Source organism: Clarias gariepinus, chromosome 22 (genome assembly GCF_024256425.1).
Source record: "Clarias gariepinus isolate MV-2021 ecotype Netherlands chromosome 22, CGAR_prim_01v2, whole genome shotgun sequence".
Taxonomy (NCBI): domain Eukaryota; kingdom Metazoa; phylum Chordata; class Actinopteri; order Siluriformes; family Clariidae; genus Clarias; species Clarias gariepinus.
The window spans coordinates 25,537,104-25,589,659 of record NC_071121.1 but is presented as its reverse complement, the minus strand read 5'-3'; the positions used below and the strand labels follow the sequence as shown (position 1 = coordinate 25,589,659).

General features: G+C 40.4%; 2 protein-coding genes across 6 annotated transcripts; both read left to right on the top strand.

Moving 5' to 3' along the window:
- The first annotated feature begins 1,565 nt into the window (after positions 1 to 1,565).
- On the top strand, positions 1,566 to 10,072 carry fbxo30b (F-box protein 30b). 2 transcript variants are annotated; one of them, XM_053483328.1, is made up of 3 exons: positions 1,566 to 1,741; positions 5,189 to 7,589; positions 8,276 to 10,072. In XM_053483328.1, the coding sequence occupies exons 2-3, from the start codon at positions 5,247 to 5,249 to the stop codon at positions 8,477 to 8,479; spliced, it is 2,547 nt and encodes an 848-aa protein (XP_053339303.1). In that variant the 5' UTR covers positions 1,566 to 1,741; positions 5,189 to 5,246; the 3' UTR covers positions 8,480 to 10,072. The 2 variants fall into 2 exon arrangements, with proteins under 2 accessions (XP_053339303.1, XP_053339305.1); XM_053483330.1 differs by lacking the exon at positions 1,566 to 1,741 and adding an exon at positions 1,866 to 1,987.
- A 2,623-nt stretch (positions 10,073 to 12,695) lies between these two features.
- epm2a (EPM2A glucan phosphatase, laforin) lies at positions 12,696 to 39,816 on the top strand. 4 transcript variants are annotated; one of them, XM_053481984.1, is made up of 5 exons: positions 12,696 to 12,741; positions 12,888 to 13,138; positions 20,173 to 20,347; positions 35,592 to 35,836; positions 39,425 to 39,816. In XM_053481984.1, exons 2-5 carry the CDS (start codon positions 12,889 to 12,891, stop codon positions 39,730 to 39,732), a joined length of 978 nt encoding a protein of 325 aa, XP_053337959.1. In that variant the 5' UTR covers positions 12,696 to 12,741; position 12,888; the 3' UTR covers positions 39,733 to 39,816. The 4 variants fall into 4 exon arrangements, with proteins under 4 accessions (XP_053337959.1, XP_053337960.1, XP_053337963.1 ...); XM_053481985.1 differs by having other exon boundaries at positions 12,699 to 12,736; XM_053481988.1 differs by lacking the exon at positions 12,696 to 12,741 and adding an exon at positions 16,269 to 16,332 and having other exon boundaries at positions 13,068 to 13,138.
- The last annotated feature ends 12,740 nt before the right edge of the window (positions 39,817 to 52,556 follow it).

Here is a 52,556-nt window from a genome sequence, read left to right as displayed (position 1 = left end):
GCACTTTCCCATAGTTAAAACGTAAACTCGATTTTACGTCTGTGGTAACATACAATCCAAGAAAGGCTCGCACCAATAACAGAAAGCTGATTGGCTGTTGCATGTTGGTCTCATTTGTAGTCGTAATACAGCGAATTATATTTGGACGAGTGAAACAAACAACTACAACACCACAGGATCAACCAAGCAACAACAAAAACAGAAATAGAATTAAAAAATGAGCTTTACATGGACATCGAAAAAATAAGACCTGTAAAAAACATTTAAGACCTAGAACAGCGAATTTAAAACTTTTTAAGGCCTAAAAATTCATTTTTTAAATTTTAGACTTTTTAAGACTTTTTTAAACTCCGCGGAAACCCTGCAATGAGAGGTGGCGACATAGCTTACAGCAGGTTATGGTTGCTGAACTGCTGGATGTCCAGGTGGTGCTCCGAAAATAATGTGGGCTTTATAGACAATTGGAAGACCTTTGAGGGCAAAACTGGCCTGTTAGGGCGGGACGGTGTCCATCCCACTCAGAAATGTGCTGCTCTCTTTTCTTGTAGTATAACGCATAGTCTCAGAAGAGGCCTTATATATATATATATATATATATATATATATATATATATATATAATTTATAAGCATGGTATTAGTTTTCATTGTTATGCTGATGACACACAGTTATACGTCTCATCAAAACCAGATGAGGAAAACCAGCTCACTAAAGTTGAACAATGTGTGCAGGACATAAGAGATTGGATCTTAATTAACGTCCTTCCGCTTAATCCTGATAAGACAGAAGTTCACAAGCAGCTACAAGCAAGATTTCTGATCACACTGTAACTTTAAATGGCCTTTCTGTTCTATCAAGTGCAACAGTGAAAGACCTCGGTGTGATTATAGATCCCAGCCTTTAATTTGAAGCTCATGTAGATCAAATGACCAGGATAGCATTCTTTCACCTCAAAAATATTGCCAAGATAAGAAATATATTGGCACTAAACGATGCAGAAAAAGTAGTACTATTGTAACTTCTGGTTGTTAACTAGGTGTATAAACAAGCTTCAGTTAGTCCAGAACGCAGCAGTGAGAGTCCTCACTAGAACCAGAAGATACAACACCCCTATCTTATCCACACTGCATTGGCTCCTTGTTAAATTTTACATCCAGACCCCCTCTTCCCCCTGGAGCTGTCTGACTCGTCCTGGTGTCCTGCTTCTGGTTGGAGATCTCATCGCATGGATGCCCTGTGTGGTCTGCCTGGGATGTGTGTGGTAATTGGGGACGGTTCCTGTCCTCGGCTGATGCAAAGAAAGAAAGAAAGAAACAACGAAAAGGACTAATTTGTTCTTTACATTTTCTTTTTATACCCATTTCCATTTCACCATCACGATCGTCTGGTAGATTTTTTTTAGTCTGGTAGCGTTTTGACCCCAGTGGCCTTCCATAAATCCATACGGCTCTCGCTTCACTTCAGGATTTGTCTCTGCGCGGTGACGTAGAGAATGACGTACGTTTACGTGATGACGACATAGACGCGCGTCTCAGCTAGAGGGAGGGGTGCAGACACAGCCCAGAGCGACTAAGCCTTTTTTTTTTTTTGAAAGTAGATTGAAAGATAGTGGTCAGGACGAGCACCGATGATGATGATGGGTGGGTTAAAAAACAAATTTTATTGCTATACAGGATCTGATTTGTCGTGTACGTCTGTCTGAGTAGCAGCGCGGAACACCTGGGGCAAACTGACACTTTTGGGTGAGTAAATGAACGCTGGAGAAAAGACACTTTTTCTGACAGGACCAGAGCCAGAAAGTTGAGCTAACTAAGAAAACTGGCAGCGTTATTTGTCTGGCCACCCGTCTTCCGACAAACCCCCGCGTCCTGCTAAACGATTGGTTGTTTTCTTAGGCAGTCTTGACAGCTCGTGCTCTGATTGGACGGTTCAGGCTTCAATCCAAGTGACTAGCCAATCCTAGCGCAGGAGGGATTTATCGGAATAAGGTGGGTTTAACAACAATAATAAAAAAATCGCTTGTTTAGAAAAGCTCAGCTTAATTTCCATTATTGTTGACAATGCAATAGTTTATATATATATTAAAAAAAAAAAACTAATATTGATCTAGAGTGTTCTTCTAAAACCTATTCATCATGAAAGATAACGACATCAAATCGTTAGCAAGGCGTTGTAGTCAAAACAAACCCTGAGTTACTGCTAATCATAACATTAGCATCACCACTGTAGGATAGTGTTTCTGTAAGTGTCACTAACATGAATTATTACTCATAAAAACAGCCTATTAAGAAGCAAATTTATCCAGGGGGTTAATAGTATTTTAATGTTGAGTTGGCTGGCTGAGGGTTTTAAACACATTTGAATGAATCTGATACTAGCAACAGGACATATGCAAAGTTTTTACATGTACAAGTTAAATATCTGCTGTGTGTGTGTGTGTGTGTGTGTGTCAAGAAAAAGATGTGGCTCGGGAAACAGACTGACAAAAATAAACTAAATCTGATGAAGCAACGTAAAGCATGAAAAATCATAGTTAGTAAATAATAAAGTGAAATAAGGTGGTAATGCTGATATCCATCCTAATTAATGATGTGCAGGTCCAAGTTCAGTGTTTGGATTTGCCTTGCAAAAGTATTAATGTGTTATATATAGTGGGGCAAAAAAGTATTTAGTCAGCCACCAATTGTGCAAGTTCTCCCACTTACAAAGATGAGAGAGGCCTGTAATTTTCATCATAGTTATACCTCACTTATGAGAGACAAAATAAGAAAATCACATTGTAGGATTTTTAAAGATTTTGCATACTTTGTTATAACCCTTTGTTGGCAATGACCGGTGAAATGTTTTCTGTAAGTCTTCACAAGGTTTTCACACACAGTTGCTGTTATTTTGGCCCATTCCTGTTGATGTTTTGGGGCTGTCGCTGGGCAACACGGACTTTCAACTCCCTCCAAAGATTTTCTATGGGGTTGACATCTGAAGACTGGTTAGGCCACTCCAAGACCTTGAAATGCTTCTTACGAAGCCACTACTTCGTTCTCCGGGTGGTGTGTTTGGGATCATTGTCATGCTGAAAGACCCAGCCACGTTTCATCTTCAATGCCCTTGCTGATGGAAGGAGGTTTTCACTCAAAATCTCACGATACATGGCCCCATTCATTCTTTCCTTTTCACGGATGAGTCGTCCTGGTCTCTTTGCAGATAAACAGTCCCAAAGCATGATGTTTCCACCCCCATGCTTCACATTAGGTATGGTGTTCTTTGGATGAAACTCAGCATTATTTCTCCTCCAAACACGAAGTTCTATTTTGCTTTCATCTGACCATATGACAATCTCCCAATCCTCTTCTGGATCATCCAAATGCTCTCTAGCAAACTTCAGACGGGCCTGGACATGTACTGGCTTAAGCGATGGGACACGTCTGGCACTGAAGGATTTGAGTCCTTGTGTTACTGATGGTAGCCTTTGTTAATTTGGTCCCAGCTCTCTGCAGGTCTTTCACTAGGTCCCCTGTGTGGTTCTGGGATTTTTGCTCACAGTCCTTGCGATTATTTTGACCCCACGGTGTGAGATCTTGCGTGGAGCCCCAGATCGAGGGAGATTATCAGTGGTCTTGTATGTCTTCCATTTTCTAATAATTGTTTACACAGGTGATTTTTTCACACCAAGCTGCTTACCTATTGCAGATTCAGTCTTTCCAGCCTGGTGCAGATCTACAATTTTGTTTCTGGTGTCCTTTTACAGCTCATTGGTCTTTGCCACAGTGGAGTTTGACGTGTGACTGTTTGAGGTTGTGTCTTTTATACTGTTAACAATTGCCATTAATACAGGTAACAAGTGGAGGACAGAGTAGCCTTTTAAATAGGTTGTTGCAGGTCTGTGAGAGCCAGAAATCTTGCTTGTTTGTAGGTGACCAAATACTTATTTTCCACTATAATTTGCAAAAAAAATCTTTCAATGTGATTTTCTTATTTTGTCTCTCATAGTTGAGGTATACATATGATCAAAATTACAGGCCTCTCTCATCTTTTTAAGTTGGAAATTGCACAATTGGTGGGTGACTAAATACTTTTTTGCCCCACTGTATGTGTATATACTGTGTGTGTGTGTGTGTATCCATATGAAAAATCATTAGTTCCTCCTAAAATTCAACAGGTGGCACTGTATATTTTTTAAAACGTGCTTATGAGTGTGCAATTCTACTTAATAAACGCAATCTCACACCTTCATTCCGCACACTTCACGGAGAAGTTTGTTTTTTAAACAGACTCATGATTGTGCAATTAAATTCCACATGAACAAAGTCACAGGCATGTCTAGAAGATAATAATCCTTTCAGACAGGGTGCCTTTAAAAAAATAATAAAGGAAAAAAAAGGGAGTTATTCACCAATAACTCTAAATAATAAATAATCAAAGTCACTTTATATTTTCTGGACATGGTGTCACTGGTTTCTGTAAATAGAGCGCAAAATAACAGGCATGTTTCCTAGTTTAGGAGAAGTCTTTAACAAAAAAAAAGGTTTGGGGGGCCTTTTAGTGCTACAGGAAATGTTCCATAAGTCATTATTTATGAAACAAAATGGTTACATTGTTGTCTAGAATGTCATTAAATTATAAAATAAAACGTCCATACTTGCATATAATAATAATAATAATAATAATATGTATAGTATATACACCAATCAGCATACATACTATGGACACCCGCTAACTGTGATAAGGGATGTATTTTCTTTCTCAAACAGCAATCTGTAAAGCTTCCGTTTAGGACTGAACTAGTGAGTATGTCTGTAAGCAAATATTTGTTTATACTATGTAAATCATTTAAGAGTAAGAAGTGCAAACTTATCACGGTAAATTAAAAGTTGCGAGCTCGAGTCGAACAAAGAACTGTCCTACGTTACATCATAAGTAAGATATCGACTTTATGTTTTAAGAAATTAACAGCGTGGGGAAGCAGGGGTGAAAAATGTGGCTAACAGCTTTTTTTTATTAGTAACTCAGTCATTTCCTTGTAATATCAAAATGATTAGCGATTCTAACACTTGCTAGGCTAGACAGACTGGAATCAATGTCCAAGACCAAAATGCGAAAGTGCCTCGAGATACAATACAGGAATACATACAAGCTAGATGTGAAAGTAGGTTAAAAATTCACACCGTTTTTGCTCTTTTACTGTCTTACAGACATTTTAAACCTGAGGCTTGGGCTTCAGCCATCATTCCTGCCGTAACAGAGTTAAAAATGGAAGAGCTTCACACTCACTGTGTTTCGTGTGTGAACCGGCGGTGTATGGTCAAGCCCGAGCCTGGCACGTCCTGCGACCTCCATGCCTGCCCGCTGGTTTGTGGCGCTGTTTATCACATCTGTAAAGAAGACGAGCATCGCTTACTATGCTCACTCGAGCGGGTACCCTGCCTCAACCACAGCATCGGCTGCCCTTTTACACTGGCTCGAGGCAAGATGGCAGAGCATCTCGAGGTGTGTCCGGCTGGTGTGGTGTGTTGCACCATGGAGTGGAACCGGTGGCCAGTGAATGACGAGGACTACCGTTCCTATGAAAGGTTGAGTCGGGAAGCAGACGAGGAAGAACAGCTAGACATGGCTCTTGCCTTACAGGACCAGCGCACTATGCTGGCCTCACTCAAACTTGTATCTCTCGCTCCCACGAATTGTCCTGAGAAAAAACCTCAGCTTGCAGAGGTGCGCGAAAAGCCTGGCGTAACCGCAGTTTCCACCATTCCACTTGAGGAAGACATGGATGGGGCCACTGTTTCATCTTGCTCAAAAGAAATAATCAGCAATGGGATTAACGGATTGAATGAGGAGCATTATAGCGAGCTTTACCAAACCACGGTAGAGACAACCAAAAGTCTGTCTGCTGCTTTGAATGTTCTGATACACCTCAATGCCACGGACAAGCAGAATCCAACTACAAGTGTTTCAGCAGTGCAACCAGAATTAAATGGAGAGGTACATGAAGTGTTACTTATGAAAGAAGACAAAGGGTCCAAGTGCGATAAAATAGCCAGTGGGGTTAAAGGTTTAAGCGAGGAGTTGCAGCCTCAACGGCACGAAACCTTGAGGGAATTAGGGAGAAATTTGGTATCTGCTCTTGACGCACTCGGAAATGCTGTCAGAGGCTCTGGACCAAGCTGTACAGCCAGTGAGACAAATGGTGGAATCCATCAGACAGATACTCTTGAATGTGCAGACTGTGAAATGAAAGATAGTACCCCTGAAAATGAGGTTGAGTCTGGGGCAGTTGGAGGAATTGATGACTGGGATTTGGACCAACTTGATGGGCACACCGGTAACGAACTTTGCCAAGAATCTTCAACCCAACTAGGAGATGAGCAAAGTGTGTGTATCAGTTGTCACAATGCTGTAGAATCTAAAAAATCACAGGACCATACTATGGAAGCAGATGAGATTGATGAGGGTTCAGAGCATGGTGGTTCTTGGGAGTTTGTTGAACCTTTAATTCCACACAGACCAGAAATGAGACATGAGTTAGCCGCTGTTGTGATGCAAGCGGCATCTGGATCCCAGGCTCCACTCTTACAGCCGCCTGTGCACGCCCAGGCTCTGGTTGTTCCCAGGGACAGTGTGCTGCATTCCATGGCATTAGACTTTGAAGATAAGGCTTTTGAGAGAAAACTCCAAAACCTTCAGTTACTCCGCAATTTTATGCCTCTTGCACTTAACATACGGAAGGGTTGCTTTACTGAGAGCTTCCCACAAAGACAGCATGGTTGTAAGATGGAAGACAAAGCTGTGGACACATCCGATCTGGAGCAGGAGCCTCAGGCCGACCCCTTAGGCCTTGGTGAGATCGACTTCACAGCTGCAGCATTGCTTTTTTGCCTGGAGGAGTCACCACGTGCCCGCAGAATCTCTGACACCGTCTACACCTTTGGTGGCTCACGTGTCGATTTCGGCACTCAGACTTTCAGTTTCCCTGCTGCCATCCTGGCGACCAACACCATGGTCGGAGAAGTGGCGTCTGCTTCAGCTTGCGATCGAGCCGCGCCACGTCTCTCACAGCCAAGTCCCTTTTGTACATTACGATTAGACCTGACTCTGGAGCAGCTGGTGCCGCGACCCAGCTGGGCCCCACGAGAAGGCTCCATGTTCACATTTGAATGTGGCCAGCTGTTCCGCCGAGATGAGTTCCTCTCACACTTCCATAACGTCCATGGAGACATCCACTCGGGGCTGAACGGCTGGATGGAGCACCGCTGCCCCCTGGCCTATTATGGCTGCACCTATTCCCAACGCAGGTTCTGCCCAACCAGGCAGGGATCAAAGATCATTCATGACCGACACCTCAGGTCGTTTGGGATACAGCCTGTGATAGACATATTACTAGAGACTGGGTGTGATCGGCTAAGTGCGTTGCCCTTCGAGATTCTGCAGCATGTGGCACGGTTTCTGGATGGTTTCAGCTTGTGCCAGCTGTCCATGGTGTCGCGGACCATGAGGGATGTGTGCGCGAGTCTGCTGCAGACACGAGGCATGGTGGTAGTACAGTGGGAAAAGAGGCAGTATCCTGATGGCAGGCAATCCTGGCAGATAAAAGACAAGGTAGGTCATGTAGTCTTGACTAAGATTAATCTATGAAACGATAATGTTTTGTCATGGTCAGTCTTTCTCATTTGCACTTTGGTCATGTTTAGCTAAACATAAATTCATGCTAACCAAGGAAAACTGCATAAATTTAAGAGAAAAATTGTAAGAATGGTAAAATGACCAGTGCAAAATTCTCTTGCCTACCAAGTCCTTCTGGTTTCATCCCTTTAAAAGGACTGCATCTAAATTAGAACATTAGGCCATTGTTTCCCAAATCTTGGGTCATGGTGGATCCCTAGTGGACCATAAAGATACTGTAAGATAATTTATAGTAAAGTGTAAATGTTTTCCCCTTTATACAATTATCACCTATATAAAAGCTTTAAGTTAAATATTACATTTTAAAAACATTTTTTAATTACAAATTTTAATTTTTTTTTTTTTTACATTTATCTTCGTCTCGTTTGTTGTATAGCTAAAAATACATACTAAGGTACTCTATTAACATCGTTCTAGTTACTGATGTCCTTTTAATCCAGCAGATAAGTGTAACACACCTGGGATGTCACGTAATGTCGGGGTGAATCAGCACGGCAGTGAGGACCACCTGAGTCCCTGCACTGGCACCGCTGTTTGTTCATTTGTTAAAATGTTTTGCAAATAAATCAAAGCATCATGCAACAAACATCTCTTTTCTGCAGGTGTGGCGATTCAGTACAGCCTTCAGTCCTGTGACCAGGTGGGAGTTTGCGGACATTTCCAGCATGGCAGACCACCTGAAACGCTGCCCGTACAACGAGGTCCATAGACAAGTGGAGGCTGTGCCACTGCCGTGCATGTGCACGACCAGGGAGCTGACCCGAGGCGGCCGATCGCTCCGTTCAGTTCTCAAGCCAGTATTATAACAAATACCAGAGCGAAAGAGCTATAACACTACCTTACCTAACCTAACCTTTTCAATCGATAATATCCACAGTTGTGTACATAAGACAATTTTTTTTGGGGTTCAGATTATTTTTATATATATATATAAGTATATGGTATATAAATCTAACAACTGCTTGGTCTATGATCAGTTTTAATGACACGTGCACTGAGAAAGATTTCCAGTGTTTGCCTTGTTTCCTTGTTGCACAGAAATGTGTGGTAATGTCTAAAGCTGTTCCACCCCCCCTTTGAGGTAACACTGAAAGGACATTACTTCAACTTACTCGAGTAGAAATAAAAATCGAAGAGCCTTAAGCTGTGTATTTCGATTCGTATAATTTGTAGATAGGATCAGTCTTGCTTCCAGGGAGTGTTAGGGTGTGTTAGGGTACGTCATGTCTGTCTGCTCCATGTGATGAGATCGGACAAGATCCTTACAAGAGGAATCATCTTTTCAGAACAAGCACCAGTGGAGCTAACAGTGAAGGAAAGATGCTTTTGATTATGAATATAATTTGGTGCACTGCTGATAGCTTGCCTTTATCAGCTGTCAATTAGTGTTAGTGATGTACTGTGCAGGTTCCCAACCTTGTATTTTGGAGTTCCTACTCAGGAAGTAACCCCAGTCCTACTCAACCCCCAACTCAGGAAGGGTTCTTAAGTAACTGATGGCTTACATGAAGTGTTAGAGCAGGGAAAAACACTAAAATATCCATGTCGTGTCAGCCTGGGCGGCTGATGTTGCATCAAGTTTCATTTTCTGTTTTAATTTTCTCGCAGCAATACTCAGTGATTCTGATGCCTGATGGAAAAAAAAGTTTCGTTTAGTAAAGGTGTTGAGTTACTGTACAGTCAGTTGGACGATGAGACACAGACAATCTGGATGCCATTCTATACTAATATGATGTAATTTTTTCACCTTATAAGCTGATATATGTTTATATATACACACTAAAGTCTGCCACACTTGGAATCTTTGTTCAACCCAGAGACTGTCGTCATCATCTTCACCTACCACTTTGATTTTAGGAGAAAATGACAGTGCCACTTTTGAAAGACACTACACAAGCACTTAATACATTTCTGTAAACATGATATGTAGCACCTTGGTAAATAATCTAAACACATAAAAACATAAAGGTTTACATGCAAAAAAATGTGTTAAATGTCCGTGTTCATGTTCACAAGTGCATGTTGAATGTTATGATATGGGGATCGTCACATTAATTTCTGAAAGCTTTATGGTAAATGCAGGGAATCGGTGGTTTCTTTTCAACAATTGCAACGTTTTCAGTCACATCCAGAGCTGAATATGATTCATGATTGAGATTGGGAAGAACCTGTTTAGCTCATAACCCAAAGCCAAGTTTTTGTGTGTGTGTGTTTGTGTTTAATAACGATGAAGGCCTTATGGAGTGTTACTCTTGCTGCTGCTGCTGCTGCTGAAGAAGTGTTTGCCTGACCAGACCAAGCGTGCTGGCACCAATGATCTGAAGAATAAGCCAGGACACTGTTTAGTCTGGACCTGCATGTGTTTTTGGTTGTGTTGAATAAAAAAGATATTTTATCAACTTTGACCCTGCTGGTTCAAATTTTTTACATTTACATTGCGGCTCATAAAATATCTGAAACCAGAAATGTCACAGTGATTGCAAGAAGCCGCTGTTTCAAACTGTGATCAACCTGACATTTAGCCTTAGCTTAAAAAGGTCATGTTTAGTCGTGTGGGTGTATACAGCCCTGCTTGAGTTTCTGCTGTGTGTGGAAATAAAATGGCACAACAACAAACACTAATCCTCTCCAGTTCCATGTGTAGTTTCTCCCTCAATCATGGTCCCCCTCAATCATGGTCACCAAAATCAGACCCTGTCTGCATAAATTCAGACTCTAATTATGAACTTTAACATTTTCTTCGAACTACATTGTACATTTACCCTTGCCAATTTTGTTAAGAACTCCTGTATTTACTGTTGCCCTCTATTTCTCTAAACCAGGCATACGTAATTAAAATTTAAGAAGGTCCGGTCAAAAAAAATTTCTTCGAGCCGAGGTTCAAATTTCATATTTGTTTTAGGATTTAGATCTCTACTGTATATATGCAATCATAGTAAATATATAAAAAAAGATAAGCAATTAAAAAAAATTAGTAACATTTATTGTCTGTTTTCAGTAACTATGTTAAACATGTGGACAGACTGAACTTTGATAGCATTAAACAATCTTTAATGAACCTTTAGTGAATCTCCCTTTGTTTGCTGATGAATGAATGTAAAAGCACTCTGGTTGCTCTGTTATTCCGGGCTCTCAGTTTGGGTATTTTACTCTTCTCAAACCACTACAGATATTTTTGCTCAAGTGACCTGTATTTTTTCTCATTCATGAAAACGCTTTGTCCTAAGTGAAATAAATAAACCTGAAGTGCATGATGGGCAGACAGTGACAATTGACCGATAAAAAGTTAACAATAAGTGTAAGATACTTACACATCTTGGGCAACCTCAAAAAACTTTTGCCAATGGAAAAATAAAGCTGTGGTCGGCACTGGTGGTCAAAATTTGGGTTAGGAAATAAGGAAGTCACCAAACTCTTCTGTTCATGGACAGAAAGGATATTTTAACCTTAAGAAGGACCAGGAAACCACACGAATAATTGAACAAACATAAGACAATGGGGGAAAAGATTAGATTGGGAGTTGTCATTCATCTAGGTCCAACCAATCATCATAAGTCTAATGAACACTAATAAAAGATTTGCCTTTTATTTATGTTTCTTTCACACACTGTGTCTATACACATACACTATTGCATTAATTGGCTCTGTTGAGTGATGCATAAAGCCACACCCATCTCCAGGGGCAAAAAACATGCTAGATTAATAGTAGGGTTCGGATAGAACCGTCACTCGGTCCGGATCCAGGTGCAGTCCAGCGTTTAGTGATGCCTGCACTCCTGCACTCATCTTGCCATGGAACATATTTTTGATTTGGACCCAAGTACTTATAAAATGTATTAGCAGAGATGATAAACAGATGTGTGAAAAAGACAGCTGTTATTCAACAACTCTAGAACTAACGTGGTTCTGTAAGGGTCTCTGCTGCAGCCAATCACGTGTGTTTAAACAAACATCAAGACAATATGCGGCAGTAGTAGCTCAGTGGTAGTAGCATTGGTATAAGTTGGATTATGTATCAAAAAGTTATAGGTTCAAACCCCAGCAACATTCCATCTACCCCTGGGCCCTTGAGCAAGACCCTTAACCTTTATTCTAGGCGTCGCCACATTGGATCATTTGATATGCAAGATCTGGGACAGGCTTAATGGCAGATGCCCTTTCTGTGGCATCCCACCCGATCTCTCCAGACTATAGCACTGAATCTCATATGAGCAGCTGGGCTTACTCAAGGGGCCATCCCAGATGTGCTCGAACCCAGAGCCTCTGGTCGATTGAATGAAAAAAAAAACTTTAATGTCATGCTTATGTACATATTCGCGGCCTTGCCTGTCTGCAGATTCTGACGCCTGCAGGCTACCATTACCTGTGAATAGAGTGCGTGCGGTCAACTCACACTGCTCCAATGTTTTGGCACCCCTTACTTCTGACCGTTGTATACGCCGTTGCTGTAGACGTGAGGGACGCCTGTGACACACCTGTGACAGAACTAACCGGGGCAAACACACTAAGCTGCACATAGAATTAGTTTTATCATATATTATTGTTTATATATTATTGTTTCATCATATATTATACTAATATTAGATAAAGTGATTATTTGAATCATTAAAATGATCAGCCAGTGAATTATTCTACATTTTCTTTTGTGATTTTTTAGAGTAAAATACATATAGGTCCATTACAACTTTAAATATATTTAACACTCGTCGTTTTTTTTGTAGAAACCGGAAGTGTTTGTCAGGTGAAGGGTCTTTAACTGACCGTGATTCATGACTTCGAAACGACTCTTTTCTATATTTATAGAAAACCAGTCACTGTTTCTCCTTGAATGTTTGTATATTTGCATATTTTTGTGCATCTAAGTTGTTATATGATGTATTTAAAATATGTTAATTCTCTTCAGGAGAATGATTGATTACAGCTTTTCAGTCAAGTGAGTCGGTTCACTTTAAATGAGTCGGTTCACACAAAAAGTAGTAGGTTTACTAAAGGGAGTCGGTTCCACTTAAACGACTCGGCTCTCTGGACAGAAAAGGTTAAACACGACGTGAAAACACTGCGCGGTGACGTAAATCCTATTTTAGTATTATTTTAAAACAAGCACTTGGTTTGATCGAGTACTTTAGCTCCTAAACTATACTGCATGTTTTTTATTTGTATAACCTGGAGCTTTTCATTCGCCGATTTATGTTATTCTTATTTAATTTTTTTCAGAATGCTTGTGTTTAGGTTTGGGGTCGTTCTGACCCCCGAGCGCGCGGATATCCAGGTGTTTGTGTCGGGATCACGCGCGGAGCTCGGGCGCTGGGACGCGGCGAACGCAATCGAGATGAAGCCGACGAGGACGCTGGCGACCAGCTGCGACCCCTGCCTGTGGCTCGGGGAAGTGCACCTCACCGAGCCGTACACACACAAGTTCTGGTTCAAGTTCCTTAAACGGATTGATGGGAATTATATCTGGGAAGGTATCTGTCGGATTGGAAACGTTTTCCAGTCTTGTGTTGCTGCATATAGTAATTAAATTACAAGCTTTTCTTCCCTTGCAAATCGGGTTTTCATATTATTTTTTCGCAAAGTAGAACGACACACTTGGCATCACTGGAAAAGCTCCAAAATTTACAAATAGTTGGGTTGATGAAAAATTTTAAAAGAAGAAATCCACAATAAACGATACAACGGTACCTCGCCATACGAATTTAATCCGTTCCAGAGGCGAGTTCTTAAGGTGAAATGTCGTATTGTGAAACGCATTTTATCATAGGAAATAATGTAAATGCAGATAATCCGTTCCAGCCAGTCAAAGATATTACCAATATTACCACTTTCCAACACTATAATCATATTTTTGCATATAACAAAATCAAAACATTTTAGAAAAGACATGTAAATTAATTAAAATATAAAATAAATATTGAACCTTATCTAACATTAATTTATGAATTTTCTTGTCACTGGCTGCTTTAAAAAACAAATTTATTGTGGCTCCGTTTTTTTTTCTTTTTGCCATCCTCGCTAAAATTCTTGATGCCATGTCTTTACTAAATCTTGCACAAAATGTAAAAAAAACAAAACAAAAACTCACAAACCATGCAACTTAACCAGCATTCGGTTCGGTCGCTCGTATGCCCAAATGCCTCGTACGCTGAAATTTCTTGCAAAAATCTAATTTCTTATGGTGAAAATTTGTGAAGCGGGTAGTCCGTTTGCTGAGATACCACTAATATTAATAAGAAAAGATGATAGTTTTATTCAATTCAATTCAATTTTATTTATATAGCGCTTTTAACAATGGTCATTGTCCCAAAGCAGCTTCACAAAAAAAAAAATTAAAGATTTTTTTTTTTTTTTTTAAGAAAAGAAAATATTTGGAAGTGTGTATGTGTGAGAAAAATGTGTCTAGATAATAATTAAATGAATGAATGATGAATGAAATGTCTCTGATGAGCAAGCCAAGGGTGACGGCGACAGTGGCAAGGAAAAACTCCCTGAGATGGCAATAGGAAGAAACCTTGAGAGGAACCAGACTCAACAGGGAACCCATCCTCATCTGGGTGATAACAGATAGAAATAACATCAAGTGTGTTGTGCAGGTGAAAGTTCAATATATCAGAAGTTGTGTAGATTCAGTTCAGCAGTAGGTGCAGAGGGCAGATGGGGTCAGATCACTGGAAGCACAGGAGCAGGATGTGTAGCTCCAGCCATCATAAAGCAGAATCTAGCTGGAGCAGGTCCTTCTCAAGATGCCTTAGAAACCTCGCAGGGTTGGCCTTTGTCTACTGAAGCTGGCACAATCTCCAGATGTCTCAGGATGGGTAGAAAAATATAGAAAAGATGGAGAGAATTAGCGTAGTTGCCATTCAGGATAGGTGTACTGGAGTATGAGGTTATGGGATGAGTTACGCGTATGCCAGATTAAAGAGATGCGTCTTGACTCTACTTTTGAATTGGGAAACCGTGTCTGCTCCCCGAACAGTGTCTGGAAGGCTATTCCAAAGCTTTGGAGCCAAATATGAAAATGCCCTGCCCCCTTTTGTAGATTTTAAAATTCTGGGAATTACCAGAAGTCCGGAGTTTTGTGATCTTAAGGGACGTGGTGGATTATAGCGTATCAAAAGACTGGTTAGGTATGAGGGAGCTAAACCATTTAAAGCCTTGTATGTAAGTAGTACTATTTTGTAATTAATTCTAAATTGAACAGGTAGCCAGTGCAGGGATGATAATATAGGTGTTATATGATCATATTTTCTGGATCTAGTGAGAACCCTGGCGGCTGCATTTTGGACTAACTGTAGCTTGTTTATTGAGGATGCAGGACAACCACCTAGTAATGCATTACAATAGTCCAGTCTGGAGGTCATGAATGCATGAACTAGCTTTTCTGCATCAGATACGGATAGGATACTCCTAAGTTTGGCAATATTTCTAAGATGGAAAAAGGCTGTTTTTGTGATATTGGAAATATGATTTTCAAAAGACAAGTTACTGTCTAATATCACGCCCAGGTCTTTTACTGTTGAGCTGGTAGTAACAGTACATCCTTCTAAACGCAGGCTGAATTGTGAAAGCTGTTGTGTGCTGGTTTTTGGGCCGATGAGCAATATCTCTGTCTTATCTGAATTTAGTAAAAGAAAGTTATTGGTCATCCAATCTTTTATGTCCTGGACACACTCTGTTAATCTAGACAACTTGGGTATTTCATCTGGTTTTGTTGAGATGTATAATTGGGTATCATCAGCATAACAATGGAAACTAATCCCATGCCTTCTAATAATGTTTCCCAGGGGAAGCATGTAAATTGAGAACAGGAGAGGTCCTAAAACTGACCCTTGTGGTAAGAAGTGGAAAGATATATGGACCCTTGTGGGACCCCATATATCTGACTTTTATTTGTCACATATACTTTTTAGTTAAATTCTACATTGTGAGGTGTAGGGGCTTGAACCCATGACCTACCAGTGCAACCAATCCACTACTTCATAACATAAAAGATTGTATAATGCTAAGTGTGAATATTCAGAATGAAATGTGATGTAATGAGCCATTTTGTCCACAAGATGGCACTGATATCACAGACAAGACTTTTCCTTTTTCAAATACTGACTTGTTAATACTTGTTAACTGCTCTCTCTTTCTTTTTCTCTCTCTCTCTCTCTCTCTCCTTCTGTCCTGTTAGAATTGTGACCAAATCTGCTTCGACTTCATCAGCATTTTCTTTTTTCAGACAGACAAAAGTACAGCAGTTTTAGACTTTTGTATTTATCTCTTAAACCAGTTTTTACTGTCATCAGTCACTCTGTATGTTCAAACACTGACTGACTTTCATTCATTTTGTCGGGTTTATTTTTCCCCCCATACACACGCGTTTCAAAAGGCTTCTGTAGGTACGCGTGTGTCTTTTGTGTTCTCGTACTAGAATCAATTAGTTTTGTTTCTCGGATTGTTCGCATGCTGCGAGTTTCTTTTCATCATGCAGCAGCACATTTTTGGATATGCATAAAGCCTTTTTTAGGGGGGAAACAATGTGGCTTGATTGCACGGCATGGCTCTATACTTTTAGTCTGTGCCAAGAAAACTAATCTCAGTTCCCTCTGGCAGTCAGGACATGCAGAAATCATAGCATTTAAGCAGACGACGTGATCAGCACTCGCAGGATTGTGAGGTAATATAGGATTAGTTTGGGCTTCTCATTAAAGACATGATGACTGGATTGGTTTTGAAAGCATTTTCCCTTTGCATTCATTGATTTAACACAAGACTAGATTACATCATGACTTTAATTAAAGTCAGGCTTGCTGTGTATTCCAGTCTGGCATGATACCAGAGCACAGTGATGGCCTGACCTTTAATATTTAATACGAATAAAGGCTTTATCCAGACTTCATATCTGCTTGCGGTTTGCATGGCTGACGGAAGAGACACAATGAGAAGTGAAATCTTCCCTGCCCTGACATTTTCCATAAATATGCCTCACGTCTCACAGTCTTGGAGTTTGCTTCCTGCGGATGTATCAGATGCAGACCTGAACACAAATCATAATATGATGGTGAAAGTACTGGACGTTCCGAGCCAATGCAGTGCTATTGTAGTAAAAGTAAATGCCAAATGCATCTGTGGGATATTAGATGCGTCTTGGACCTTGATTTTTACTAACACTTCAGTTCATACCAGCTGTGTTCTGTTTAAAGTGATTGCCCCAAAAGATTTCCAATTCCCAAATACATGCAAGTCTCACTCTTGCTTCAGTGGATAATGTCACCTGGAAACCCTCAAAACGGCTGATATAATCATATTTAATGTTATCTGCTTATACCAGTAGATTGTGACTTCACAATCTATACTTTGAACATCTTTTTAAAAATGATTATGGATTTTGGCCACATGATGGCAGTGTGGGGAAAGGGGACAGATTTAGTAGGTATGCTTTACATTGTATATCCGTGTCAAAGGCATATAAAACTCAATTTGTCGGACTTAAGAATTAATTTGACTTACGAACATGCTCTCGGAACTGAACTTGTTCGTAAGTCAGGGACTTGCTGTACTGTAAAATCAAACAGGACTAAAAATTCAAATTTAAATTTTATTTGTCACATACACAGTCATACACAGTACGAAATGTAGTGAAATGCTTACACGACCGCCAGTGACCTTAAAAAGAGAATTAAAACTTATAATAAGTAATAAATATCAATAGAAGAAATATGATAGAAAAATTTAAATAAAAAAATTAAAATTAAATTTAACTAGAAAAAATAGAACCTGAAAATAGAAATATACTGTACACATAGAACTATAATGGTGTGCAAATATGCATAGAAAAAGTGACTTTGTGCAAAGGTTATTAAAGTGTCTTTGTGCAATGGTCCAGAATGTAAACGTAAACATGTAGTGTAGATGTGATGTGCGTGGACCTGTCCATAGTGTCCATGGATGTATAAAGATTGATTGATTGATTGTGAGAATTGTGAAAATATTGTGTTAGTTTTGCATAGTGGTGTGGTTGAGAGACCTTATCGCCTGCGGGAAGAAGCTCCTCCTCAGTCTCTCTGTGTTGGCCCTCAGGGAGCGGAATCGCTTCCCAGACCGCAACAGAGTGAACAGTCCATTGTTGGGGTGGCTGAGGTCCTTCACGACCTTCCTGGCCTTGGTCCAGCACCGCTTGGTGTAGATTGAGTGCAGGTCAGGGAGCTCGGTGCGGATGATGCGCTCAACTGATCGCACCACCCTCTGTAGAGCTCGTCTGTCCTGCATAGTGCTGTTCCCGAACCAGGTCGTGATGTTTCTTGTCAGGATGCTCTCTATGGTGCAGGAGTAGAAATTCCTGAGCACCTTGGAGGGCAGTCTAAAGTCTCTTAAGCGTCTGAGGTGGTACAGACGCTGCCGGGCCTTTTTTACCACGGTGTTGATGTGACAGGACTATGTCAGGTCCTGCGTGATGTGAACACCGAGGTATCTGAAGCTGTCCACTCTCTCCACTGGGCTCCTGTTGATGATGGGGGTCTGGTAGTTCCTCACCTGCTTTGTACTGAAGTCCACTATCAGTTCCTTTGTCTTGCTGACGTTCAGGAGGAGATTGTTTCTCTGGCACCAGTTCTCCAGATTTCCAACCTCCTCCAGGTAGGCTGTCTCATCGTTGTTGGTGATCAGGGCCACCATGACAGTGTCGTCAGCAAACTTGATGACGGTGGTGGAGTTGGTAGTGGCCATGCAGTCAGAGGTGTACAGAGAGTACAGCAGGGGGCTCAGAACACAACCCTGGGGGGCTCCAGTACTGAGAGTGATGGAGGCTGAGACATGTCCGCCCATCCTTACTGCCTGTGGTCTGCCAGTCAAAAAATTGGAGATCCACTGACACATGGCTGAGCTGAGTCCCAGGTGCTCCAGCTTGGTGGTGAGTGTGGAGGGAATTATAGTATTAAATGCAGAGCTGTAGTCGATGAAGAGCATTTTCACATATTTCCCCCTCCGAGTGTCCAGGTGAGTGAGAGATGTATGGAGGAGATGTGAGATTGCATCGTCCGTGGAACGGTTTGGATGGTATGCAAACTGTAGTGGGTTCAGTGTGTTTGGTAGTGAAGAAATGATGAAGTCTCTGACCAGGCGTTCAAAGCACTTCATCACTACTGAGGTAAGGGCTACAGGGCGATAGTCGTTGAGAGAAGCAGGATGTGGTTTCTTTGGGACAGGAACAATAATGGACTCTTTGAAGCATGTGGGGATCACCGACTGAGATAAAGAAATGTTAAATATCTCAGTGAACACAGGTGCTAGCTGGTCTTCGCAGGCTCTGAGGATACGGCCTGAGATGCCGTCTGGTCCTGCTGCTTTCCTGGTGTTCACTTTCTTGAAGGCTCTCCTCACGTCATGCTCGGTGATGATGAACGCGCTTCCGGTGCTGGCAGTAACTTCCTGTCTGCAGCCGTTAGCGCCGCTAGCATTTGCATTGCTAGCGTCTTTAGCTGCAGCCTCGAAGCAAGCATAGAAAGTGTTCAGCTCATCTGCCAGAGTCACGTCTGCGTTCGTCATACCGGATGTTGTTGCTTTATAATCAGTAATTGTCCTTAATCCCTGCCACAGGCTCTTGGAGTCACTCTGTTGGAGCTGTGACTCTAGTTTCCTCCCGTAGCGCTGCTTCGCCTCTTTCACCACCTTCCAGACGCTGTATGACGCAGCCTTGTAAGGTTCCATGTCCCCCGACGCGAGTCCCGTGTTGTAGGCAGCGGTGCGAGATTTCAGAGCGTCGCGGATGGTTTTATCCACCCACGGCTTTTGGTTGGGAAACGTTCTAATAGTCTTTTTTTCCACGGTATCATCCGCTAGTTTCCCGATGAATCCCACAACCGCTTCCGTAAACACGTTGACGTCATCGGAGCTGTTTCTGAACATGTCCCAGTCTGCGTCATCGAGTGCGTCCTGTAACGCGGCCACCGATTGGTCCGTCCAGCGCGCGACCTCCCTCTGAACCGGAACTTCCTGTTTCAGCCTTTGTTTGTATTTTGGCATAAGGAAGATGGCGGCGTGGTCGGATTTACCAAACGGTGGACGAGATTGTGCCTTGTAGCCGTCCTTGACCGTTGTATAGCAGTGGTCCAGTGTCCTTTCGCCCCTGGTGGGGCAGGTGATATGCTGATAAAAGTTTGGCGCTGCGCGTTTGAGGTTGGCACTGTTAAAGTCCCCCGCCACAATAAGCGCAGCGTCCCGGTGTTGTGTTTGGTGCTGTGTGAGTGCCTCATGCAGCTCGCATAAGGCAGTGTCCGTGTCCGGACAGGAAGATAGTTTCTGTTTTGTTTCCTTTTTTTTCCTCATGTGGTCTCAGGGAGTTTTTCTTTGCCACCACCTCGCTTAGAAAATAAATAAATAAATCAGTCTAGTCAAGATTTGCTGTGTGAACTGACGAAAACGTTTCTGGTTCATTAAAGCCATATAAAGACAAAGAAGAAAAAAAGGGTGGAAAAAGTTGACGTGTTTTATTTTCTTCTGTGGGTTTACTTTGTGCCAGGTAACGGCCCGCATCATGATCGGGAGTGTGTGTACGACCAGAGCAACACGGTGGACGGGGTGTACTGTCACCCGATCGGACACTGGATCGAGGCGAGCGGCCACACAGACGAGATGAGGCACACGACCAACTTCTACTTCAGCGTCGCCGGACAACAGGCCATGCACTTTTCCAAGTGCGTCCACACACAAACACACACTTTGCTTAAATAAAGTATTTCTCATTCTCTTCAGGTCTTGATGCGGGTAAAGAGATAGTTTGGTCAAAGCAATATCTCATAAGATCTATAGTTATGGATTTCTTTCGAGACCTATAGATGTGGGGAAAATCAATTTGACAAAAGTCGAAGAGAAAAATACAAACTTCGTTTTATAGGCCTATACATTTTATTAATATATATGTATATATATATATTTTAGGACTTAAAGTTAAAAGTTACAGAAAAATATTTGTATGCCAGAAAATAAAGCAGCACATTATGGTCATTAAGTGACCACTTTTTAGACCAAAACCAAACTGCTGGGTTTTGTAGGCGATATATATACCACCAGGTGTAACAGTCAAAGTCCTCAGGAGAACTGAAAAAGTAGAGGAACAGAAAAAAGTGCTCAGTAGAACTTCACCAAAAACTGCACAAATTGTACCTAAGACTAAAGTGTCCTCAAAACCTCGACTTTGTTTAATTAATTCATGTTGACTTGGCTTTATAATTTAAAGGCATCCTTGCTGTACAGAATTTTTTTGAGAGGAAGTATTTGAGAGGGTAAAATGATGCCATTGCTCTTTGTTCGGAATTGTAATACAATATAAACTAATATTAACTAATATTGAATTGGGATATTTATAAAATACTAATAATACTTACTAATTGCAATCAAAAAAATATATAATCAGCACCTACAGTAGGTATCGTTATGATATCGTATCGGGTGATCCCTGGTGATTCCCGTCCGTACTGTAGTGGGTCTGGTAGTTTTTGTCACTAAACATGACCAAGAACCACCAACATTTACAAGAAACGTGCTGTATTTTTCCTGGTCAAGTTTTTTTTTTCTTCCCAGTTGGAAGCCTATATACAGAAGAGTTTATACACAAAAGAGTGCGATCAGATTGCAGCCTTAATGGTTCTGAAGTGTCTAGCAAAAACATATCCGATTCTCTACAAACGGTGTCTTATATTTTCTCTACTCGAGTGACAACAACCATGCTATATGATACCGTAGCTAGCAAACTAGACGGACAAATAATTACACACTCACTTCAAAGGAAAAACAAAAAAAACCTTAATTATACATTCATACATTTATTCTTCAGTAAGTTTTTGTATTTATTTTTTTTCGGACAGCATACCACACTAAAAAAAAACCCCGCCAGATTCTGAAAAGACTTTAATTTTCTTTGTGCACATCCTAACAAAAGGAAATCATCCATCCGTCTAATTTCTATACCGCTTATTCTGTCTATCGGGCCTGGAGGCTGATCCCAGGAAACTCACGGCACAAGGCAGGGAACATGCTGGATGAGTCTCTAACCCTTTGCAGAGCACAAGCAAACACACACATCATCAAAAGAGAAGCTCACAGAGAGCTATCTGATGAAACAGTGACTCCTACAGGCAGCGTGTGGTAACAAATCATCCACTAACGCAGCTCAGCCAATGCAACTCCTAAATCTCCTTTTACACTTAATTGTCAATTTAATCTGTATATAAAATATTAGGAACTCATCATTATTTTGACAGTTTAAAGTAGTTTTACTGTATGTAAATTTACACTAATGAACCCAGGAACTTTTGTAGAATTACACAAGCTTGCCTAAAGACGCGACTCCTGGCTGAGGTCTACTTTTAGGTCACTTTCAAATTTTTTTTTTTCTAGTGAATGTGAGTGATGTTCTTTAATACATTCAGTCTGACAGGGTCATAGCTCTCGAGTGGAGGTGAGGACATCACACACCAGTGCTTGTGCCCAAAAAAAAAAAGGCTTAACCGTGTACAGGCGTTTTGTTGCGTAAATACGTTGCGTGTGAATTTATCCGTCCTTGAAAAGTTAATGTTCAGTAATGAAAATGAACAAGTAGTTTCTCATGGGGAAAGAAATGATCGAAGATTGCTGTTGTGTGTGTGTAATGTGTGTGTGATGTGTGTGTGTGTGTGTGTGATTGCGTGAGTACTCGAGGGAAGGCCATTCAGATGAAGTGTGTACAGATGGAGTAAAATCAATGGATGTAAAAGGGAAAGAAAGGAAGGGATAAAAGGTCAAACATAAAAAGCACTCAGCAGCAGATGCTTTTTCACGCGTTTATTTTTTTATCCAGATCACACAAAGCATGTGAGGTTCACGCAAGCTTTTTATATATATATATTTTTAGATATACAGTATATTTTTTACTTATGAACGACAAAACTTTCTTCTTTTCACTTCTCTTGCAGTTCAGCTCAGCAGTTTGTTTTGTATGTTTTTTTTTCCCGTTAATGGTGAAGAAGAACAAAATGATTCGTGAGAATACGTCATATAAACAGCCTTGTTAGTGTTCTATCCAGGAAGTCAGTTCATCCTCATTATTTATTATAGCGCACGTTATTGTTTGCTTCTGTGGATCTTTCCTCAGGCTTCTGAGACTTGTAAAGCTCCACGGTCACAGCTTATTATCAGAAAAACACATTATCGCAAAGCCGTGATTAGACGCAGATTTACCCGTCTTGATCTCCGGATACGTGACCGAGGCATCGTTACAGTCTGAGGTTAAAAAACAAACACACACACACACACACACAGGTAAGAATAAGCTGACTGTTTGTCTTGAGCTATGAATGTTTTTAGTCTATTTTTGACATAAAAATACATTTAAAGGTCCGATGTTTTACTAATCCTTTAAGAAGTGAACACAGGTCCCCTAAAATGTGTGTGTTTTAATGCCCCAGATAAAATACTCCATGGACAATGCTTTTTTTCATATCTGAGATTCCTTCTGTTTCACTCCTTCTCCAAACACGCCATTTCAGTGTTTATGTAAATGAGCTTCTGCTGAGCCACGCCCCTCCAAGGACATCACAGTAGTTGGAAAATCGATTTTGCTTCTTGAAGAAGTAGAAGAAAAAAAAAAGATTTTTTGTTTTGTTTTTACACACACACACACACACACACACACTGAATACCTGGCTAAAAGTGATTTTTACATAAGAGAACACCTTTAAAACAAATATGCTTAATATTTCGCAAATGTGCTTGGACAACAAAAATGCAATCCTGTGATCTTAAGCCCCGCTCCCAAGCCATCTCGAAATCAGTCCTGAGTATGGACAGGAAGGAAAATGGAGAAAGTTTATATCTGAGAGAACAAAATATTAAGAAAGTTAGTCATCAACATTTTTATTTTTATTTTTGACAAATAATTATTAGTCACACTAAATTTTTTTCCTTTAGCACTAGCGCATGATTAACATATTGTTCTACATGAAGTAGCCGTCCACAACAAAACAAAACAAAACAATTTAAATAGAAGCTTACAGCTTTACAGTTTTCACAGATTACATTAAATTCCACTTTTAAGAAGTCTGTCTTTCTTTCCGTACACTTCTTTGGGATTTTCCGTTTCCGTCTCCACGACAAGCTCCTTTACCAAATGTGATGACTTTTTGTATTTGTAAATCTTTTCATTTTATTTGAGAAAATCTTTTCTTTAGTCAAGTAAAGGAAATAATAACTCTTTCTTTCTCTCTCTCTTTTCCTTTCCCTCTCTGGCTGCTTTTAGTAAAATGGAAATTTGCATGTATATCAATTTATAGTGCGAAATTAATTAAGCCCCAAGGGGCAGAGGATTACTGGCTCGGTGAACGCAGCACAACGGCGTCAGCTCTACACTTCTCCTCCCGGCTGGTTCCCGTATTCGTATTCGCCCGTCATAATTATTGTTTTTTTTTCAGACTGTGTAAGAATGTAGAAATCAAGCTTTCCTCACATGATGTAGAAAGTCAGGATTATGCAGCATGAGCGGAGCAGAAAGCACGAACGGAACGAAACCAAAGACAAGGTCACGCGTTACAGGACAAGTTGATCATTTAGTCAGTAATTAAAAAGCCATTTTTGCATTCATTTATTCTAATTACTCAACATTTAGCATTTGTCCTGTAAAAGCAAACAAACAAAAAAACAAAAGGACAAACTCCTAAAAATCTGATTGGTCAGAAAGACGATTAATAAATGTTGTTGTTCCTACACTAAATAAATTCACATGTCTAATAGAATAATGACTTTATTACTTAACAAATGAAATTGCAGCATGTAGTTTTGATGTCGATGCTGTGAATTTTTATAAAACAAAAAAAAAAAAATCTTATTATAATTTTTTTTACTTCAAATTGCATGATAGATGATTTTTAATTATGTCTAAATAATACTAACACCTAAACAGCATGTCTACAATAATAATAATAATTATTAATAATTATTATTATTGTATCCTAACTCATCTTTTCTAAAGATCTTAAAGCATCTTAAATTGTCTGCCCATAAACGTGGACTCTCTATATGACAGGTTTAACATATACTCACTGGCCCTTTCATTCTTTCTCCTGTTCAACTGCTTGTTAACGCAAATATCTAATCAGCCAATCACATGACAGCAAATCAATCCATTAAGGCATGTAGACATCAAGACGTCAAGATGATCTACTGAAAGTTCAAACTGATCATTAGAAAGGGGGAAGAAAGGTGATTTAAATGCCTTTGAAGGTGTCGTGGTTGTTGGTGCCAGACGTGCTGGCCTGAGGATTTCCGAAACTGCTGATCTACTGGGATTTCCACAACAACGATCTCTAAGTTTTAACAAAGAATGGTGTGAAAAAGAGAAAATATGATCAGTGATCACCAAAATTTGCTCCCTGACGAAAAATGCTTTGTTGATGCCAGATGTGAGAGGAGCATAGCCAGACAGGTTCGAGCTGATAGAAAGGCAACAGTAACTGAAATGTCATCTCATTATAACTGAGGGATTCTGAAGAGCAGCTCACGTCACAACTTGTAGAACCTTGAAGCAGATGGGCTATAGCAGCAGAAAAGCACACTGTGTGTCGCTCCTGTTAACTAATACCAGGAAACGGAGGCTAAAATTCACATAGGCAACATAATCGGACAATAAAAGATTGTTAAAATGTTGCCTGGTCTGATGAGTCTCGAATTCTGTTGACATTTAGATGGCAGGGTCAGAATGTGGCATTAGCAACATGAAAGCATGGATCCATCCTGCTCTGTAACAATGGTTTACTCTCGTGGTGGTGGTGTAATGGTGTGGGGAAGATTTTCTCCCCACACTTCAGGACCCATAGTACCAGTTGAGCATGTTTTAAATGCCACAGTCTACCTGAGTCTTGTTGCTGATTATGTCCATCGCTTTACGACCATAGGATAACGCGCCATGCCACAAACCTCAAATCAGCTCAAACCGGTTTCTTGAACATGACGATGATCTCAATCTAATAGACAGATCTTCAGCCGACAAATCTGCAGCAAAGTTTTCAGCACCTTGTTGAATCTGCGGCATGAAGAATTAAGTCACTTATGAAGACCAAAGGGTGTCCAACCCAAGGGATACCTAATGAAGGAGCCAGTGAGGGGATTTGGAAGGAGTCCCCAGTCTTAATGCTTAACAGTCAAAGTGGGTTTTCACAGGTTTGTTGTTAACATGCCAAGCTGTGGTTTTCCTATAGGCTTCAAGGGACAAAAAAAAAAAAGAGACTGGTGAGGCTGTTTAAGGGATTACAGGAACTAACCGATTTACAGATGCTCCAAACCTTAAATGCTACTATAAATGCATAAAAGGTACAAATAACCAGTCTTTAATACATTAAACATGTGTATTGGTTGTTAAAATCGCTGTGATGTACAAGGAATAAAACATGTATTAGTGCTGTTTAGGGAATTTATCAACTTCAAAGCGCCACATATTTGGGTTTTGAATTAGTAGAAGGTCGTTGCAGATATGACGCTATTAGCATTAATTTCTATTCCCTTTGACCTCCCTGTTAAAATAACATGAAGGGAAAAAGAAATAGAAGTCAGGAGAATAAAGCAAAGCTTTTCACCCTTAGTTGACTCAGGGGTCAAGTCAATTTGCCCCGCAGCTGAGGGCAGGGGCAGCACTTAATAACGTTCACCTCCGATGAAGCAGTTCCATTATGTTCGAAATAATGGCACTCTGACGACGCCCAACACGTCCACTGACGTATAGGGAACGAAGCCGTCTTCTTTTTGTGTACTCTGGAGAAACTTTCTCACCTGTAATAATTTGTGGATGTTTTTTCACAGCCTGGTTCTCTAATAAACATGATGAATGGTTAGGGAGAGGAAAAAAATTGCTCCCACACACAGTTTTGACACCGAATATATCTGTTTGCTGAGGGAGCTCATAAATAGCTCGTGATGGGACGCCACCGGCTAAATCCATTGGAGAAAAGCCAAATTGAATGTGTTAGAGAGCCTAAATCGATTCGGGTGTAGAAACGCACCACAGGAGCCACCGCTTTGGTGTGTGCTTGCCTGTGATTCACAACAAGTTAATAGAGACAGAACGAGAGAGAGCGAGAGAGATACAATCAGTGTGACTCAGCTTCTGATGACTCTTTACCATTTCGTACTAGTTTGTAAATCTCTGTGGTCATTTCAGGGGCAGCTTCACTGTCTTGTTTACTTGAATCGAGTTGATTATGGTGGTTGAAGTAACAGAAACGGTTTTGTCCAAAGGGTGCTCAAGTTTGGGTTATTATCGGAGTTCCTGGGGGGCCAGCGTTACAGACATAAAGCAGACAGTCTGATCGTGGCAAAAAAACTTGATGATATCCAAGGACTAGTGAAACACTGGGATTAAGTGCATTAGTGTAGAAAAATAAAGGGAGTTTTTACTCTCAGAACTGTGTCCTGTTGTTCTGCGAAAGCAAAAATCCCGCTTTGACTCGAACAGCCCTTGTATGTCTTCCAATAATTGATAATGCAGTCTTTAAAGAAAGCTTCAGTCTGCCGGTCAAGCGTGATTTAAAAACCACCTATATGACTGAGACACGCTTCTGATTTAGTCTGAACTCTGTTCATTATTTAAAAAGAATCCATCACTTGGGCTGGAGATGATACTGAAGTCCTGGATTTGCAGCCCATTTGGTGAATGATCTGAAGTGTTTGAACTGCCTGAAAGTCGTGGGATTTCATTTTTGAAGGTGATGAAATCGATGCCAGAGACATGAAGTCAAAATTACAAGCAAGACGATGATGGAAAGAAAATAATTTGGTGGAAAAATTTGCCAGACTTTTCCTTTTGCACAATGACAGCTGAGCAATTCCTCCAGACTGTTAGCATACAGAACGTTAATCAGCATCATATTACATTTATACCACAGGATTTTATGTTTGTATACAGGGTGAGCTTGGTGTGCTGTGATGGCGGTTGGAAGGCTTGTAGAGATGTTCAGATCAATTAATGGCATATAGTGAGATACCGCTGCCGATTAAACCTTATATTGATCTCCTTTTGTCCTCTAAAGACAGGAGAGGTTTGTCCTCACTATCATACCAGGGATAAAACCTAAACTCTGCAGTGTACCAGTTATTCACAGTGTGTGTGTGTGTGGGGAAAAAAAGCAATATGTTTGCTGGTCAGAACCTTTACAAGACCATCCTTGGTGTCCATCTGTCCTCCGTACTCACCCGTGTATACACACACTTACACAACACACTCCGCTCGCTCTGAATAAGCACATCTTAATTAATACAACAACCTCCAGACCCAGTTTGTTGTTCCTCGTGAGAGGTTTGACATGTGATGATGTGTAATTTACCCTGAGAGCAGAAAGCCAGTGGCCTCTATTACAGCAGCGCTCATAACACAGCGTTATGTCAGGAATACATCGTTTACGCTGTTTAAATTCACTATAAATTCATGGACTGAATCAATTTGAAAATGTTTCACTAAGAAGAAATTCAGATAGTTCGGGAAAAACAGTCGTATCATACAGGAGCTCTTGAGTCTGCCATTATTTGATGGGAACATCTTGTGAAACTCAGTCCTTCTCTATTTGTAACTCCTAAGAAAAGAAAAATAAGATGAATCAGTGAAAGAGCAGAAAAGTAATTGTGTCGTATACAAGGAGGAAGACTTTGTGTGTGTGTGTGTGTGTGTGTCTGCGGTTGATAACATGTTACGTAGCTTAAAAAAGTTGTACCTGTTGGTACTTGGGCTCCAAATATTCAGCTGTATACTGAATCATGTCAATAAACAATAAAAATGCTACACTTTAAGGCAAACTAGAAACAAAACATTTGCATAAGGATATTTGTTTAGTCCATTAATGTAAAATCGCACGTGATAAATTGTTAAATCAGGTACTGACACACAAATGACTGACTATACTAGTGTTTTTAAATAAATGAAAGAAGAAATGTTCAAGAAACCAATTTGAAATGATTCGAGCTTTGTGACATGGTGCATTATCCTGCTGGAAGTATCCATCAGAGGATGGGTACATGGTGGTCATAAAGGGACGGACATGGTCAGAAACAATGCTCAGGTAGCCCGTGGCATTTAAACGATGCCCAATTGGCACTAAGGGGCCTAAAGTGTGCCAAGAAAACCTCCCCCACAACATTACACCACCACCACCCGCCTGCACAGTGGTAACAAGGCATGATGGATCCATGTTCTCATTCTGTTTACGCCAAATTCTGACTCTACCATTTGAATGTCTCAACAGAAATCGAGACTCATCAGACCAGGCAACATTTTTCCAGTCTTCAACTGTCCAATATTGGTGAGCTCGTGCAAATTGTAGCCTCTTTTTCCTATTTGTAGTGGAGATGAGTGGTACCCGGTGGGGTCTTCTGCTGTTGTAGCCCATCCGCCTCAAGGTTGTGCATGTTGTGGCGTCACAAATGCTTTGCTGCATACCTCGGTTGTAACAAGTGGTTATTTCAGTCAAAGTTGCTCTTCTATCAGCTTGAATCAGTCGGCCCATTCTCCTCTGACCTCTAGCATCAACAAGGCATTTTCGCCCACAGGACTGCCACATACTGGATGTTTTTCCCTTTTTACACCATTCCTTGTAAACCCTAGAAATGGTTGTGTCTGAAAATCCCAGTAACTGAGCAAATTGTGAAATACTCAGACCGGGCCGTCTGGCACCAACAACCATGCCATGCTCAAAATTGCTTAAATCACCTTTCTTTTCCATTCTGACATTCAGTTTGGAGTTCAGGAGATTGTCTTGACCAGGACCACACCCCTAAATGCATTGAAGCAACTGCCATGTGATTGATTGGTTGATTAGATAATTGCATTAATGAGAAATTGAACAGGTGTTTATAATAATCCTTTAGGTGAGTGTGTGTGTATATATATATATATATATATATATATATATACAGTGGTGTGAAAAACTATTTGCCCCCTTCCTGATTTCTTATTCTTTTGCATGTTTGTCACACAAAATGTTTCTGATCATCAAACACATTTAACTATTAGTCAAAGATAACACAAGTAAACACAAAATACAGTTTTTAAATGATGGTTTTTATTATTTAGGGAGAAAAAAAAATCCAAACCTACATGGCCCTGTGTGAAAAAGTAATTGCCCCTGAACCTAATAACTGGTTGGGCCACCCTTAGCAGCAATAACTGCAATCAAGCGTTTGCGATAACTTGCAACGAGGCTTTTACATCGCTCTGGAGGAATTTTGGCCCACTCATCTTTGCAGAATTGTTGTAATTCAGCTTTATTTGAGGGTTTTCTAGCATGAACCGCCTTTTTAAGGTCATGCCACAACATCTCAATAGGATTCAGGTCAGGACTTTGACTAGGCCACTCCAAAGTCTTCATTTTGTTTTTCTTCAGCCATTCAGAGGTGGATTTGCTGGTGTGTTTTGGGTCATTGTCCTGCTGCCACACCCAAGATCGCTTCAGCTTGAGTTGACGAACAGATGGCCGGACATTCTCCTTCAGGATTTTTTGGTAGACAGTAGAATTCATGGTTCCATTTATCACAGCAAGCCTTCCAGGTCCTGAAGCAGCAAAACAACCCCAGACCATCACACTACCACCACCATTTACTGTTGGTATGATGTTCTTTTTCTGAAATGTTGTGTTACTTTTACGCCAGATGTAACGGGACACGCACCTTCCTTAAAGTTCAACTTTTGTCTCGTCGGTCCACAAGGTATTTTCCCAAAAGTCTTGGCAATCATTGAGATGTTTTTTAGCAAAATTGAGATGAGCCTTAATGTTCTTTTTGCTTAAAAGTGGTTTGCGCCTTGGAAATCTGCCATGCAGGCCGTTTTTGCCCAGTCTCTTTCTTATGGTGAAGTCGTGAACACTGACCTTAATTGAGGCAAGTGAGGCCTGCAGATCTTTAGATGTTGTCCAGCGGTCTTTTGTGGCCTCTCGGATGAGTTGTCTCTGCGCTCTTGGGGTCAGCCGGCCACTCCTGGGAAGGTTCACCACTGTTCCATGTTTTTGCCATTTGTGGATAATGGCTCTCACTGTGGTTCGCTGGGGTCCCAAAGCTTTAGAAATGGCTTTATAACCTTTACCAGACTGATAGATCTCAATTACTTTTGTTCTCATTTGTTTCTGAATTTCTTTGGATCTTGGCATGATGTCTAGCTTTTGAGGTGCTTTTGGTCTACTTCTCTGTGTCAGGTAGCTCCTATTTAAGTGATTTCTTGATTGAAACAGGTGTGGCAGTAATCAGGCCTGGGGGTGACTACAGAAATTGAAATCAGGTGTGATAAACCACAGTTAAGTTATTTTTTAACAAGGGGGGCAATCACTTTTTCACACAGGGCCATGTAGATTTGGAGTTTTTTTCCTCCCTTAATAACGTAAACCTTCATTTAAAAACTGCATTTTGTGTTCAATTATGTTATCTTTGACTTATAGTTAACGGTTTTTGATGAGCAGAAACATTCAAGTGAGACAAACATGCAAAAGAATGAGAAATCAGGAAGGGGGCAAATAGTTTTTCACACCACTGTATATATATATACAGTATATATATATATATATATATATATATATTTTTTAGATCACTTAAACAATTTTGTAAACCTGCATGCAACTTAATAAAATCAAACAGGTGCCTGACAACATTTTACGTCTTTTTTTTAACTGTGTATATGGGCATAATGTCTTTAGCGATATAACGCCACAACATCAGTAATATCTTTTCATCGAGGCCCCTCTTATCATATGGGATACAGCAGGGAAATGTGGTCTCTGTTTTCACCAGGCATTTAGCCAGTGTTTTTGCGCTGCCGCTTGTCTTGTTTAGCTCGCAGAGCCAAATACGACGCAGATTCATCAGTGTGTCTCTGTTTGAGTTGCTCAAGTAAATTAGTTGTGCTGCTTCCTTTAGTTGACACAAACTTCAGACAAATTTTACACCAGGCTTTGGCTTGTTCAATGTGTAAAGTTGCGAACCCGAACAATTTTCATACGACCGAAAAAAAACATGCCTCTGTTGGAAACAAGCTCTTCGGCTTCATCAGATCATGCTGCCATGTTGTATCTCGTATTTCCCATGTGTGAGTCACGTTGGGGGGGTTTGGGTGCGTCGCAGAACTACGGATGCTCACAGTGCCGTACCAAAGTGAAACTGTAAAATCCATTTTCATTTTTCAACATCGACATAAACCATAAATTCGAATTAATCGATAGTAATGATTAATCACGCAGCTCTGATTTCTACAAACTCTTTAACCGCCATCAATGAATACTCTGAGTATAGTGTATAGTAATGAAAGTTCTCCCTGGCCTGGGTAATGAGGTCACCTGAGCCTAGTTACTGTAGTTTTAAAGCATTTAAGCAGTTTGAGGCCTGGCATCAGAAAGCAGATAAAGATGATATTAACACTTTGGTGTCCAGTTCATGTGTGAAAATGATTTCTCATGCTCTCAGAACCACTTTGTCACAATCTGAGTCTGGGATATTACTGTTTCATCAGGGAGGAAGAAAAACTCCATAGATGTGATAACCTGGTCATTCAGTACATTCGTCAGCTGCTGTCATTTTCTTGCCACATAACGTTGCTGAGTCTAGACCTGAGCAACTCAAACAACCCCAGATTATAACACTGTCTCCAGAGGCCTGTACAGTGGACACTATACATGATGGATGCATCGCTTCATGCGCTTCCCTTCTTACACCGACACGCCCTTTGCTCAATCTGGACTCATCAGATAACATGACCTTTTTCCATCGCTCTTTATACTTCCTAGCAAACTAAAGCCATTTTTTTCTGATGACTCTCACTAACAACGGACACAGCTGTTTAGCATTTCAGCAATCTGCTCAGTTGTTTTCTTTGCTTGTTACAGGCCAACAACCCTTCTGAACACCCTTGTCTCTCGCATTGTGGTCCAAATCGTTTTAAAGACAAGGTGTCTCAGAGGTTCTAAGAAATACTCTACTTACTAGAGACGAGGAAAAGGTTAGAGAGTTCGCTCGGCTGCACATTAAAGGATGAGAGAGAAGGAGAGATGGAGCAAGGCTTTATTTTTCTCTAGATGTGAAATCTACACCCCTCTCATTTCCTCTTTCTCGCTCGCTCTGTCTGTCTGAGAGAGGATGACAAATAGATAAATGAGATCACTGTGGGAGAGAGAAGCCGGGGGTCTGACTGTCACACTCCCTCTAAAAATACCTCCGTGTTGGAAGCAGCGAGCGCACAGAGCATCCCTTCTACTCCTCCTATCATCCTTAAGGGGCCATTTCTCACTCCTGTTCGAATATCACTCTCATCACAGTGCAAACCTTTCTCCTCACCCGGTCCTCTCTTAGAAAGATAGCAACACATTTGGTGCCTATTTTGCGCAGATATTGGGAGGGGAGGGAGGAGGGACTGTAACCATGACAACACTCTCGCCAGTCAGTCCTAGCTAGTTCTAACCTAGTTTGCTTTCCAGATTAGATGTATTATTATCAGAAATGCAGGTAAAGGTTGACGTACAGCAAGCGTGGTGACGAGGAGGTTGTGTAACCTGTTAAAGTGGGCCGTCACATCGCATTCTGGCAAATTGTTTTTATTTATAATAAAATTAATGGATATTCATTTTGAAAAAAAAATTTCCCTTAAAAATCTTTTTCACAAAATGATAATAATTTTTAGCAGCATTTAATTTCCTTGGCTTGATCTTTAACTTGTGACCTCATTAGAGGGAAAAAAAAACTCAACTAATTAAAAAAAAAATCCTGGTGGTTAAGGAAAAAAGGTAAATATAAAAGTGTGTAGCTTAAAGCTTTTCTTCCTGCTGACCAAAGAAAAGATTTAAGCAACAAACAGTTACCTGTCTTTTTCTCTTTTTAATTCATTGTATTTTTTCATCTAATTACTGCTTCAGTTTTCATTAATTTGTTAATTTCCTTATATCCTCCATGTGAAACTTTTTATAATATGGACGACATGTGATATAAATATTTAAATGTTGAGCAAATATTTATTTACTTCTCATACAGCGCTGTGAAAAAATGTATTGTTTATTTTTTGCATATTCGTCACAATTAAATGATTGTGATTATCAAACAAATTTTAATATTCAACCATGATAACAAAATGCAGTTTTTAAATGATGATTTCACCTATTAAGGGGGAAAAAAGCTGTCTAAGCCTACCTACAGTAGCCACGTAAAAAAGGTAATTGTCCGTCTTGCTAAATCATTCCTAATTTGGAAAGCGGAGTTAAATTACATTTTCCACACCCAGGCCTGATTACTGCAGGACCTGTTGAATCAAGAAATCACCTAAATACAATCTGTCTGACAAAATCAAGCACACTGAAAGATTTTAAAAAGCAACACAATCTAAAGAAAGTCAAGAAAGAGACTGGGGGGCAATAATGGTATCCATGGGAAAGTTCCAAGGCGAAAGCCACCGCTGACCAAGGATCGTCTCACATTTGCCAAAAAATATCTTTATTGTCCCCAAGACTTTGTCTCATCAGTCCACGGAATATTTTCCCAAAAGTTTAACTTTGTGAAGGTGTGCATCCTGTTATATCTGGCATAAAACTATTAAGCGCACTTGGGTTATTTAGCAGGACGACGGTCTGAAACACACCAGGAAGTCCACCTCGGAAAGTCCGGACAGTTGAGATCCTTAAACAGGGTATTTATGTATAAAACCCTCCAATGTGGCTGAATACAAAAAAAAAAACAATTTTGCACAGAGGAGTCGGCCAAAATTCCTCCACATTGGTGTGAAAACCTCGTTGCCAGTTATCGCAGGTGCGTGATTGCAGTTATTATAGCAGAGGGGTGGCACAAACAGTTATTAGATTAAAATGCAATTGTTTTTTTCACACAGGGCCAGGTAGGCTGGGACAGCTTTTTCCATTAATAAATGAAATCATCATTATTATTATTTTTTTATTTACTTTGGTTATTTTGTGTAATATTACAATCATTTAAATGTGACAAATATGCAACAAAAAAGTTTTTTTTTTTTAGGGCACTGTACATGAAGATTTTACATAATAATGGATTTTTATAATCTGCAAAGTAGCAGATATCTTGTCATTTTATGCCTTATTTGCCTTTTTTTTTAAGGAAATTGAAATTTAAAAAAAGGCTGATGCACTGATAATGACTTCAGAGTGGGTTATGTTTTATTCTAATGTAATTAAAGACATTTTTCCTAAGATATTTGACCCACTGAAAAACCTGACCTGGAAAATAGTCTCTTATTTTGCATAAAAAGCTCTTAAGATGTAAATTGTCTTCATAAGTTTAAAAGGTATTGAATAATTAAATACGTATTTAATAAACCCACTCTGATTCAGATGCTTAATAAACCCACTATGATATTGCCGATGCTTTTGGTCCTGGTTTAGTTACCGCTTTAAATAAATAATGAAATAATGCAGAATGGCCTGATCACGGATGTCCGAGCTGCCTGGAAAATACAGCCAGTGTACAGTAGAGTCTAATATAAGTGCCTGGCCAAACTCTTGAAAATGATAGCATAGAAAGCATTAAAAAAAATCCTCTAAAAATCTGAAAATATATTCTGAGTGGGAAGCCATGCTTATTCATATTAGTGACACTCACTCACTCACTCATCCTCTAAACCGCTTTATCCTGTCTTTAGGGTTTCGGGGGGCCTGGAGCCTGTCCCAGGAGACTTGGGGCATGACACCAAACTTTATGCACATAGAGATGGGAATTGAACCTGGCATATGGTTGACAAAAAGATAAATAGTGTCTTAAAAATATTCCATCAGTTGGTGGTTGGATGATAAACGATTTAAAATCTCACATGGAGGTTGGATTTTGTATTTATTTTCTATGTGTAGTGTTTAACATTAAACAGCAGGAAACGTATGGGATAATATATAAATATTATATATGATAATATAATAATAATATATAATCCCCCATACGCAGGATTCTGCCCCAGATTTGGCTGGGCAGTTGCCCCCGGCGGGTCGAGCACGTCACCCTGAAGCTGAAGCACGAGCTGGGCGTCACAGCAGTGATGAACTTCCAGACCGAGTGGGACGTTATGACCAACTCTCATGGCTGCCGGCGTGATTCCAACGAGCACATGACCCCGGAGACCATGATGCACCTGTACAGAGACTGTGGTCTGGCTTACGTCTGGATCCCGACGCCTGACATGAGCACTGAGGGTGTGTGTGTGTGCATCTATGCTTTTCTCATATGTATTCACCTATGACTCTGATCCAAACCTTCACAAACTGATTTGAAACCGGTCTGGTTATTAATTTTATACTGTACTGTATATACTGTACTATGTCATCTAGTGTCACAGTCAACAGACCATGGATCTGTAGAAAATAAGTAAATCTTCATCTCTACTACCTCCTAACTCCCTAGCTAGTGGTGCAGTGTAGTGTTTGTAGGCATAATAATCAATGCTTAAAAACAATCGTTTAAATAGTTGGAGTTTGTTGCAGCTCGTTTGATGGACGTACTGTAGGTGCAAATCGGTTTTGGGAGTGCCGCGATCAAACTTTCAATATACGATAATTTACTCTAAAATATGATTATTCTGGGGTCTCTGTATGATTATTTGGTTTTGATATATCTAATATATCATCAAAAAGTTAATTTATTTCAGTAAATCAATTCAAAATGTAAAACTTATATTATATAGATTTATTGCAAACAGAGTATTTATTTCTTTTCATTTTGATGATTATGGCTTACAGCTAATGAACAATGAAAATTCAGTATCTCAGAAAATTTTAATATTGTGAAAAAGTTATTGGAGACTCATGGTGTCCAATTTTTATCAGCTAACTGGACAATTGTCCCAAAGACGATCATGACGATCGAAAGGCCTTTGCTGGCTGAAAGAAGCTGGCTGTTCAAAGCAGTGCTGTATCTAAGCACATAAATGGAAAGTTGAAAAGATTTGGTAGAAAAAGGTGCACAAGCAACAGGGATAACCACAGCCTTGAGAGGGTTGCAAGGAGAGGACAGCAGCTGGAGTCGTTGGTTCAAGAGCCACCACACACAGACGTATCCAGGACGTGGGCTACAACTGTGGCATCCTTCAAGCCACTCAAGCCACTCTTGAACCAAAGACAACGTCAGAGGCGTCTACCTGGGCCGAGGACGAAAAGGACTGGACTGTTACTCAGTGGTCCAAAGTCCCCTTTTTAGATGAAAGTAAAATTTGCATTTTATTTGGAAAACCAGGTCCCTGTGTCTGGTGGAAGAGAGACAAGCTGCTTAAGTTCCAGTGTAAAGTTTGTACTTGACAAGAGCTGCTATGATTTCCCACCTATTACTAGCAGGCCCTGTGACCGTTCTGTAACAAACCTCACCATACACATATTTACACAGATTTGCTTCACCCCATCATCTGGCGATTTTTAGTTTAGTTTTTTTTTTTTACGAACGCTCTCCACGTCAATTTTGGACTCTATGATCCCTTATTTAAAAACACAAACTATAATTCTTAAGATGTCAACGAACCACCAACAATCCATCTTTGAATATTCCTAGTTTTTCTAAACTGCTACGTCATTCCGGCAAGCGAAACATGAGTCTTTATACCCTACTGGAGATTTGACCTGCCTGCTGGACTTGCTAATGGATTTCTAAAGACCAAAACAGCTGAGGCCCAACCTGCACCTGAGCTCACACCTGCTTCACCGCTGCTCGACCCTGATTTCACTCTCCGTCTCTCCGCGGAGACGTCCAGCACTGTTTACACTGCAGAACTGATAACTAAATATTACACACGGGTAAAAGAAAAGGAAACTGCGATAGGAGGTTAGGAGGTGTTAGTACAGCAGGGCGGATAATAGATAAACACACCCATAACACACTCAGGGGTAAACATATCTCTTGCTGCACTAATACAAGGTTATCACTTCATAAAGTTAGATTATTTCCCTGTCCGCTGTGAAAAAGCATTAGAGAGTGCAGAGCTCTCTATTTACACCGCCGAGAGCATGGATATTGCTGGGAGTTATTTTATTAGATTCTTTTGTGTCATGGTAACTATAGCTTTATTTTTTGATTAAGGGCCATCCTCGCTTTAAGCATCATATTGTTTAGAAATACTGGAATACTGGAGAGCGTGAGTGCATCCAAAAGAGATCGAATGTAAAATCGATTAACAGTTTGGTGTCTACAGGCTGCTTCCTGGAGCTGTGAGACTAATGTACTGTAATGCTAAGATGGAAGGAAAGAGTAAGGCATGCCGCATGCAAACTGTACTCCTAATATAGTTACAGATATTTATTTATTTATTTTCGTGCTTGATTTCTTGTCTACAGCCTAACTAGCGTAAAAGCTGGCACTTGGGGACCAGCCAGCTGCCTTTGCACTTATTGATGCTACCTGTAGTTTGAGTAAAGTAGCACTGAAAGAAAAGTCGATAAACGTTTTCTGTTTTTTTATTCTCATCAACCGTTCTCTGACGGTGCCGGATAGACTTCTCCGTTGCTTTACAAGTGCCACTGCTATTAGAAAAGCATTAGCGATGCAGAAGCAGGTGAGTTTGGGAGGGCTATAGGAGACATGGACGTTTTTTATGATTTCCAAATTCATGAAATGCTGTTAGGCCACTTTGAATGTATTATTCACCATAACCGTTTGTAATGACACCTTGTGGGGTAATTTCAGAAATCCAAAAAGAGTACCGGTCATAAGGATAATTAAAGTGACTGGAGCTTAAAGGTGAATTAAATTCACGAAGGGCGCTCAAGTCAAACTAGGACTTTTGATTGTGCAAAATAGCACACGGTTCTGAGAGTGAACACTCCCTTTATTTCTCCCGATATAATCCCCTGCACTCATCTCAGTGTTTCACTAGTGCTTGGATAGAAAGTTTTCCCTGTATACTGGAGACATGATCGGACTGCCTGCTTCGTGTCTGAAACACTGGCCTCCCAGGAACTCCTTTAATTTCCCAAATATGTTGAAGTGGCTTGGAGCGAGGTCAAAAAGGTATGGAGGATGTAGCAATAACTCCCAGATGAGTTCCTGTAATGTGCAAGTGGTGTTGGTGAATGATCGTGTGTACAGTTCCCACAGGCTGATGCATCTCTTCCACAAGTCATCTGTCGATTTTCAAGGCTCAAGCGCTCCACTCGTTGGACGTACAGTACATGGGAGCGACTGCAGGGGGCTCCAGGCCACCATGGCCAGGAGATGATCACATTCACAGATGCACAGCCTGCTTTAACATTCAAGTGTTTTAATCAATATAATATGCCAGAAGGCTTCTTTAAATGTCAATCAGTTTTTTCTTGAAGACTCCTTAGATTTCACTGTAAGGTCATCAAAAATGTTCTCCATTTCCCTTGATTAGGGCTTCATCTTTAAAGTGGGGAAATCGAGTCGAGACAAGAGCACCAGACAAAAAAAAAAAACATCTGATGTGAGATTATCTGAAGGGGGCGGGGCTTCCTATGGTGTTAGTTAATATTGAAGAGTTAAGGACCTTTCCCACATTTCTGAAAACCATTTAATCCTGAACCAATATCATCTTGAAATCATAACAGGTCTTGACAATTCATCGCAAATAGTGTGTTGGTTTAGGTAAAGTGTGAAAGTTCATAGACAGTTCATGGCGATTCAACAAAAGCTAACGCATGGGCAGTTTGTAGATGATTACGGCAAGTGATGTCATGGAATCGAGTGACCGAGAATAACTAACTCGTAAAATTTACACGTGATCATTTCTGATTCTAAGCTAAATAAAATGAAAGTCTTTTTGTTTATGTCGCCCCCTGCAGGACGTGTGCGGATGCTGCCCCAGGCCGTCTACCTGCTCTACGGGCTGTTAGAGAACGGTCACAGCGTGTACGTGCACTGTAACGCAGGCGTGGGTCGATCCACAGCCGCCGTGTGCGGCCTGCTGATGTACGTGCTCGGCTGGAGCCTCCGGAAGGTGCAGTACTACCTTACTGCCAAGAGGGCGGCGGTATACATCGATGAGGAAGCTTTGGTACGAGCACGAGAGGACTTCCTGCTGAAGTTTGGACGTTTACGTCCCTCAGTATGCTGGTCTGGGATGCAGGAGGGAGGGCAGTGTGAGACATAAATAGAAGAGCGGATACTAGGGGAAACAAATGTTGTGTACGAAGGATAAGTACTGGGTCCGAATAAAATATTTATAAATCTTTTACATTCTGATTTAAATTTCATTTACAGTTTTTACACCCTTTGTCTCCCAAAGTGTAGCATCATTTTTTTTATTGATGTTTAAATATTTAAAGAAAGGTTTTCATCCCTTTCACTGGTGTGTATCTCATTTCCTGGATGGAAACAAAATCACCTCTTTTTTTTTTTTTTTTTTTTGTTACCTTTTTTTTTTTTTTGGAAAGATTCCACAAATTTTGTATTTTTTATCTTATCATCCTCCCTCTATCTTCTTCCTGACAAAATGGTCATTTTGCGAAAGGGCACCTTCGAGCCGTTGGCAAGTTGGCGGCTTGTACGTGTGGCAGTTATTGTTATTCCTCGGCCCTCTTTTTTCCAAATCTAATATCCTGCTAAATCATTTTATGAATACTCAGCACGTTGGCTATTTTTAGATCGGACCTTTCGCTCACACCATCGACCGGGCCGCTTTCCAAGGCTGGGCATGAAAACAGCGTGACCTTTTGAATAAATAAGTGGAAATTCTGTCACTGTTCCAAAAGGCTTATTGAGAAAGAATAGTTGAGCAGAAGCTTCTGAATTATTCTAAAAGGTATATGAGAGGCTATTAATTCAGAAAACATCCTGTTCTCAGGCATGTCTTTTATGTCCTGTCCATTGTCCACCCTCTCATGTTCCACAGCAGCGTTTGAAACTCCATCATTCAGTTCATCTGTTTACTTTTGTTCCACAATATCCGTAAGAACTCGAGGTGTCTTTATTTTATAGTACAGTTTTCTCCTTTTTTTTTTTCCTCAATAAGGTTTCTTGTGCTGTACTTCAAACCCCTCAGTGTTCAACAGGATAAAAGAAGTGAGCTCTTAAAACCTCATGCCAGGCGTTGAGGAGGACGTGTGGGTGTGGGGATAGAGGAGTGATAGATGACGGATCGAGGAAGTGAACAGAGAAAGAGAGCATGACCTCTCCTGACTCATAATCTGCAAATCTGCTTAGCAGTGATCATTAAAGAATTTAGGAAGAATTGTTATCCGCAGGTCGCGTGAGATCATCGTCATGATGTCTAGGTATGTTTGTTAAATTTATATTCAGATCACATGACTCATCATTTACACGCACTTTGACTTCGTTAATTAAGTAATTACACTATATTACCAAAAGTATTCGCTCGCCTGCCTTCACATGCATATGAACTTGAGTGACATCTAGTTCTTAATCCATAGGGTTTAATATGATGTTGACCCCGCCCCCTCTGCAGCAACAACAGCTTCAACTCTTCCGTGAAGGCTTTCCACAAGGTTTAGGGGTGTGTTTATGGGAATTTTCAACCGTTCTATTAGAAGCACATTTGTAAGGTCAGACACTGATGTTGGACGAGAAAGCCTGACTCTCAGTCTCTGCTCTGATTCGTCCCAAAGATGTTCTGTCATTTTGAGTTCAGGACTCGGGCCGGTTAAGTTCTTCCACACCAAACTTGCTCATCTATGTCTTTATGGGCCTTTGCTTTGTGCACTGGAACTGCTGTGGGGTTGTTTTTTTACATTTACATTTACATTTAGGCATTTGGCAAATGCTCTTATCCAGAGCGACTTACAAAAAGTGCTTTAATGTTTACATTATTGGACACATACTTACACTGGGTTAACTAGGTTAATAACTAGGTCCCATTAGTCCAACACAACTGGGAAGAGGTTGAGGTTTTTTTTTTTGTTTTTGTTTTTTTTTGCGTTGGGGCTGGGGGCAGTATTAGTCCAAGTATTGGAGAAACAGATGTGTCTTAAGTCCTCGTTTAAAGATAGTCAAAGTCTCTGCTGTGCGAACATTTGGAGGAAGTTCATTTCACCACCTAGGTGCCAGAACAGAAAAGAGCCTGGATGAATGCCGCCCTCGATCCCTGAGAGATGGTGGGATGAGGCGAGCAGTGCTGGAGGATCGGAGGGAACGTAGTGCAGTGCGTGGTGTAATTAGCGCAGAGAGGTAAGTGGGTGCTGGGCCATTTTAAGGAGTTGGGCTCAGCCCCTTAGTTCCTGTGAAAGAAACTTAACTAAACTTTTGGACAATTTCATGCTCCCAACTTTGGCGGCTCTTTCCTGTTCCAACATGACTGCGCACCAGTGCACAAAGCAACCTGATAGAACACCCTAATCCTTGTGGAAAGCCTTCCCAAAAGAGTTGAAGCTGTATTATAGCTGCAAAGGAGGCGGGGCCAACATTATATTAAATCCTATGGATTAGGAATTGGATGTTACTCAAGTTCATATGCATGCGAAGGCAGGCAAGCAAATACTTTTGGCAATATAGTGTATGTGACTTTTAAGAGCACCAGACCTAAAGGTTTTTGCAATAGTTTGGGGGGAAAGGTGGAGGGGAGGGGGATTTTTTGCAACTAAATTTCTGAAATTTTTATATAACTTTTTTTTTTTTTTGCCATTTTAAAATATTATCGGTTGTTTTGTGTGTTTCACTTTCAGGTCGTGGCCCTACAACATAAGGAAAAGTTTAAGGGGGTAAATACTTATGTAAGACCCCAAATCTATATAAAAATCAGATTTAGATACTGAGTTGCACTGAGAGAATCGTTACAGACATTCCGAAATAAATGATTGCTTTGGGTATGGCAGTGATAGATGTTTGATGTTGAAATGAGACATTTAGAAGTTTGTTTAGGGGAAGTTTATTGACACTAGAAAACAGACAGGATTGTAAATAAATGCAAGAAAGAGACAATAAAATTTCTTTGTTTTACCCTAAAGCTCTTTATATTCACATTAACCATCGATTTTTTTTTCTTCACACACTTATGTGATTTAAAAGCAATATAACACTCTGGCCTTAGTAATGGCTGCTTCAGAAGCTGCAGCACAAACAAGTTCCTGTCTATAATGTTACTGCAGATTGTTACAGAGATGTTTATAAAACGGCTGCGTATTAGCGAGATGCGCGAGATGGTAAAAACTGAACCTAATCGCCGCTACGGGCTCGTTTGCTTTTATGGTTTTCCCCAAATAGTTTTCTGTAGAAGTACGGCTTTGCATATTAAACTGCGATATACCACGAGCGGCAAATATCACTCCGGGTAGCAAATCGAATTGCCTGCTCCCGCTAAGTGATTTAAGGGAATTGACTTTGTATTTTATGTCAACTTAAAACGTACTTACGTCAAGTCACCTCTATTTATATACAGACAGACAATTGTCGGGCAAAGTGCTGTGCAATACATCAATGACCTTAAATTAAAGTGAAATAAATTGATAAAGGATTAAGAGGATTCAGAGGAGGGAAAAGACAAGTGAGATACAACAACAAGAAGAAAGCTATTAAATTGCAAATAAAAATAGCAATTTTAGTTACGTCTAAGGTTACCAGGATCAAAATAATAATAATAAAAAAAACAGCAGAATAGTTCACTTACAGTAGATAAGACTTCACTGTCAAGCCATTTTTAATTATTTATGTGTGTACTGTAGATACAGAATGTCTGCTCAAGGCTGCTGAACAGTAAATACAAACCACTACCACTACCACCAAACCCCACATGAACAGTAATGACATGTCAGACCATTTTTTTTTTATACTGGATTATACTGGTTAGTGCTGAACTGTTGGTAGGTTAGCCTCTTGTTCCTCCTCATGGGAGGAAAGTTGTCCTAGATTTTCATCTGCAGTATAAAAATAAAATATTTCTATAAATTATTTATTAGCTAAAGAACAAACGTATGCTTCTATGCTCAAACATTCGACTCAGTTACATGTAACAGGTGAGTGTTATTACATCATTAAAGAAAAGAATAGCCAGTGATGCAGCAGCATGATGAACGTACAGTACAGTAGTCTATGTGAGACACACTGGGCAGACTGTACGCTTGTTCAGGCATTGCTAATTTGCATATTTATAACATCGATTATTATTTTTTTTTGCTTTTTAAGAACTAATTTTTGGCATTTTGATAAAGACTTTCATTTAGGTGAAGTTGTATGAAAGTCAAGTCAAAGTGTCTGAACTTCTGTTTGTTGGTTTGATGGTTTACTGTATCTTCTTTTGACATGTTTCTATAACCAGCAAACCAAGGAAAGTAATTCAATGTAATGTTATATTAAATATTATATAGTTATTTCATGTAATATTCAATTCCTCGAATGACCACTAGGAGCTGGTTTCAAAGGGGAGCCTATCCCCATAGAATAGAGCCCCGTGCTTAACTTCACGGCAGAAATAAACATATTTACAGACTGTTATCAATATTAAAAGAGAGAGAGAGAGAAAAGATTAGGCCTCCTAATCAAATGCAAAGTAACATCACCATGTAATTTAAAATTAGCCACCATAGTATTAAGCTAAACTAGCTAGCTTTTGGTAACTAAGTACCAATTAACAGCCAGGCGTCGTCTGGTCGTTCCCCCTCATTCACCCATTTATGGGTTAACCGGAGTTTTATTCAGAGTCAGGTCCTGCGAAGATGGCTACAGAGCTCCCACAGCTGAGCTTCTTCAGAAAGGGTTCGTCCTGTTCTTTCACAGTCTATGATCCATTCAAATGTAATTATACACACTGTGAAGAGAGGAGATGTAAAAATAAAGTAGTAAGAACTACAGATATTGTCCAAAACACAGATGTCTCTTCAGGGCTGCGAATAAAGGACGTCATTCCTCAAGCACCACACATAAAAAGAATTAAAAACCCACATCGTTTTTTTAATAACCATAGAAAGAATTTTTCGAAGATCGCACACTGATAGAGTCGCGAGACAATATCTCAGCTCAACCTGTTACTCTCACCTTTCAAGGTTTTTATGAATCATGTGACTATATTGGACCCGAGAAAAAGATTAGGACAATAATTAATGCTCTAAGTGGAGTGTCTTTTTAGTGCTGCATGGACCATAATATTTCACAAATAATAGGAATAAGAAAACATTTGAAATAAGGCGGCATCACGTGAACACATCGGTCGGAAGAGCCTGATCCGATCCAGCCAGCTGGAATGAGAGAGGTGGTGTGAAGCTTTGATAACGTGTTACCGGTCTCTCGTGGTAAGTAAAGTAAACCGTTATGAGCGTATATACATTTATAAACCGCTGTGACTGGAATTAGAGCTGTCGCTGCTGTCAGAACTGTTGCTATCGAAACTTTATTAACACCTTCTGACCAACCAATCAGAATCAAACATTCAAAAAAACACTTTAGTATAAACTGGTGGAGTTGGTAAAGTTCGCCCGAATATGTGCATATTTCCTCCATTCCATGTGACAGCATCTATTTTTCGCACCAGTTCCGTTTCATTTCTTCTGTTGTGGTGAAATTTCCCATAAATCTCAGACAGGGTGTATTAGCCCACGGGCCAGTGAGTCATTCGTCAGAAAGATAAACTGCTGCACCACTTGTGCTATTGCATCACACTGTCAGACGGGCTTCTGCTTCAAGACTCACATATACACACACACAAACGCACACTTCCACCTGCTATTTTCAACATCAAACACAAATGATCTCTCTATTTCGCAGTCTCACTGCTTCCGTTTCATCCCCTCCCCATCTGTTGCGTGTGTTCCTTAGCAATGCATCAAACCCTTAAAGTTTCTCCAGGGGATCACTCTATTTTTCAGCCCTAGGCCAAATATTCATCACGCTCCTGAATGATGGAGACGTCCTCCATCTTCATCGTTCACGTTCCATAACCTGGCACAGGAATGAATGAAGACTGGAAACCCAAGCGGCAGACCATGGGGATGTTGGCAGGGACCATTTTTCTGATTCTCCTCCTGAACTCTGCATTGTGCATACACGCACAGCTGGAACAATATACTTGACGGTTTTGTGGCTTGCTCAAACCTAAACATGATGAATCACCGAGTGTGTGGTGGGTAATTATGGCCAATTCATATTCTAGTCTGCAACAATGAAGACAGAGGCTGCAGCCAAATCTGGGTTTTGGTGGCCACTGATTTGCTCTGGTTCTGGATCTGGATTTGGTGTCTTACTTTTAGAGTCTTGGCATTTAGTACAGGATTGTTTTTTATTTATTTATTTTTGTCTGATTGTCTCCTTGGTGTTGTTGCTTTGAGTCTACTTCTGTATCTCAGTTGTTTTGCCCAGAATCAGCCTAGTTTTTGGTTTCAGGTTTCAATTTTTGCTGTGTTTCTGTTTGTTGGTGCTCAGAAGCTTGGTCTGTTTATGGTTCTTACTGTTCAGACGTTCAGTAGAGTCTGATTCTCTGTTCTTCAAGGCTTCGATGGGTTGTGGATTTTCTGTCCCAGACTTTTGGTCTAGTCCTGGGCTTTGGTTTCCACATTTAATTGAAGTGGTTTCTGTGTTATTCAATCTTTGTTTTGTTCTGTGTTTTAAGGTCCCAGCAAAGTGAACCAGGTGCTAGGTTATGTGGGGTACTAGTACCAGTTCCGAGCCAGTTCATAAGCGAACCTCCTTAGAACCGTTTTTGTTTTTCCATGGGCTAAAGACTCATGTCACTGTATACTGTACATCTCTGTACGTCTCTACTTTCCAGCAATGCTAGTAGCTTAAAAGAAAAAAGACTGCTATCTGCAAAAACAATATATTAAAAGTATTGCTATCATTAAGCACAACTTTAAGATGTCTTTGCAAGTCTATGTTGGGATTAAACCATCATTACTAAAGAGCATTAGACCTGTCCACTGCATTTTGAGTCCTTTTTTAAAGATAAAGGCCACAAACTTAAATGGTTATCACAAACAACTAAAAGTTGTCACAATCATGCCCTCATGTAGGCAGTTCTTTGTTCTAGTGGTGTCACCATGGTACTGTTGTTTCAGTCTGAGGGCTGGTGCTTTGGCTGTCTAAAAACAAAAACTGGTTCAAAAATGGTCGCAGACTCCAGAACATCTTGATTAAAAAGGAAATGGTTGCGACAATGACCATTGGTAAAAGCGCTGTGGAAATAAAATTTGAATTGAATGGAATTTAAAAAGGGGTAAAGATCTTGACCTGGTTCTGGGTTTTAGGATATAAAGTGTTTATCTGAATATTGGCTTTGGATCTCGCAGGTTCTCACTGGTTTGGTTCTTGGTATAATTTTTTAGCATTTCAGTCTGTTCTTATTGTCTTGGTCTGATTATGGGTTTTAGTCCTGGTGGCTTGGATCTTAGTCTAGTTCCAGCATTAACTGTACTATATTTGACACTATCTTTCGTCCAGGTGTGGTTCCAAAGGGTCCAAAGTCAATGCTTAGTTCTTGCTCTCACTGCTTGGATTCCTGGTCCAGTCGTGAGTCTTATTGCAGAGCACTTTGGTTGGGGTCTATGTCGAACTGACCTGAGTTTTCGATCTTTCTCTTTAGCATTTTCATTGATATATTTTTTTTATTATTATTTCTTTTCCATTCTGAACTTGCTGTTTAGTATCTTGACCTGAATCATGACATCCTGTTGCAAAACAAAATTTGAGACAGGAACCTAAAGGTAATAATATATTTCGATCTAGTCTACACAGACTTATTTGAGTTACTTCTGTATTTGAATGTTAGGTATAAAAAAAATAATAATCAATAACCATTGTTAAGACTGTAATTAAGGCTCTGGTCTGGGTCTCAGTGGGGGTTTGCTGTTCATTACAGACCTTACACAATTAGAAAATTAAATCAGTCTGGCCGTGCATGTGTGTGTATGCGTGTGTGTGTGTGTGTGTGTAAGAGAGAGAGACTGTATAAATATTGGAAAATAGATTCTGCATTGTGTCATGCCAAGTAAATTCATGCTGTAATAAATGTGACACTGGCATATGGCAGGTCTTACAACAATCCAACAATCAATAAACAATTAACAAACCAACAAACAAATCCATCAGCATGTTTTTACAGATATCTGACTCCAAAAATCTATTCAGATTTTTTTATATAAAAAAAAAAAAAGTTCTCATTTGCATTTAATGAACTTTTCATTAATGGTTGGCCTTTCAGGTGAGCCCCTAGTCTGCATTTACGAACAAAATACTTACTTTTTTTCTTCAAACCAGCAGCCCCCCCCCCCCCCCCCCCCCATCGTCACACCAATCGTCACACCAAATACTGACTGTTCTTAACTTACAGTTTTAAGGTGCTTTGTAGTTTTATTTTCCTTCATTCAATGCATTCTTGCCTAACAGCATGTAGCTACTGTAAGACTTTTGTACAGAACTGTATTCAGACTAAAAGCAAATAATGGCACTAGAAGTGGTTGCCAAAAAAAGTGACTTACATTTCCGGTCTCATGGACTTATTAGGTCACCGTGACCTTCACTAATTATTATGTGACGGTGCCTGTGATTTTCTTGTCTCTTCGGCATTTTGCATGATGCCTGCAGGTGCTTTATATAAATTATTCATATTAATATTTAAAAAGCACCAAATTGACCACACACACACACACACACAGCATAGTTTCAATCTAACAATGCACTGATGAATGAGGCTTTTGGTTGGACAGTTTGAGCGTGAGTCTCTGAATCGTGTTCACTATAATTCAGGCCAAACTCCACATGAATTAGATAATTGCACATGTTAATATTGCGATTTCTATGCAATTAATTGTATTATTGTATTATTAATTTGGAAAATGTAATTGTTTTCAAATTCTTGATTAATAAAACAAGTGCTGTTACCGCAAAATAATCCGATTAAAGGTAATGTAGCAAGCACTTCATCAGCCTGTTGTTGAGTATTTTTCAGTAACATCCATTTTTTTTCCTTCTTCTATAATATTGTTACTTAGTGCTTCTGCTTAACTCGACCCCAGTTTGTATTTTAGTGTTTATGAAGATCAGTAGTCATATAGCTTCCTCCAACACTGTTCTTTGATCAATCCGAAACGAATATGTTGCTGTAAATCTATCTTTCATTTAAAGCTCACACTTTGTCATTTTTTCTGTTCTTGCTGTATTGATGAAAATCTTTTTCGTCTCGTTCTCTTTTCCCAGTTTGGCCGTAGACTCCGCCGGAATGTGAGCAGTTATCGTTAAGCCTTAATGAAATTACGCTGAAACGCTGAGACTCACACGTCCTTGCGGTTATTTCCGGGGTTCATTTTGAGGCCTTCATACACACTGAGGGAGCCATAAAAGAAACACTGTTTAAATGAGTTTCCTTTTCTTCGCCTTATTGATGACCCGGGAGGAGAGCAACACCGAGTCAGAACCCGCCGTCAGATCTGGACTTTTGTTTGCTTTGTACAGCTTGTTGTATAAGCCGCATCTGTTCTTCTTAGTTGAATAACATTTGTAAATCATAAGGCGAAAAAAAAAAGCTTTTGTGCGTATGTTAACAAAGTATCTCTAGCGTTTGCGATGGAAATGTAGTCTCATTAAAGAAAAACACTGAATACACACATGCACACAAACACACACGCACACACAAAGCAAAATCAGTGACAGAACAAATGTAATTAGGCTTCCTACAGAGAGGGGGGAAGGAAAAAAAATCACCCTTTTAACAAATGAACCAGTGAAGTAAAACTGTATTAAGGAATTAGCTTCCCGGACACACACACTTACATTTGTTTTGCTATCCTTCTGAGTAGGGGGAAAGGGGGCAGTTTGGCACAGGGGTAGGTTGGCAGACCCCTCGTGGTGGGAATATGGGGAGAAGGAGTTGTGTGTGAGGTCATCACTTTTTGTGCTCTTTCTGACTTGTTGATTCCAGGAAGGCAGCTACTTTGCATGCCTCATGTCGTTCATTTATACATAACGGAAAGGAAATACATTGAGTTTAAGGGTGCTGTGTGTGTTGTTTTACCGCAATTTGGAAAATATGGGCCAAATGCAGGCTGGGGCTGGTTGGCACAGTGATGGGTCTGGTTGTCACACTGTGCCACCCTGTCCCGACACTGCCCCAGATCACAGAAATGCAGTGTTTCATGACATATTATCACATTCAGCTCTTTTGCATACATAAGCTAACAGACGCCTGATTGACATGGCAGATCCGTGGCGTAAAGTGTGTCCCTGTGGTCTCGCCAGAATCAAAGGTTCAAGGCCCGACTCAGGTCTGTATGCGTGGAATTTGCATGTTCTCCCTTTGCTTGGTGGGTTTCCAGCGGGTATCCCTCAGTATAAAGGCGTGCAGTATTCATGTTCAAGTTTTCTAAATGGGGCAGCATGTAATGCAGTGGCATGTACAGTAACGCACCCCAGGGTTGAAGGTACGACTGCCACCTTGGGTTTGTGTGTGTGAAGTTTGCATCTTCTCCCCATACTGGATGGGTTCCCTCCGGGTACTCCGGTTTCCTCCCACAGTTCAAAGACATGCAGATAAAGCTAATCGGTCCCAAATTGCCTATAGTACAGTATGTGTGTATGGGCACTGGAGAAGTCCAGGAATGTAATCTACACTGTACCACTGCCCCGATCCAGGTAAGACAGAGGTGATGGCATCCTCCACGCTCACCTTCTCCTGGTATGCAAACTGTAGGGCGTCAAGAGCATGACTGACCTGTGGCCTCAGGTGATGCATCAGTGTTCGCCCCATGGTCTTCATAACGTGTGATGTCAGAGCGACTGGTTTCTGATCGTTCATCTCCCCAGGACGTGGTTTCTTTGGTACTGGGAGGATGCAGGATGTTTTCCACAGCTGAGGAGGAGAGCAGGAGGTCAGGAATACTAGAGTACAGGACTACTAGAGTACAGTGAAAGAGGAGGAGGTCAGGAATACTAGAGTACAGTGATTAAAAGCAACGACCTTCCTAGACGTCGCACAGATCAGTGTGGCATTTCCGTGACACATTCACAACAGAAAAACAGCTTGTGTAACATCAAGGCATGACGCACGACGACACCCCCACACACATCTTTTCAATGAGAAAGTGTGACAGAGCATTAATAGTGCATTAAAAAGAAACACACAGAAAACAGACAAAAAAGGCAAAAAAAACACAAACAAACAAATGCTGAACCAAGGAGCTGCCTTTTAACGCAGGAGCACTCAACGAATTCACTCCAGGTAAATTTCTTTCATTCTGGTTTAAAAGGTTGTGCTGCTTTTTCCTTTAATGGAAGAAAAACAACACATAAATTGTGGATACACATTCTCGTTTAAATATTATTGAAAACTGCTACAATCTTTTGGAACGAAAGATATTATAGTCGCTTCTCTATAGGCAAGTTTACAATGGATTTTATGTGATTATGCAATCTTTTATAAGTCAGTTCTAGAGGATAAAATGCTTGTTAAATAAAAAAGCAAGCACTTAGCAACAAGGACTAATGTTTTCCTTATGGACAAGAGTTGTAGTCCAGAACGGCTGAACCATGCTGTGTTTTGAGAGTTGGGGTTTGATGCTGCATTTAGATGGACGTGAGGGAAACCGTTTCAGAAGAGCTTCCCCAGGAGCAACATTTCTCCTGGGCGGTGGACCTGGGCACTTCAGGTGGAGAGTGGGAAATTCATGCCATAGCAATAGGTTACATACATCTTAGGCTGGGACCAGCTCCTCTTCTCTAGTCCATTGTCCTTCCAGTATATGAGACACTGCAGTTTACATTTACATTTGGGCATTTGGCAGAAGCTCTTATCCAGAGCGGCTTACAAAAAGTACTTTGAAGTTTCCGCCTTTGGATAGATACTTACACTCGATTACTAGGTTACTAACTAAGTGCCATCAGTCAAAGACAGTTGGGAAGGGGACCAAACAGACCACAGTAAGAACTAAGATCTTTATAAGGTGGACATCAAAAGTAATTTCCCTCCTGGTAGGGAGCAAGGCACTGGGAACATACTAGATGAGATAAACTTACAGATGTGGCTGGAGAAGTGTGAGCAAGAAGATTTTCTTCAAATTCTTAAAGCCTTGCTCTCCAGTTGGCTCCTGCTGTGATCATGCTGAAACATCTTACAAAGCAATGAGAGATGTTTGTGAACCCCACAATGTGTCAAAGTTCTTTTACAATTGTTGGTTTTGGTCCTTTAATGCCGGTACCTTAACCGCATCCATGATGACCCCTAGTAAACAATTGCCACTCTGCTCATGTGGAAGTGACACATCTCACATTTAGCAAAGAGCTTGTTATTTTGGAGTTATCAGAGCATGTTGTTTTCATGAGAAATGCATGTGTCATGGTTAGGAGAGTAAATTAGAATATTGTCAGTTCATATGCTGACAAATTTTCTGATAATTACTTGGAGAACATCATTTACAGTATAAGACACTGAAAAACTGCACTTCCAATGTATTTATAGTCACCATATGTTGTGGTGAAGGGAATGTTTAGCTTATAGATTTTCGCAGGTCCAGTTTAGTGAAGACTTTAGTCTCCCTTAACCGCTCTAATTATTTGGCCCAATTCAAACCCCAATCATTGATGCATGGCCAGAGACAATTCATTATTTTCTCCACAATAAAAGGCTGTTAAGGTTAAGTGATGGATATACAGTACCCTAGGTGGAGGGCCACATACTCCTTTATAGCCTGGGTTTCTTTAGTTTAGAGGAAATAAATCCGGCGGCGAGGTGGTGTGCTTCCTTAGAGGACATGAGATCCCACTAGCTTTGGCTTAGCTAAATACTTCCAGAAATGCTTGGTACTCAGGAGCATGTAGCAGTGAGGGGAGGAATTGTGAGGCACTGGGCATGGAAATTGGTGGATTCAGTCTGAAGTATCATGATTTGTAGAGTTGCATCCACGGCAGGCCCTATATTATGGAAAACCTCATGGTTACAGTGAAGTGGAAGGAAATGCTTTCCATATGTAGAGCACTGATAGGCCTAATAGGGGGCTCAGTACAATAAGACAGTACCCACCTTCCCATGGGCTCATTGTTGAGTGAATG

Excerpts from the sequence above, each read along its gene's own strand:
- fbxo30b (XM_053483328.1), top strand. The coding sequence starts at position 5,247 with ATGGAAGAGCTTCACACTCACTGTGTTTCGTGTGTGAACCGGCGGTGT. Across the intron at positions 7,590-8,275 it reads CCTGGCAGATAAAAGACAAG|GTGTGGCGATTCAGTACAGC; the intron begins GTAGGTCATGTA and ends TCTTTTCTGCAG.
- epm2a (XM_053481984.1), top strand. The coding sequence starts at position 12,889 with ATGCTTGTGTTTAGGTTTGGGGTCGTTCTGACCCCCGAGCGCGCGGAT. Across the intron at positions 13,139-20,172 it reads TGGGAATTATATCTGGGAAG|GTAACGGCCCGCATCATGAT; the intron begins GTATCTGTCGGA and ends ACTTTGTGCCAG. Across the intron at positions 35,837-39,424 it reads GCCTGACATGAGCACTGAGG|GACGTGTGCGGATGCTGCCC; the intron begins GTGTGTGTGTGT and ends CGCCCCCTGCAG.